A 59,797-nucleotide genomic window follows, 5' to 3' on the forward strand; every position below is an offset into this window, starting at 1 on the left:
GGGGTAAGATACTATATTCAGGTCGAGGGAAGGTGTTAGGCACCCTCAACCCTTTCCTAAAGGCTAACATTCAAAGATAAAGGTTTATGGCTAAAGAATTGAATAGGGGAAAAATTGAGATTTTAGGGAGGGGGACTCGCCTTGTTTCCAAGTGCCTACGTACCTCCTTATGGAGGATCAGAGTCAACGTAGTTCGGGCACAAGGTTGTACGCCTTAGAATTGAATTGATTGTTTGAAGTGTATTTGAAATTGTTTGGAAATCGCAGTGAATGGATGAAAATCCGTAGTAACGTAGTTTAGTGTTTTTTAGATGTTTGGGCGTACAACCCTGATTTAATTTGTTACTGTTAGATGCGGTGATCGATAGATTCAATCAGTATAGCTAACAGATTGATGAGCATTGCTGGTTACTCAGATCGATAGATTCGATCATCGCGGGCAGCAAATTAACTGTGTTTTAATTTTTGGATATTTTTGTCCCTCGTCTAAAGCGACTAATAGATTTAGTCGGGTCGAGGAGGGAATTAATTTAGAATTAATAAATTAAATTAAATTGATCCAATCCATCTCTCGCCTAATGCGACCAATAGGTATGGTCGGTTCAAGGAGAGAATTAATGTTGAATTATCAAAAGGAATATTAAACAATTATAAAAAAAAAATATCATATAAAAATTAATTAGTCTTTATCAATTAAATTTTATTTCTTTTTTTTTTATTAGCGCAGGGGGGTGTATGTTGCGTTAGAGTAGTAAACCTAGGGAGTGCAAATAACAAATGGACTGAGCCCATTAGGAATAAAGATACGCCTGATCTAGTGCAGCGCAGGTGTAGGGTAAGCGCGTGCATTCAACGATCCAGATCGTTGGTGCCAGATCCGAGGGCCTGCATGTCCCCCTGGAACGAGGTGTACGACATGGTGATGAGCACTGGATCAAAGTCCTCGTGCCACACATGTGGCTATCCAGAAGCCACATGTCATCCATCTGACGGCTGAGGGACAAATTAGCCCAGAAAACCAAAACAAGCCATTTTATTTCTCCGAAATCTCTCTCTCTCTTCACCTTCGGTCTCTCTCAACTCTCTCTTCTTTCCTTCTCGTCCTCCCCTCATTCAAACAAAACACCACAAACCACCGCGACTCCCACCCCAAAATCACCATCCTTTCCAGTTTTCCGATGAATGTTCATCGGAACATTCATCCCCCAACCCAGAGATCTTCAACACCTAACCTAGTTCCTTCATCTAAAACCCATATCTCTTCATCTGAATCTAAAAAGCCCCAAATTGACGAACCCTAACACTAAATCGTAACCCAGATCCAACTGCACAAACGAAAAAAAAGAAAGTTAAGTTTGTTTGAGGTTACCTTTCGTCTTCAGTTTCAGAACGTATTCGCTCCTCTCCTAATCTCTCTCTTCGCGTGTGTTTGTAGGTACGGAGATGAAGATCCACGAGAAGTCCGTGGCGGCGCAAGGTGTCTCCGAAGAATTTTCCAGAAAAATCCCTCTCTTCGCGTTTCTTTTTCGTTTTTATTTATAGTTAGGGTTAGTTTGTTAGTTTAGGCAATGTTAGATTCAGATTTGATTCGATTAGGAATTCCTTTCTTGTAATCTGATTGTGAATCAATACAGTTGATACGAATTGATTTCGTTTTTGTTAATATTAGATTCAAATTCCGTTTTTCTCATCAAGATTTGATTTTGATCCGTTTTGGTTTGCGTTTTGATCGAGGATCTCTGGGCCTGGGTGGAACTGAAGGGTCTTAGGGTTTGTAGCTGAAGGGAGCGGCGGCGCCGCTGGGAATGGAGGGGGTAGCTAGGGTTTCCGCATGTGGGAGAAGGGTGAACAGGAACCGGGTTGGATTTGACCCGGTCCGACCCACGCGTGACCCATCAGGCCCAATGACTCTTTTTTTATTTGCTTTTGCTTTGTGGCCCAAAAGGTAACAAAAACGCCAAATCAAAATAACCCCAATTAACTTTAACTAATCAGTCAATTAATTAATCAGCGAAAACAAACTAATTAACTACTAATATTGATAAAAAAAACCCTGATAAGGATGATTATTCTTAATATAATTGAACTCATATTATTTTAGAAATAGAATTATATAATAATTCTATCAATAATAACCAAAAATAGTTATTAATAATAGTAATATTATTTAATAGAAAAAAATGAAAAAATTTGTAATAAAATGAGTAAATGGCTAGAAACAAATGGGCCAAACTGAAAAGGACCTTGAATATTTGATGTTCACACTCTACTTATTTATACGGGCATTTTTATAAGAGAGTGAGTTTAATAATAGGTATATTAAACCCTATGGCTCTTAATTTTTAATGCCCTTAGTAATTTAGAACGGGAATTGCACCGGGTAAATTTTGGGGTATGACAGCTGCCCCTATTTAATTATCTTGGATTGAATGGCGTGAGAATACGCAGGTCTCACGCTTTTCGAATCGAAGAGTTATTAAATAATGGAAGACCCCTAAATTTACCTTGTGCTCAGGTGTGTGAGGAAAGAAGTGTTCTGCTAAAAGCCTGAGACTTACATAGCGAGGACTCGCAATCAGTTGTGTAAAAGATTGTTTTTGTGAATGTATATGCATTATGTGTATGATCATGCTGTTTGTACAATGTACATGTATGAATGCTTATGCATGAAAATGTTGCATGTATGCAAATGAGTATGTATGTATGATCACCCATTGAATTTGTTGAAACTCTTTGAGATGTTTGTGAATCCTAGTTCGGATTGTATTTGAGGAGATAAAGCAATGTCTTACATAAGACTACCTAAAGAGGTTTCTGAACAGGATAGATCATCAACAGATGTGAAGGAGATTAGGCTTTAGACAAAGCTCCGTGGAGAAATGTCTTAGAGAAGACTGAATGCGGAAACTCTTTGGAAGTGCGAGATGTCTTTAGAAAAAGACTGGAAGTTTTTTTTGAATATTACCTAAGGAGGTTGAAGTATGTCTTAAACGAAACCAGAAAGGCTCCTGAAATGTTTTAAACCAGATTATCCTAGAGAGGTTTCTAAAAAGATTATGAAATTTCTTGAGTAATGTTACCCAGAAAGGCTCCTAAAAAAGATATGAGACGTCTTAACCAAGACGTCCTTGACAGATCCCTTTAAAGGGTGTGAACATTCTTAAACAAGATTACCTAAGAAGGCTGAAATATGTCTTAGAAAAGACTGGATAAATATTTGAAGAATATTACCTAGAGAGGTTTCTAAAAAGATTGTGTGATGTCTTGAACAAGATCACCTGAAAAAGCTCCTAACAGGATGTGAAACGTCTCAAACAAGACAACTTTGACAAGTTCCTATAAAGGCTCTGAAACTTCTTAAATAAGATTACCCAGAGAGGTATGAAACATCTTATATAAGATTACCTAGAGAGGTATGGAATATCTTAGACACGATTACCTATAGAGGTTTTTTTTTTAAAAAGGTATAAAGCGTCTTAAACAAGACTGTAAGGTTAGCTTGGATATGTGTCAAACAAGACTGACCTGGAAAGGCTCTTAGACGGGAGATGACATGTTTTAAACAAGACTAACCTAGAGAGGTTTCTATAAAGGACATGAAACGTTTTGAACAAAACTATCTAAAAGATTCCTATAAAGGATATGAAATGTTTTAAACAAAACTATCTAAAAAGATTCCTATAAAGGATATGAAATATTTTTAAACAAAATTATCTAAAAAGATTCCTATAAAGGACACAATATATTTTTAATAAAACTACCTAGACAGGTTCCTATAGAGGTCATGCAATGTTTTTAAACAAAACTACCTAGAAAGGTTTAGGATATGTCTTAAACAAGATTTACCTGGAAAGGCTCTTAGATAGGATACGGGATATCTTAAACAAGACTTACCTAGAGAGGTTCCTATAAAGGGGAACGGTACGTTTTAAACAAAACTATCTAGAAAGACTCCTATAAAGGGAACGATATGTTTTAAACAAAACTACCTATAAAGATTCCTATAAAGGGAACGATATGTTTTAAACAAAACTACCTAGAAAGGTTCCTATAGAGGACATGAAACGTTTTAAACAAAACTACCTATAAAGGTTCCTATAAAGGGCATGGGACGTTTTAAACAAAACTACCTAGAAAGGTTCCTATAAAGGTCGTGGAACGTTTTAAACAAAACTACCTATAAAAGGTCAGGATATGTCTTACACAAGACTGCTTGGAAGGGATAGGATACATCTTGAACAAGATTGCCTAGAAAGGTTAGGATACGTCTTAAACAAGACTGCTTGGGAAGGTTGATAATTGTCTTGGACAAGACTACCTGGAGAGGTAAGAAATTCTTTGATTGCTCCTAGATTGTCTTTGAAGAAAGACTTGGAATGAGGTATTAGAATTGTATCTGTTGAGATTGAATCGTTGATACGATCGTATTTGCACTGTATTTTGGATGATAACATCCTTTTGATTATGAAGTGACCTGAAAAGGTAGTGTTAGTTTTATGCAATGTCATGATGCATGTGTCATGTGATGAGATTCTCAAAATAAATGAGAATTATGCATGTATGCTTATCCCACATTGCGGGATGCAAATAGTACAGGCGTGGGAAGATCAATTATGCCACAATGCTCCTTGTACGATGCCAGTGTGACTTCCCGAATATCGGAAATTTTGAGAGATGTGCCCCTGGATTTGAAGGAGGGACCTTTCGAGGGAACTCGAATTTCACCATGTCTTGCCTGATATGCATTGCCCCAGTGTTTGAATTCTTGGAAAAGAATGCCCCTAGTCAATAGGATTCTTGATTGTAAGTGTTGGATGTGAAGCAGAAGCTTTTCAGAGTGAGTCACGCGTTTCGGTAGCGCCTGACGGATAGTGATTTGCTGAGTACTCAGAATGCGATGATGTCCTTTATAAGATTACCTGAAGAGGTCCTTGGAAAGAATGGGAAATTGTCTTAAACAAGACTGCGCTTTAAACAAAGCTCGAAGGGATATGTTTATGCAGATGGTCAAAAATGATTCCTATAGAGGATAAAGACTGTTTGTGGGGTTTTAAACAAAACTTAGGAAAAGACATCTTGAAGAAGATCATCCCCAGAAAGGACGGTGAATTGTCTTAGAAAAGACTCTGTACTTTAAACAAAGTTTGACAAGGTTCTTGAAAGCACAAGAGAAGTTTGAATATGTCTTAAAAGACTAACTGAGAAAGTTAGGAGATGTCTTACAGAAGACTACCTAGAAAAGGTTCTTGGAAAGGAATATGTCTTAGAGAAGACTGTCTGAAAGGGTTTGAAAATAGAAAGGATAAGAAGGCGGGTCTTCAAAAGACTGTTTGGAAAAGGTTCCTAGAAAGGGTAAGAAGTATTTGAACACGTCTTAAAGAAGACTATATGGACAGATTGAAAAGTATCCTATAAATGTTCCTGAAAAGGATGTGAGAGTGGCATTGACATCATCTGATACTGAGAGACCTTTGCAACGTGCCCCCAGGTAATGGGCTTGCCCCATGGGCTATCCAGCGTCCTTGAGAGATTCCATGGATCTTGATTTGATCGCCCCATGTAAATGGGATAATGACGAGTTATGCCCCGTGTGCACCCCAGCTATCTCTGTCATGTGTAAGAGATGTTTCTTCTTTTTATAAGCTTCTATTTGGAAGCTGTCGGCAGGATTTTTAGTCATTAGCCATGCCCCATGCAACTTCTCCCTGATGTTAACATTTAAATCTATATAGACAAGTGTACTTTATAATGAGATGCAAATGCATACGTCTGTCTTGAAAGTTTGAAAACATCTTTTGAGTAAAACAAGGTTTTTTTTTTTAAGTGATATCAACTCAAGAGTTATAGTAGACCTTAAGGAGTCGGGATACCTTTGGTAACTGTATGCTTTCGAACTAACCATGCTTCAGTTAGGACTTTTAAGGGTTGTAACGTGGCCTGGTTCACGGTTTAAAGAAACAAAAGATAGAGGCTCAAAGTTCATTTGTACCCATCCCCATCTTCGTGATGTTCTCCAGTCCTATGCCCAGTTAGCTATGCATTTAGTCTCCAAAAGAATTTGGGAATTGTGACATTGACATTTATGATGGCTCAAAAACCAAAGGTTTATCTGCAGAGGCAGTCATTCTCCTTTTTTGTAGTATTTCCTTTTGTCGAAGGTACATAGTAACCTTTTTCGGATTTGTTATCCCTAACTTTTTCTGAACTGTTTGTTTTAAAACTACAGTCAGCGGGATGCCCCAGTTTTGCCTAAGTCTCCTTAATAGGTTTTGACTCAGCAGGCTTTTGCATTGCTTTCTTTTTCTTTGAGGACATTGACTGCCGGACTTAATGATGACGGGGAACCATCGGTGATTATGTTCAAAGGAACAACTTGGAATAATTAAGTTAACTGAGCAGCTACCCTACCCCAGGTTATATATTAAGGGTTTTATTTTATATGAAGGAAAACTCCTACTTCTTTAGGCTCAAAGGGGTTGACGAGGGATTAACATCCTTATATCTCCATTATTTAGGAATTGAACAAATGCCTGTACATCGTCAACACGGTCTGTTCGAAAGCGTAGTGTGTGAAATCGTGGTATCGTTTTCGTCATTCTCCCTCTAAAGGTGTACGACTTTAATCGAGAGTTGAATATCACAAAGGAGAAAACCAAGTAAAAACACAGTTTTGAATATAGTGAGAACACTAGGAATGAATCAAGACAAACGTAAGCAATGCATTAATGATTGTTGTAAAGTACATAGCATATGTCATAAGACTAATGTTTAAACAAACTGAAAGAAATTGCAAATGGAAACAAAACTAATGATCTAAGAAATCCTCCTTCTAGCCACCTATGGTGTTAGACTTGCTAGGATCTTCGAACTCAATGAGCCCTTCTTCAATCAAATCTTGGATCTTGTGCTTCAATGGACCACAATCCTCTGTATCATGACCAGGACTATCTGAATGATAAGCGCACCTAGCATGATGCTTGTACCCGGGAGCGGGGTTAGTCGGAGCTGAATATGGAGGCAGCAGAGTTATCAAGTTCTGACTGAGCAGATGTTGCAAAGCTTGAGACAGTGGCATGTACAACGGGGTGAATGATCGTTTTGGCTTGGACCTCCAGGTGCGTTGGCCACCCTGGTGCTTTTGCTGATCCCTTTGTTGTAATACTGGTGTCTGATTAACCAGGATCGCTCCAACAGTGTTGGGTTCCCTTTTTCCGTCATATGACTTTTTTGTGTGATAGGAACCTGAGGGTGCCCCTTGTATCTTCCCATTTTTTATCCCATCTTCAATTCTTTCGCCAATGACTACCATGTCCGAGAACCCTGAAGATGTGCATCCGACCATCTTGTCGTAGTATGGTCCTTGCAAAGTGCTCATAAATATGTCCACCAGTTCTTTGTCCTTTAGGGGAGGTTGGACTCGAGAAGCCATTTCCCTCCACCTTTGGGCATACTCCTTGAATGATTCATCCTTCTTATGTAACATGTTTTGTAATTGCATCCGATCGGGTGCCATGTCCAGGTTGTACTTGTAATGCTTTAAGAAGGTGTTGGCCAGATCATTCCAGCTTCGGACAGAAGACTTCTCTAGTTGCATGTACCAGTCAATAGACGCTCCGCTCAAACTTTCTTGAAAGAAGTGTATCATCAGTTTTTGATCGTGAGCATAAGCAGCCATTTTTCGCACATACATGCGCAAGTGATTCCTCGGACATGTGAGTCCTTTGTATTTCTCGAAGTCGGGAATCTTGAATTTGCGAGGGATAGTCAAGTCTGAGACCAAACTCATTTCGAAGGCATCCACATCAAAGACATCGTATCCTTCTATCACTTTTAGTCTCTCCTCCAGTGCCTTGATTTGTTCACTACCCTTGGAGTCTTCCCTAGAGTTAGGAATAGACTGTTGTGTTTGAGGTACTTGGTCTGAGTTGTCCACCTCTTGCACTCCGTATTGTAGATCCAGGTAATCATCGTCCTTAGGGACATTGCTAGCAGGAATGCGCACTGTGCGGGTTGTCCCTTTCGTTTGTGGAGTGGGGACAAATCCTTCTTGGGAGGTCTCTCCTTTCTCTTGGAACTGAATAGTTCTCCTGACAGATCGGGCCTGAGATTTGTCCTTAGCGGGGCCAAAGCCTGAAACAAACCCTAGCAGCGGGTTTTCGTCATTAGGGATCTCATCCTGAACCAGGGCATCCCCAGACTGAACCTCTTTTGCTTTGTCTTGTTTGTCTAGGAGGGCCTTCATGAATTCTAGCATCTGAGCCATACCTCCTTTAACCTCTTCCACGCTAACCTTTAGTTGATCCACTTCCTCACGAAGGGCGGCTTGATTCTGTTCCAACTGATCCATTGATTTCTTCTGCTGAAATCTTGTTTGATAGTATGGTCGGGATGTTAGGTTATCCTTCCCAATGGTTCCTTGGTCTGGAGATAGAAGAGGAATCTTCTCTTAATGTCATGAAAATGATGTGTATGCCATGCATGATGCGTATGATATCCTTTTTTCCTTCTTTTTTTGAATAAGATATGATGCAAGAATGCCCCTGATGTATGATGAATGGAAAAAGAAATAATAAAAAAATGATCAACACATATATATACATATAGCACATAATCACATAAGTTCATAGGTCCGACGTGGCGGCTCTTGGGAGCCAACCTTTTTATAGGGGGGTTCTAGAAGGTCTCATGGGGTCGTTCGTAACCTCCGAGACTTTTTTTGTCTCTTCGGATTTTAGAATAACTCATTTTATCCATGAGGTTCGAATTTTTGGGGTAGGTTCTCGGAGAGATCAGCCAAGTATCCAGTCCAGCCCTCAACAAAGTCAAGCCTCGTTTTGGACATTTCCGAATACTCAACCCACTCCGAGTGGAGTTATCAATGAGACTCGTAGGCGATTCATACTCCCCTATTGATCTCAAAGTTAACTCCCACACTTAGGGTTTTAACATTACATAATATGTCAGCAGTGCATATAAAAATATGACAATTAGGCAATTAAATATAAATATATTAACATAAACAATTAAATATAAACATATTATAAACAATTAAATATTTTTTTAGATAAAAAACAAATAAACAAATTTTTTTAAAAAAATAAAAAAAAATAATTACAAACCCTAAAAAAGGCGAATTAGCCAAACCCTAAAAAGTTGTCAAACCTAAACCCTGCCAAAACCTAAAACCTATAGGAGCATAGTATTCACCATTAAGTGTTATCCCCAGCAGAGTCGCCAGCTGTAGCAACCTGCCTAAAAATTTAGCTTTAGAGAGTCGCCACCTATTCTGAAGGGCGAATAGGAAACCCTACGCAGTTTAGAGATCGGGGTAAGATACTATATTCAGGTCGAGGGAAGGTGTTAGGCACCCTCAACCCTTTCCTAAAGGCTAACATTCAAAGATAAAGGTTTATGGCTAAAGAATTGAATAGGGGAAAAATTGAGATTTTAGGGAGGGGGACTCGCCTTGTTTCCAAGTGCCTACGTACCTCCTTATGGAGGATCAGAGTCAACGTAGTTCGGGCACAAGGTTGTACGCCTTAGAATTGAATTGATTGTTTGAAGTGTATTTGAAATTGTTTGGAAATCGCAGTGAATGGATGAAAATCCGTAGTAACGTAGTTTAGTGTTTTTTAGATGTTTGGGCGTACAACCCTGATTTAATTTGTTACTGTTAGATGCGGTGATCGATAGATTCAATCAGTATAGCTAACAGATTGATGAGCATTGCTGGTTACTCAGATCGATAGATTCGATCATCGCGGGCAGCAAATTAACTGTGTTTTAATTTTTGGATATTTTTGTCCCTCGTCTAAAGCGACTAATAGATTTAGTCGGGTCGAGGAGGGAATTAATTTAGAATTAATAAATTAAATTAAATTGATCCAATCCATCTCTCGCCTAATGCGACCAATAGGTATGGTCGGTTCAAGGAGAGAATTAATGTTGAATTATCAAAAGGAATATTAAACAATTATAAAAAAAAAAATATCATATAAAAATTAATTAGTCTTTATCAATTAAATTTTATTTCTTTTTTTTTTATTAGCGCAGGGGGGTGTATGTTGCGTTAGAGTAGTAAACCTGGGGAGTGCAAATAACAAATGGACTGAGCCCATTAGGAATAAAGATACGCCTGATCTAGTGCAGCGCAGGTGTAGGGTAAGCGCGTGCATTCAACGATCCAGATCGTTGGTGCCAGATCCGAGGGCCTGCATGTCCCCCTGGAACGAGGTGTACGACATGGTGATGAGCACTGGATCAAAGTCCTCGTGCCACACATGTGGCTATCCAGAAGCCACATGTCATCCATCTGACGGCTGAGGGACAAATTAGCCCAGAAAACCAAAACAAGCCATTTTATTTCTCCGAAATCTCTCTCTCTCTTCACCTTCGGTCTCTCTCAACTCTCTCTTCTTTCCTTCTCGTCCTCCCCTCATTCAAACAAAACACCACAAACCACCGCGACTCCCACCCCAAAATCACCATCCTTTCCAGTTTTCCGATGAATGTTCATCGGAACATTCATCCCCCAACCCAGAGATCTTCAACACCTAACCTAGTTCCTTCATCTAAAACCCAGATCTCTTCATCTGAATCTAAAAAGCCCCAAATTGACGAACCCTAACACTAAATCGTAACCCAGATCCAACTGCACAAACGAAAAAAAAGAAAGTTAAGTTTGTTTGAGGTTACCTTTCGTCTTCAGTTTCAGAACGTATTCGCTCCTCTCCTAATCTCTCTCTTCGCGTGTGTTTGTAGGTACGGAGATGAAGATCCACGAGAAGTCCGTGGCGGCGCAAGGTGTCTCCGAAGAATTTTCCAGAAAAATCCCTCTCTTCGCGTTTCTTTTTCGTTTTTATTTATAGTTAGGGTTAGTTTGTTAGTTTAGGCAATGTTAGATTCAGATTTGATTCGATTAGGAATTCCTTTCTTGTAATCTGATTGTGAATCAATACAGTTGATACGAATTGATTTCGTTTTTGTTAATATTAGATTCAAATTCCGTTTTTCTCATCAAGATTTGATTTTGATCCGTTTTGGTTTGCGTTTTGATCGAGGATCTCTGGGCCTGGGTGGAACTGAAGGGTCTTAGGGTTTGTAGCTGAAGGGAGCGGCGGCGCCGCTGGGAATGGAGGGGGTAGCTAGGGTTTCCGCATGTGGGAGAAGGGTGAACAGGAACCGGGTTGGATTTGACCCGGTCCGACCCACGCGTGACCCATCAGGCCCAATGACTCTTTTTTTATTTGCTTTTGCTTTGTGGCCCAAAAGGTAACAAAAACGCCAAATCAAAATAACCCCAATTAACTTTAACTAATCAGTCAATTAATTAATCAGCGAAAACAAACTAATTAACTACTAATATTGATAAAAAAAACCCTGATAAGGATGATTATTCTTAATATAATTGAACTCATATTATTTTAGAAATAGAATTATATAATAATTCTATCAATAATAACCAAAAATAGTTATTAATAATAGTAATATTATTTAATAGAAAAAAATGAAAAAATTTGTAATAAAATGAGTAAATGGCTAGAAACAAATGGGCCAAACTGAAAAGGACCTTGAATATTTGATGTTCACACTCTACTTATTTATACGGGCATTTTTATAAGAGAGTGAGTTTAATAATAGGTATATTAAACCCTATGGCTCTTAATTTTTAATGCCCTTAGTAATTTAGAACGGGAATTGCACCGGGTAAATTTTGGGGTATGACACACTGTGGAAGATGAAGATTTGAGGAGATTTAAGAAGGCTTTCGTGGGCTTGGTGTTAAAGCCAGGGAGCTCTTATAATTTTCAAGAAACTCTAAACCAAGAGGGCTTTTATGCTATTCAATCCACTCCTCTTGGTGCAAACATGTGTCTGTTAGAAGATAGGCTGGAAGGTGCAATTCAATCATGGCTAGCAGATGAAGAAGAGTGGGTGAAGCGCTGGTTTAAGGAAGTTCGTCCATGGAATCCGTCGGATGTTGACAAAGAAAGAATTACATGGATCCATTGCTATGGTGTGCCGTGTCATGCGTGGTTTCCAGATGTCTTTAGGAAAATTCTAACGCCGGTGGGAAATTTCTTGTGTGCTGATGATAATACGAGGCAAAAAACAAAAATGGATGTAGCCAGGGTCTTAGTTAAAACAGGCGATTCTAAAGCCATCTTAGAAGATATTGAGGTGATCATCAATGGTGAAAGTTTTGTGGTAAACCTTGATGAGGATGCACAATGCCCCCTTCGATGCCTTCCCTCTGTTGGTTCATCGGAAATTTCAGATTCAGAAGACGATATGTCAAATCCATGGCAACACGATGAGGAAGATGAACAGGCATTGGAAGCGGAGGCGGGTGAAGTAGGTGAAGTAGGCTGTGACCTAACTTCTTTTCACGAAAAAGGAGATATTCAGAGGGATATAGAGGATGTTCAGGCTTTGACTATTCCCCATAAAGGTGAAAGCACTTTTAGGGTTGACAACTGGGTAAAGCCTGTAGACACAGGGCTCGAAGGAAATCATGATGGGATTTCTTCTCCTTTAACAAACAATAATCTAATAATATCCAATTCAAGTCAACGGTCACATGTTAGCCCAACTCCAATGGGCTTGGAACTCCTTTTGGATCCTGCTATCATTGTCCACGACCCAATTGCTCACGACCCAATTGATATAGAAGTGGAGAATGGGCTGGGAGGAACGGATGTGGTTTCTGGGCATGATAAACCAAATGGCCAGCTGAACAGAAGAAAGAAGTTAAAGCTTATTTCTGACTTACCAAACACATCGGGGATTAACAAAGCCACAAATCAGATGCTTATCATCGATAATCTGAGGGATGAGTCAACCTTCAAACCATCATTCTTTGCTCCACTGCTACCAAATTCATACCCCTCTAAATCGCAGGTGGGATCATCATCCAATTTGCAAGGAAATATGTCTGGTGGTGCCGTTCTATGCTGCGATTCTGTTTCAGATGGTGATGTAAATCAGGGGAATTCTCGATTCAGGTCAAATGAGGCCAATTCTGCTTCAAGGATATGGAGAAAAGCCTCAGATTTAGGTATTCGTGGCGGGGGCGATGAAGCATCCATTCTGGAGGAAATTAGGCGAATGGAAACTAAGGAAGTTGAAGCAAAGGCTCAGAAGGCGAAAAAAAACAAAGGTTCACCATGAATATCTTGTCTTTCAACATCAGAGGGGGAGGAAACTCGGCCAAGAAGAGAGTAATTAGGAATCTTATTGGTAAAGGAAATGTTGAACTTTGTATGCTTCAAGAGACAAAAATGCAGAAAATGGAAAACCGTGTGGCTCAGGAGTTTTGGGGTAATGGGGATCTTATGTGGACAGCTAAACACTCTGTTGGAAGATCTGGAGGCATGTTAATGTTGTGGAATCCAAACTCTGTGGTGGCTCAGTCAAGTTTCGAGGGGGAGGGTTTTGTGGGGATGCAGGGCTTTTGCAAAGGCAAAGTTATATACTTTGTTAATGTTTACTCATCCTGTGACATTAACAAGAAAAGGCAGCTGTGGACTGAATTAATCAACCTGAAAGCAAATCTTCCTATCGGGGAGTGGTGTATCGGAGGTGACTTCAACGCCATCAAGCGCAGATCGGAAAGGAAGGGCTTGAGAGCGCAATACAGCAGCACGGAAATGTCTGAGTTCGCTGAATTTATAGGAGAAATGGAGTTGCTGGACTTACCAGTCTTTGGAAATAAATATACTTGGTTCAATACAGCAGGGGATTCAATGAGCCGTCTTGATCGTTTCTTGGTGTCAGAAGGACTAGTCGATTCTTGGGGCTTGAAGGGGCAATCAATTGAATCTCGGAGTATCTCAGATCACTGTCCAATATCTCTTCAAGCGAATTTGCTTAACTGGGGCCCCAAACCATTTAAGTTCTTCTCAGCTTGGACGACACATCCAAATTTTCATTCACTGGTAGAAGAGGTTTGGTCAGTTCCCATTGCTCATGGCCGCAGCATGTTCCGTTTCAAGGAAAAGTTAAAGATTTTGAAGAATCGGTTAAGGGTGTGGAATAGAGAAGTTTTTGGCTTTCATGATTTACAAGTGGACCTCGCTTTTAATGAGCTTTGCCAATCTGATTTGCTGTGTGCAACTGAAAACGCAACCTACATCGCATCTACTGCTGTGCAATCTAATAGGCGTATCGCTGAAACTCAGGTGTGGACTAATTTGCAAACCCGTGAATCTCTGATTAAACAAAAATCCAGGTGCCAATGGTTAAAAGAAGGTGATAAAAATTCCAGATTTTTTCACTCTTATATGAAAGCAAGGTTTCGTCGCAACAATATTGTCGGTCTTCAGGCGGGAGATGTGGCTGTTAATGATGTTGCAGGTGTAAAGCAGGTGGCTGTAGAACACTTTAAGGAACGGTTTCAGGAGCCTTTGTCTAACAGACCGGTTCCCGACGGTATTCCTTTTAATATGTTATCAGCTGAAGATAATTGTGGCCTAGAAGCTCCTTTCTCATTGCAAGAAATCCATGAAGTTATTTGGAATGCTGCTAGTGGGAAAAGTCCAGGCCCCGACAGGTTTTCTATGGAATTCTTCAAAGTTTGTTGGGATATTATAAAACTAGATCTGTTTGATTGCATAACAGAATTCTTCACGCAGGTTCACCTACCTAAAGCTGTCTCAGCATCTTTTATCGCCCTCATACCGAAGTGTCTGAATCCGCAATCTTTGACCGACTACAGGCCTATATGTCTTATCAGCAGTGTCTACAGAATTATATCCAAACTTCTAGCAACAAGGCTAAAGGGAGTGGTAGACAAACTTGTATCTCTTAATCAATCCGCTTTTGTTCCAAATAGAGGGCTTCAGGACGGAGTTTTAGTTCTCAACGAGGTGGTAGATTACGCTAAGAGGAATAAGAAGGAACTTTTTCTTTTCAAGGTTGACTTCGAAAAGGCGTTCGATTCGGTCTCATGGGACTATCTCTTTTATGTTATGAAGAGAATGAATTTTGGCCCTAAGTGGCTGCGATGGATCCAAGCATGTGTGACTTCCTCTTCTTTCTCGGTCTTGATAAATGGTAGTCCAACTGTAGACTTTCAAGCTAAACGGGGACTCCGTCAAGGAGATCCACTATCTCCGTTTCTTTTCATCCTGGCTGCAGAAGGTTTATCAGGATTAATGCGTAATGCTATCGTTAGTAACCAGTACCATCCCTTTCCATTGGGAGATTCTATCCGGGTAGAGCTACTTCAGTTCGCGGATGATACGATTCTCTTAGGACAACCGACTTGGGAGAACTTAGGAACAATCAAAGCATTGCTTCGTGGTTTTGAGTTATGCTCCGGTCTATCAATAAACTTCCACAAGAGCAGAATTATTGGCATCAACGTAGCGCCGGTATATCTGCAGGCAGCCTCTGACTTTTTGCACTGTGTGATCAGCCCTTCATCATTTATGTTCCTTGGCATTCAAATAGGCTGCAATCCTCGAAGACGGTCTTCATGGGATTCGGTTATAACAAGGGTGCGGAGCAGACTGGTTTCTTGGAAAGGCAAGTACCTTAATTTGGGGGGTCGGATAGCTCTTATCAACTCGGTTATGAATTCTATTCCTCTGTTCACTTTCTCATTTTACAAAGCGCCAAAGGTTGTTACCCAAGAGCTCATTAGTATTCAACGCGCTTTTTTATGGAATGGGAAAGAAAACGTGCGAAGGATAAATTGGGTTTCATGGTCGACTATTTGTTTACCGAAATCTGCTGGTGGACTCGGCGTGAAGCATTGTGAAATCTTTAACAGAGCTTTAATGAGTAAATGGGGCTGGAAGATTTTGACCGAGACGGGATCATTATGGCAGCAAGTCTTAACTTTCAAATATGGAGATATAAAGGGTGCAATTCGGGCGAACAGCCCTTCTAGCGTTAATCCAAAGCATTCTTTGTGGTGGAGGGATTTGTGTATTCTGTTAGGAGTATGGGGAGCTGAATCGAATTGGTTCCGCAAGTGTGTATCGTGTAGGATTGGTAATGGTGCAGACACAGACTTTTGGAGGGATCGTTGGATAGGAAATGATACTTTGTGTAACCAATTCCCTATGTTATTTGAGGCATTGCAGGAACCGTCGGTGAGGATTTCGGAAGCTGGCTATTTTGAACAACATGGTTGGGTATGGTCCTTTTGCGACATTTCTTCCCCTCTGTCAGCATTGGAGGCGGAAGCTTGTGGCAATTTAACCGACATTCTGCAGCATATAGAGCCAAATGTATTGAATCAAGACGTCTTTATTTGGTGGCCCTCGGCAGCAGGTTTCTCGGTCAAATAGGCTTTTGATAGGTTGTCAATCGGATGGAACCAATCACTATCCTTAAGTGTGGAAGAGCTGGCAGTTTTGAAACTTATTTGGAAATCAAAGGTGCCGTCGAATATACAAGTGTTCGGTTGGAGGCTGTTGCATAATCGACTACAAACAAGGGATGAGTTGGCAAGACGAGGAGTTCTATCAGGTACGCAAAATTTGGCTTGCCCATTATGTTCGGCTTTTGAAGAAACACACTCTCATCTGTTTCTGTCCTGCTGTGTTGCTTCCGAAGTTTGGAATTTTATCATGGAATGGGTAGGAGTAATATTTTATCCTACTAATTGTCCATCTCGGAGCACTTTTTACGGTTTAATTCGGTATTATGTAGGCGGGATAGAAATAATCTTAGTAGTATTTTTATCTGGTTGTCGGTTATCCGGGCTATTTGGCTTGTAAGAAACGATATAGTGTTTAATGGAGGGGCGAAGGGTAGTCGAGAAATTTTTTTCATGGCAAAAATGTTGGCTTGGGAATGGTTTTATGCCGCTTTTTCGGGCGAGTTTCCACTACCATCTGTAACATCTTGGATGGATAATCCTGTACAGATTTTGTTGTAATCTTGTTATCCCTATGTAAACGGATTGAGTACTCCTAGTACTCGTATTCAATATAATATGTCGCTTATCAAAAAAAAATGTCATATCCATGTATATTTAAACACATCATGTAAATGAGTAATATAGCATATTCTTGATATGTTAACTCAGAGAACCAAAAGTCATTCAAGACCCATAACAAACCCATTAGTTTATAACTTATTTTATAACAAAACAGTATTGCGTGTAGTTTCCATTTGGTTGTTACATATTCTTATAAAAATAAAAAACTAAACATAATCTAAAAATTGTTTCAAATAAGAAAATATTTTAAATAGTGTCTCTTAAAATCAACTTTATATAACTGTATATTTTTAAAAGTGACTTTTCATTTTGGCAAACAATCACAAAAGAATTTCAATTTTTATTAACTAAAATAATACTCTCTTTTTTTGTCTCACATAGGTCTTAAGTTTCAAAACATTCTCACATACTTTTATAATCAGTAGTATCCACCATACACCTGCATAATTATGCAGACAGAGAACTATACTTAAAAACAGAATTTCATATTCCACAATGTTCATTAACTTCAAACTCAAACAAATTAACACACAACAAACTTCAAAGTTCAAACCATAACATACATTCAGCTAAACAACACAAAACAACAACAGAGAGAACGAAACTCGAAAGAGTTGCGTGTTTCCATATGTAATACAAAATGAAAAGAATTTTACTTGACACAACAACCGCTACAGAAACAATATCCATGACTAGATCTATAAAGAGACTCACTCTATAGAATAATCATAATGGGAAACTTTTTGAAAATGTTAAAGCCAAGAGGAGAGTGACTTCTTTTGTTGCATGAATGATTTACTTTATCATATAGAATTGTATAATTTGAGCTTCCAATTTTTCTCAAGTAGCAACCTTCATTGCTTTCATATCTGTAATCTTGCTGTGTTTCTCCCACTCCACTAACAACCAAATTCTTCTTAACCACCATTTTACCTTGGCTATCTTGCACATTATTTAGAAAGCTCTTCGAAAATCCAGAATCCTCGCTCTTAGAATTATTCACATTAAATCCTAATGTAACATTCGAAACAGCTAGATAAGTCTCATTACCTTGGCCTAGTTCATCTGAGTCCAAGTAAAGGGAAAAATTTCTGTTTGTGTCATCGACCAAATCCAGATGCGACGATGGAAGTTTAACACGAACACTGTCGTTGAACGATATAATTTGATTCACAGTTTGTTTCCCTCCATTCTTCCTCATTACCATTGAACTGTAGTAACTAAAATCTTGAACGAAACTAGTTGTGATATTACCAAAGGAGGATCTAACCCATCCGCTAGACAAAATGGATTTCTTTGCACTAGTCAAGAACGTTCCGTTTAAACCGTTAAAATCGGATACTATAGATTCAACCAAAGGTTTCTCAATGTGGTTCACTAGTTCTCCTTCCGTTCTAACGCTATTTGCGTCCAACCAAAGATGTAAATTTGCATCTATATACCAAACATTCAATGCATTTGTTACCTTGAACCCAAACAAATGATTCTTTCCATCTAGTATTTCGCCCAAGAAAGGCGTAATTTCGATATCATACGACGGAAGATCAAATGAACCAATGCCGGTAATTGGTCTCCATAAGAGAGGATTAATCCCTCCAGTGTAGATCACAGTAAAAGGCCAAACAGAACCAACAACATTATCATCAAGAGTAACTAAAACCTCTCTAAAGGGTCCATTTCCGGGTGAATTAGTTATGTTATTTGCAGCAAGGTATTCATTGGGAAGATTACTATACCAAAACTCATCATTCTCATGAAATGAAACATAAACCTCTAACACAGCCCTATAAGCATTTTGAGGAACACTGAATTCCCTCAAACCAACATCAGTTGAGTTTTGAATATTGAACCACAACCCATCATTTAGTGGGAGATTTCTTGAAATGGGCAAGATCAAATCAGCATGAGAATCACTTCTAAATGCTAAAGGTTTCAACTTTTTTGTCTTATGAGTGCTGACATGAAAAGGGTAAAAGTGAATAGTGATATCAACATGATAAACACCAGTGTAAGTTTTGTCGACAATATTTCCTAGAAAAACAGCTAGGGTTTGATTCTGTTGATGATGATTATTCAATAACAAAGAATGATACCTCGTGATGTCTTTTTCAACTGTCCATACAATTCCAGTGGCTCTTGGTTCTGCAGTACAGCTTCTGAGTAACTCAACACCATCAAGCCAAACACCGAAAATGCGATCAAATTGTCTTCCTTCACATGTTGCTTTCCACTCAAAAACAATTTTGGAAAACTTTGTGGCTGAGCAATGAGAGGGAGAGGTGTAATTAGCAAAAACTGGGGGGTTTCCATATGTGTAACCAAAATCGTGGTGAAGAACATGGTGTGAACAAGGTTTAGTTTTTGGGATTTGAATGGGTTTTGTTACCTCAAAGTATTTGGTAGGTGATTGTGGAGCATGAGAATCATGTGAGGATGTGGATTGAGAAAGAGAATCTGAATTTAGTTGTTTGATTTTGTATAGATTTGATGCAGAAATAGGGTAGTGAAAAAGGAAGAAAAAGAAGAAGAGAAAGGTAAAGAGAATGGGGTCCATTAGAGAAGAAAGTTATGAAAGTGTAGGGAGACAAGTGAGGGATAGAAAAAACAGAGTAAAGTGAACAACACAACTATGTTTGTTTGTTTCTTTTTTAAGAAGGTGGTGTATAAAGATGTGACAATAACTTTAAATTAATTTTAAAAGGCTAGGATACCGATGAAATTAATTTCAGTTATCTTCGCCATATTTAACGGAAGGTCATGCACGGAGTTAGAAAAACTAGATTCTTATGCACTGTGTTTTAGAGTTAAAAATTAGACTAAATTACCTATAATTGGACTTTTAAATTATTCAATTGTAACGATGTGGTTCATTATATTTTTCGCTACAAGTAGGTCTTTATGTTAACTAACTTCTGCAACATTGATCTAATTCACAAAATTCATTCCATAAAAGCTCGCTGAGTTGGCACAAACGACGATTAATGTGTCATTTAACTTTTTTCTAATGGGACTAACGTTTCTGACATGAAATTTTTAGTTACTTAATATAATTCTTAAAAGAAATTGATTTGATCTAAGACCCATATCTTTGCAATATTTCTCCAACTCATTATTAAACAATTAGGTATGATTGTGTGAGTTATATAAACACTTATTTTAGGTGTAAAGAAAACGATGTGGGACATGGAAATATACCTTCAGTAGTTGTGAATGTCTCCTCCTCCTTTCTTGTCGTCATTCTCAATAAGATCATCAACATCTCTATCAAATTGCTCCATATACTCCATTGCAGCACGAACAACAGGTCACACATCAACTCCAAATTGCAAACTCCCGCTTTATGACTAGTCTTGACAGTTTCAAATTCCTGACTTTTACTAATGTCGGGTGTTAGTTTCCTCTTGCCAACATCTCGAAGCATTTTTTGATCTTCGATTCTTAACAAGGGAGAAGAAGAGCAGACTTTTTGCGCAAACAATTGCAATGTTTTCTGGTTTGGAGAACGAATCGGAGATTTGACAGGGGACCTTATTCCTCTGTTGCCAACTCTTACTTGGCTGACTAGGTGATGTAGCCAGACAACCAGTTCAAGTATATACGTTTCTGTTTTATCTTTCTCAGCATGGTGTAGTGTTTCGATTTTTAACAAGTCTAACTGACCCGTATGTTTACGGTTGACATCAGACCTATAGAAACTTGACTTAAAAAATGGTATGTAGTAGAACATAAACATGGAAGAAAGAAAGCAAAAATTATGTCCTCTTACCCTGTGTTTGCCCATTCTCCAACCCATCCAAAGCCATGATGAGCTCTGAAGTATTGCAATTGAAGAAGAGAGAATTAAATCAATGTTTTGATGCACCATATAAACAATACTGAGAATAATAGGAAATTGTAGAGTCGCGACTATCAAATATACTTTGTTGTGTTAGCAGCAATAGGAATAAGCCACTTCAATGTTTTCTCCATTTCATCTTTGATTTGTGGGACACTAAGCTGCAAAAAATATTTCCATCATTTCATATTTGGATTTATAATTTGGTCATATTCATATAATCAAAATAGGCAATACAGCTCAAGCTCTGTATAACTACTTTGGCAGAAAGAAAACAAATTATCTTTTTACAACTGTTGTGTATAATAGACCACTATAGTTAAAGAATCATTGGAAATCAATATTCTTAAGTTAATTTTTGAAAATCAATATCTTCATCAGTTGTCCACCTCAACATCATTGTTTCCAACTTTCTCAGCCACAAGAAAGAACTCAAAAGAAAGACCAAGTTTGTTAGCAAAGACAGACAAAACCATGGAAGACGAAGCATGTGAGAACATTGTTCAATTTTAGTTCAATCTGGAAATTAAGTCCCACGTCATTTTCTTTACAGTTAATTTTAGTCTTTATGTAACTCACACAATCATACGTAAGTGTCTAATTGTAAGATGGAGAGATATTTCAAGGATATGGGCCTTGGGCCCAATCAATTTCTTTTAAAAATTATATTAATTAATTTCTATCTAAATTAAATTAAAAAATCTCATGTCAACAACTAAAACACATCACCGTCGTTTGTGTCAACTCAATTTTTTTGGAACGGATTTTGTAAATAAGGTTAACGTTACGTTAGTTAATATAATGGACCTACCTGTAGAAAAAAAATATAAGTGACTACATTGTTAAAATTAAATAACTTAAAGGACCTAGCAGGTAATTTAGCCTAAAAATTATAAAACTTATTAAAAATTATAGTTAAATATGTTTTTTTGTTCCTATAAATATCTCAATTTTTTACTTTTAGTCCTCATAAACAAAGTCAGGTTTTAGCTTTTATCTTGTAGCTTTTTTACTAGCTTTTAGTTTTTCTTTCAAAAGCTATTTGAAGTAGCTTTTAAGCTTGTAGTTTTTAGCTTGTGACTTTTTCTTCCATTTATACCCTTATTATTTTAACAAAATATATTATTACCCTTATTAATTAAAATTTTCTTTTATGTCATTTTGTATCTATCAGCTAAAGAATCAGCTAATTTATCAAACACTCATGTTAACTTATCAACTATCAGTCATCAGCTATAAGCTACCAGCTATCAGTTACCAGCTACCAACTAGTTTTACCAAACAAAGCCTAAAACTAGGTGCAAAACTAATTTTGTAGGTACTAAAACATGATTTTTTTTATAAGGACTAAAACTCAAAATTGATAATTTTATAGGAACCAAAAATATATTTAACTTTAAAAATTAATATTTAGTTTGTTGTGAAAAACGATACCAATAACAAAGTATAATAGGGAATTAGGGAAGAGAATAAGAACACAAGAATTGGTTATAACTGCTATTCTTTTACTTTCTCTTAAAACAAGATTACAAGTTTACAAGAATAACAAATAACCTCTCTCACCCTAAATTAGGATTTGCAGCTTAGCAATGATGAGAGACTAGTATGTTATTTATAATAAAACCTAACATACTAACTAATGGGCTTTTTCAACAAGGCTCATTACACAAGTCAACTTAATAAACAAGCTAACTTAACAAATTAGGGTTTAAACACTAAAACCTAATTTAACATGCTAACAACTCTAGCATCTTCGACATCTGCATGCTAGACCCATCTTTGACTTCAGCATGCACACTTCGACACCAGCATGTGAACAATACTTCGACTTCATGCTTAACTCTGTCGAACTGTCGAACCAAGAAGCTACCCTTCGATAATACTAGAGTTTGATCCAATATCTCACAAATCTCCACCTTGGACCTAACTCTACAACGTCAAGGAACAAACTAGCTTTCTTCATGCAGCTTTATCAACTGCATACAGTGGAAAAACTTGCAACTCGGCAATGTCTTGGTGATCATATCAGCAGCATTGTCTTTAGTCGAAACCTTCAGCACTTGGACTTCTCCACGCTCGATTACTCCTCTGACGAAATGCAGCCTCACATCAATGTGCTTAGTTCGCTCATGATAGGCTGAATTCTTCGACAGGTGTATTGCACTTTGACTATCACATTTAACAGTGATACCTCGACCTTGAAGTTTTAGCTCCTTCGCAAAACCTTCAAGCCACAATGCTTCTTTCACAGCTTCAGTTAGGGCAATATACTCCGCTTCAGTGGTTGATAGAGCAACAACCTTCTGAAGTGTTGCTTTCCAACTAATTGCAGTGCCAAACATAGTGAAAACATATCCAGAAATAGATTTTCTAGAATCCATACAACCTGCATAATCAGAGTCGACATATCCTTCTATTACTGCTTTACTATCTTCACCCAAGGCTCCACCATAAATTAGGACTCTATTCAGAGACCCATTTATGTACCTTAAAATCCACTTCAATGCTTGCCAGTGAGCCTTTCCAGGATTCGCCATGTACCTGCTTACAAGACTTACTGCGTATGCTATGTCGGGTCTAGTACAAACCATAGCATACATCAAAGAACCAACTATATTAGCATACGGAATGCTATTCATATAGGCTCTTTCGACATCAGTACTGGGACACTGATCAATACTCAGCTTGAATTGAGGGTTTGTTGGAGTCACAACTTGCTTCGAATTCGACATACCAGACTTTTCAAGAATCTTCCGTAGATATGCCTCTTGAGATAGACATAACTTCGACTTCTTTCTATCTCTTCGAATGTCAATTCCAAGAATCCTGGAAGCAGCTCCCAGATCCTTCATATCGAACTCCTTATTGAGTTCAGCCTTCACCCTCATCGCATCTTCAACATTGTTGCTTGCTATGAGAATATCATCCACATAAAGCAACAAAATAACAAATGAATTACCAGGTCGAAATCTGAAGTAAACGCAATGGTCGAACTGACTTCTAATGAAACTTATGCGTGCCATGAACTTGTCGAATCTCCTATTCCACTGTCGAGGAGATTGTTTCAGCCCATACAAAGATCTCTTTAACTTGCACACATAATCTTCCTTCCCCTTTTTGACATACCCTTCAGGTTGCCTCATCAGGATCGTTTCATCTAGATCACCATACAAGAACGCAGTCTTCACATCCATCTGTTCCAGTTCAAGATCGAACTGTGCCACCATGGCAAGCAACATTCGAATGGACCTATGCTTCACAACAGGAGAAAACACATCATTGAAGTCGACACCTTCTTTCTGAGTGAAACCCCTTGCAACTAACCTTGCCTTGTATCTTTTCGACGTCACTCCTTCAATTCCTTCCTTAACTTTGAAAATCCATTTACAGCTGACTAACCTTGCCCCAACAGGTTTCTTGATCAGTTCCCAAGTATGATTATCATGAAGAGATTTCATCTCATCATCCATGGCCTTCAGCCATTCAGTCTTATTTCGACTCCTCATAACTTCCTTATAGTCTCTAGGTTCTTCGTCTAGAACCTCACTTGCAGAGATTAAGGCATAAGCTATAAGATATGCATATCCAAGTCTCTGAGGTGGCTTGATGACTCTTCTCGACCTATCTCTCGGCAATAGGTAGTTATCGTCAGTTTCCTCAACTTCAGCATCTTTTGCTTCTTCTTCGACTTCATCTGGGATATGCAATTCAGCATCAACATGCTCCACCTCAACGGGAATCTCTACCTGTTCCAGCTCTTCGTCAGATGTTTCTGTACTTCGACCAACATCATCAGTTTTCTTAAAAGTCATTTCAGCTTCATTGAAAACTACATCTCGACTGGTGATACACCTCATGTGACCTGGCTCTAGGCACCATAGCCTATAAGCTTTGACTCCTTCAGGGTATCCCATGAACATGCATTTCAGAGCTCTAGGTTCGACCTTGTCTTGCCTAATGTGAGCATAGGCTACGCAGCCAAATACTCTCAGTTTGTCGAGATCTGGTGGATGTCCCGACCAAACTTCTTCAGGTGTCTTCATATCTAACGCTGTCGAAGGACATCTGTTTATCAGATATGTTGCTGTCGAAACAGCCTCAGCCCAGAACACCTTCTTTAACCCCGCACTAGTCAACATGCATCTGACTCTCTCCAAAATAGTTCGATTAAATCTTTCAGCCAAACCATTTTGCTGTGGAGTACCTGCAGTAGTTCTGTGCCTTGCAATACCAAAGGCAACACAAAAGCTGTCGAATGCCTCATTGCAAAATTCAAGGCCATTGTCGGTTCTCAACCTCTTGACCTTCCTGCCAGTCTGATTTTCAACCAGAGTCTTCCAACTTTTGAAACTCTCAAAAGTTTCATCCTTAGTCTTCTGGATGAATACCCATAATTTTCTGGAATAATCATCTACTATGGATAGAAAATACCTTGCTCCTGAATGTGATGCACACCTTGCAGGCCCCCAAAGATCAGCATGGATGTAATCAAGGGATCCATGTGTTCTTTGTTTGCCTTTGTTGAACTTCACTCTGCAAGATTTTCCAAGTACACAGGGTTCACAAAACTTCAGCTTTTCGACTTTGTCTCCACCAAGCAGATTTTGTTTCCCTAATTCGACCAGACCCCTTTCACTGACATGGCCCAATCTCATGTGCCAGATTTCTGTCTTCGACAAAGGTTTCGTGGATACAACATTTGTCGAACCACTTACAACTTCAGCCTCAAGGGTATACAAGCCGTGTTTCTTCACGCCTCTCAAGACTTCCTTCGAACCTTTCATGACTCTTAGGATACTTTTCTCTCCTTGGAAAACATATCCTTTCTTGTCGAATTCACCAAGAGAAAGCAGATTTCTCTTCAAATCAGGAACATACCTGACTTCAGTCAACAACCTTATTGACTCATCATGGAGCTTGAATCTCACAGATCCAACACCTGCAATCTTGCAAGCCTTGTTGTTTCCCAGCAATACTGATCCACCATCTTGATCACATAATTCCTCGAACAAGTCTTTGTTTGGAGTCATGTGCCAAGTGCAACCTGAATCCATAATCCACTCCTTCTTAGAGTCACTGCTTGAAACCACAAGAACATCAGATGATTCGAAATCATCTTGAACAATGGCAGCGTTGCCATTATCCTTACCTCCATGATATTTCAAGCGTTCAGGGCACACCTTTCTTGTGTGACCCTCCTTTTTACAATGGTAGCATCGAATGCCAGATGCTTCGCCACTGTAAGTCTTCGACTGGCTTTTGCCTTTCTTCTTGTCGAACTTACCATCCTTTCGTAAGAGTTTTCCTTTAACGGCCAAACCTTCGCCAACAGTCGAAGGTTTATGCTCCTTTCGTTCATTCAAGTCCTTAGAGTACAAGGCTGATTGAACTTCTTCAAACGTCAGGGACTCCCTTCCATACAAGAGAGTTTCTTTGAAGTGAGCATGTGATCGAGGCAAAGAACACAATAGTAACAACGCTTGATCTTCATCATTGATCTTCACATCAATATTTTCAAGATCAAGAATCAGCTTGTTGAACATATCCAACTGCTCAGCCAATACTTTGTCTTCAATCATCTTGAATGAATACAAAGCTTGCTTCAGGTAGAGTCGATTTACCAGCGATTTGGTCATATACAAACTTTCAAGTTTCACCCATAACCCTGATGCCGTCGTCTCCTTTGATACCTGCCGGAGAACCTTATCACCAAGGCTCAACAAAATTGCGCTGTGTGCTTTCTCGATCATATTCGTCTTCTCCGCTGCCGTCAATTCTGCATTCATGGCTGCCTCTCCCTTCAACGCTTCCAAACAACCCTGCTGAACCAGTAGGGCTTTCATCTTCAAGCGCCACAGACCGAAATCATTCACTCCGGTGAACTTTTCAATCTCATACTTTGTTGAAGGCATCTTCTCCACGCTCACCGCACCAATTTGTTGTGAAAAACGATACCAATAACAAAGTATAATAGGGAATTAGGGAAGAGAATAAGAACACAAGAATTGGTTATAACTGCTATTCTTTTACTTTCTCTTAAAACAAGATTACAAGTTTACAAGAATAACAAATAACCTCTCTCACCCTAAATTAGGATTTGCAGCTTAGCAATGATGAGAGACTAGTATGCTATTTATAATAAAACCTAACATACTAACTAATGGGCTTTTTCAGCAAGGCCCATTACACAAGTCAACTTAATAAACAAGCTAACTTAACAAATTAGGGTTTAAACACTAAAACCTAATTTAACATGCTAACAACTCTAGCATCTTCGACATCTGCATGCTAGACCCATCTTCGACTTCAGCATGCACACTTCGACACCAGCATGTGAACAATACTTCGACTTCATGCTTAACTCTGTCGAACTGTCGAACCAAGAAGCTACCCTTCGACAATACTAGAGTTCGATCCAATATCTCACATAGTTTATTGTTAAAATGTTAAACTATATTATTAAGGTTAATTTATAACAAATCACATACAAATATTTTTTATTAATATTATTCTTGAGAATATCAATTACACCCTTGATTCTCTTAGGTACCTGGCGAAATTTCAAATTTCCCATATTTTTGTAGATGCACATCCAGAAGTAACTTTTATTTTGGCAAAATTTGAATTTTTCCGGTGGTGCGTCTACGGAAGTATTTTAAACTAGTATATTTTAGGAGAAATTGTAGATTAATTCAGTTCAGTGAATTTTCCGTATGTACATCTACGAAACAACTTAGCGCCAGAATTTTCCATACATGTATCTATATAAGTATATGATATGTTTGAACCAGCATGATCACTCCTCCATTGTTACATTTCTTCTTCAACACTCACTCTCACCACTCTAAAAAATCATACAGCATCAATATCATTTTTTACTCTAAACCTTCAACTTTTTGGTGCAACAAGTCAAAGGGAGCAAGAGAAGACAAAATTTCAGTTAAACATTCATCTTTATCTATTGCATTTCTTACTTTGTCAATCAAATTTTTGTAAAAGAATGTAACTTTGCTTCCGTAGGTACATCTACGGAACGCGTTGAAGATGAAAATGTTTCGCAGGTGCATCTACGGAACATGTTTGTGCTGTTTTTACCAGCATTCTTGTGATTATGGGTTATTTGTGCTATTGTTTATAAATAGGTAAGGTGCACCCCGACAATATCTCAAGAGAATTAGTTCCTTTCGCAATTGTTTCTCCGAACGTTAAAGGGAAAGTCGTAAAGGCGGTAGATGTCGGCGGTGACTTTAATAACAAGCAAGAGTTTGATGATCATGAAAACATGCTCACATGTATTTGTAGGAATGCAACAAACCTTGGTTTTGGTGCGGTAATAGGAAGATCAGATAATGGTACGGAAGAAAAAACGCTTTCGTAACAACATTGTGCGAAAGAAGCAGGAAATACCATCCTCTTCTAAGGATGTTTAAAAGAGACGACACGGGTACTAGAAAATGCGAGTGTCCATTTAAAATCCGTGGTTACATGGGGGCTTGTAAGAAGTGGAGATTTAGTGTTATTTGTGGTTTGCATAACCATGACATGTGCGGAAAATTACAAGGTCATCCTAGTGTATGTCGGCTTAATCCGAAAGAGAAGACATGTATTAATGAAATGTCCTTGAATATTGTCCAACCGAAAAATATACTTGCCACATTGAAACTGAAGGAACCTGACAACGTATCAAACATAAGGCAAGTGTATAACATCTGGTACCGCAATAATAAGGCGATTAGGGGAGATAGAAGTGAGATGCAACAAATGTTGAAGATGTTGGATGATAACAAATACGTGTCGCGGTACATAACTTGCGATGATGGGGTTACGGTCCGAGATATTTTTTGGACTCATCCGGATTCGATAAAGTCGAGTAAACATGAAAAATAAAAGTAGTAAATCAACAGAAAGTCTCGACAACAAAAAGTGGTCAATCAAAGGATATACCTTCCATTTTGCAAACATGTTCTCTCATATTCGAATGACCACTATCTCTGCCATATCAGTCATCTAGCAATAATTAGATCTACATATAAAATAGAAAATAAATGAATAAATCAAAGAACACAACAACAAATTTGTTTTCAACCAAATCTAAACTTTCATTAAAATAACAAAGTAGAGATTAGAAAAGAAAATGATGAGGATTCACCACAAAAGAGAAAGAAAAAGGTTTCCTTTTTCCATTTCGATTTGTGACGGTCGGAGAAGTAGAAACGGTGGCTGACAGCGTTGAAACGAGGATTCAACTGGTTCATTAGAAAGGCCTTGAGATGATGAGATGATGAGATGATGAGTACAAATTTATATTTGTTTTTTTTCAGAAAAAAGGCGATTTCATGGGTAGGGTTTAGGGAAATACAGAGGATAAGAGAGATAATGAGAGAAAGAATTGGAAGGTTTGAGAAAAGTGAGGGAAGAAGACGAAATGAGGGGGAGAAAAGGAAAAGTGAGAGAAAAAGATGACACGTGGCAAAAGCGGGTTTGTCTTGAAGTTGTAAAAATGCCTTAATTATGAAATGACAAAAAAAAGCTCTTTTGGCTTTGTAATTTGAAAGAATAGAAACGTTATAATGGGAAAATTGGTGGCACTTTCTTTTAGTGGCTTGATAGTTGATTCGAATGACCACTATCTCTGCCATATCATTCATCTAGCAATAATCAGATCTACATATAAAATAAAAAAGAAATTAATAAATCAAAGAACACAACAACAAATCTGTTTTCAACCAAATCTAAAATTTCATCAATATAACAATATAGATATTAGAAAAGAAAATGATGAGGATTCACCACAAAAGAGAAAGAAAAAGGTTTCCTTTTTCCATCTCGTGTTGTGACGGTCGGAGAAGTAGAAATGGTGGCCGACAGCGTTGAAACGAAGATTCAACTGGTTCATTAGAAAGGCCTTGAGATGATGAGATGATGAGTACAAATATATATTTGTTTTTTCAGGAAAAAAAGGCGATGTCATGGTTAGGGTTTAGGGAAATACAGAGAATAAGAGAGATAATGAGTGAAAGAATTGGAAGGTTTGAGAAAAGTGAGGGAAGAAGACGGAATGAGAGGGAGAAAAGGAAAAGTGAGAGAAGAAGATGACACATGGCAAAAGCGGGTTCGTCTTGAAGTTGTAAAAATGCCTTCATTATGAAATGACAAAAAAAAAAACCTTTTGGCTTTGTAATTTGAAAGAATAGAAAGGTTATAATGGGAAAATTTGTGGTGTTTTCTTTTAGTTGCTTGATAGTTGAGTTGATAATATTAAAATTCAGTTAATTTATATTAATATGAATCAACTGCAATAAATAGCATCATCTAACTTATACAAATACACATTTTAAGGATATAGTAAAACAAAACTCTTTAATATTAAAAAGTCAACATTGCCATACCTTTAAGAAACACTAGACAAACGAAGATAAAGACCAGACTTCTCTAAATTTTATATACTAACCCTTTTACGAGTTTAAATCACGAGGATACATGTACACATCTTACAAAGTTTATCCCCACATGCTTAGCTTATAGGAAAGGCAAAGGAATGGTACTTGGACCAACTGACCCAAGTAATGACTAACTGGAATATACTTGAAAAAAAGTTTATTAACAGGATTTTCCCTCACAACAAATTTATGGAAGCTAAGACAATGATTATTGTATTTTTCTCGAGGATAAAGTATAACATTATATGAAGCATGAGAAAGATACAAGTCTATACTGAGAAGATGTCTCAATCATGGTTCTGACAATCTTATACAGATTCACATCTTTCTCAACGGAATACAACAACAACCAAAGCTCATATCAGATGCAACTGAAGATGGAATATTAATGTCTAAAAGTGCTAAAAACACAGTAGCTATCATTAAAAGAATGGCACTCGGTAACCACTAGGGTCAGCATGCCATAAATCATCCGTAGAGAAAGACCAAAATTGTTGGGCTAAAAACAAATGATGAAATATTAGCTTAGAACAAGCTACAGGCTCAAAATGTGGACGAGCTAACCTAACAGTTGTCAGACCTTACACAACAGCTCAAGAAAATGCAAGAGGTGCATAAATACATACATAGGAAAATTTGTTATTGTGAGTTTTACACTGGTGACCATCCCAAAAATATTTTCCCTTTGTTAGATGAAAAGGCTAAATTTGTGGGCAACCAACAAAGGTTAGGGCAATACAAAAACAACAATAATTTTCAAAGGGGAAATAATTACAATCAAGGATGGAGACAAGATGCATTACCATCCAACATATATTAATTGTGTGTACCACAATTTTAACCAGACTCCTTGTTAACAAGACAAAATTTCAAAGTTGGAGGATACTCTTAATTAATCTATGCAATTGTCTATGAAAAATAAAAAGAACACATATGCTTCAATAAAAAACCTAGAGACTCAAATTTAGTTAGATAGCCAACCAACTAGTTGATCAACAAACGGGAACATTTGAAGCCAACACTTAAATCAACCAACCAGAATGAGCATTGCAATGCAGTCACAAATAGAAGCAATAAGGTGGGTGGAAATGTAGAACCTGAAAAAATTATTGTCAAGGCAAGAGAAAGTGAAGAGGAAAAATAAGAAAATGAGAAAGAAACAGAAGGGAAAATTACAAGTGATGAAAAAGAAAGAGAGTTGGAGAATGATGTAAGTGAAAAGGCAAATACAAAAGATGAAAGAACAAGGTAAAAAAATTGAAGAATTCAGCAGTTAAAAATCTACCTTATTCCTAAACTCCAACCAAAAACGATAAGAAAAGACAATATTTAAGGTTTTTAGACATTTACAAAAGACTTTAAGCATAGTCTTTTCTAAAGTCTTGCAGCAAACCTACATATGCTAAAATTATTTTTTAATTTTTGACTCTAGCTTTTTCAAAAGTCTAGTATGTATAATTTTTTTATTTTTTAAAAGTTGTTGATTTATAAATCATCAACAACTTCATTACAAATAAACATCGTCAGGAGTTGAACCCTGGATCAACAACACCTTTAACTCAACTAGTATGTATAATTAGTTTCCATAAAAGTTTATTTCAATAAAAACGTATTTTGAAAAGTGATTTATATTTTGAAAAGTTTATACTTTTATATATATATATATATATATATATATATATATATATATATATATATATATATATATACACTAATTTTAATTTATAATAACAATTTAAGTATGCAGAAAAAAAAGTTTATGTAGACTAAATTAATGAAAAGGTTAAAAAATTTATAAATTAATCAAAGTATATATTAATAATTGTAATACATAAATAGTATTCATATTTATCTATATACGTCCTTTTAATATACTCAAAAGACTTTTTTATGGTATATAATTTAGCATTTTTCATAAATAAGTTTTTAAAAATGCACAAAATTCCTTTATTAAAAAAAAGTTAATATTAACATGTGTCTTAAGAACACATGTTAAGAAACCTACATTAAGAAAATTTGTCTTGAATAAAATAAAAAATAAAATTAATTATATATTTGTAATTAATTCAATACACAAGTTTTAAGATAAGGTTTCTTTATTTAGGTCTTAACATGCGTCATAAGGGGACATGTTAACATTACCCTTAAAAAGATACCTTATAAATCTAATATTAACTAAATCGTTCAAGAGGATGGCAAAATAGATCCAGTTCGCTAGACATTTCGTCGGATTGAGTCAAAATTTTAGACTTACTCCATCTACTATTTATTTACATTGTTTTTTTTTTTTTGAGGATGCGGACATTATCCGATTAGGCATGTTATTTTCATTTTTAAACTTTAGAAATGCTAAGATAACAGAGACATTGCTGTTCCGTTTTTTGGCGTGCCGAGTCAAAATTTCCAATCCACCTTCTCTTGTCCGTCTCCCCTTATTTATTTATTTTGCAAATTTTTGTGTAGCTGTATTAAACAGTAAATGACCCTAATCATATGCCTCTGCCCATCGGTTCAGTCTAACCTTATTAGAAAAAACTGTGCAAGCTGACATAGAGGCCTGCATATCTTCTGCATATGCCTGTCCTTAATGGCCTGCGTAGCCTGTCCTTTATCTACTGCAATAATACACAGAATCCATTTCTGATCTCTCTTTCTTTCTTTCTCAGTTACATATCAAACAGACCTAGTATGACACAAGTCATGCTCTTTCTTCAAAGCCAAGTAAATTGCCCATAGAAAATGACCTTAAACCAAAATGGTCCCAACTTTCCATACCATAATTAAACAACCATCCATTTTTCAAGCCTTAATAATTCTTTTTGGAATCTCAAAAAGTATCTCAAAAGAATACATATTTTTCTCAGTTGGTTGCAGTCTCTGTCACCATCTGCAACATGCAGAGATAAAGTTAGTCATCTTTATTCTTTCACAATCCAAGTTCAAGGATTGCCAAGAAAAAATATTACTAGCTCTCTAGCACCAATATCCCTGAACAAATAAGTGTATGATATTCGACATGCATCAGTATCACGGTGACACGACGTAGACTCATATGATCGATATTAATAACGCCAACCTTAAACTAAGAAGACTTATTAAAAAGTGTTTGGATCCCACCATTAATGAAAGACATAAACATAAGCACAAAAAAGATTCAATGCATGATGCACATTGTACTTGGACACATTTTTCACAAAGATTCTTTCCTTATTCATGATGATGATGCATTAGACATGTTCTTTCTTTGTCCTTACAAAATTGCCTGCAAATACATACAATCAATCACCCCCCACAATATTACAACATAGTACTATCTACACATACCTACGTGTATATTTTGTACGGTTCATGCTTTACATACATTTTTATCATTCACTGTCAACAACAACAATAATGACGAATATCACAATGTAACACCATATGTTTTTCTCTTCCTAGTTTCTACTTTTTTGAGGTACACATTTTCCATACTCCCCTTAACAAAACATCAAAAAAATTCCAATATATTTGGAAACTCGGCCGATGTATAGACGCACAACGAGAAGGTAGTCGTTGTAGGGTTGTAGCTTTGAGATAGACGTGCGATGACACGGGGAATCTGACGAATTTAGATTGCCTATAGTCAGCTATCTCAGACATTCACGTGGTCAGCATATCAGTGGTCGTTGAATTGAGATCAGACAATCCATATTTCAAGTTCAATATTACTACTATAGTTTTAAGAAAAATCAAAATTTGCTTTGAAATTTGAACTCTGTGATATCGATACAACATTCATCGATGACCTGACTGAGTGAATGCGTGAGATTATTAACTGTAGACAATCCGAATTCGAATGTGATGCTCTCCAAACACGAACTTCTTACAATTCAGACAACGAACTCATGTAATAAATGAGGACTGCCAAACTTGTGTTGTTGCTTTCCATTGTCTGTGAAATGATAATCTAACAAATCGTTATCCGGCGAAGAAGCCAATGTTTGATTACGCCTTTTACTGACGTCATCATTCGACAAACCAAATCCATCACTTTCCGAGTTCCTCAACTCCAACGCAAGTGAGACATGTCCACCAACAGCAAAGTTACTCAACTCCGATAAATCATCATAAGTAGTAGGAGTAGAATCCATTATGCAGTTTTCACCATTCTGGTTTATCGAGATAGGTGCATTTGAATAAGGACTATTGTTCATGTTAAACCTTTGTTGGTCACCCTGCATTTTCCCAATTCTAGAATCCATCACATTTGTCCAATGATCATTACTTTGAATCCCTCTTTCCAATTCTGTCGCGGTGGTGGCGGAAGACGACGCATGATCCAGCTTCAACCCTGCAATTTGACCTTGTTGTTGAACGCTATCAATGGTTATTAACTTGTCATGAGACTCGTCTCTTTTATCATCCCACGCTCGAAGATCTTCGTCTCTTGGAGCTTTCGGTGTGTTTTCTGATAAAAGATTGCTGCTTGTCTCGGAATCTCCAAACTCTTCTTTGTACATTTCTTCGACCATCGGTTTCCATAGACGCACCCTCGCGTTAATAAACCAATTCGCCACCTGATATGAATTAAATAGTGATTAACAAGTAGCAACCAAAAGACAGGACCATAACTTCACGTGTATCAGATTCCGACTTCTAGCTTTAAGTCCGAATAAATTCAATTCAAACATATTACATGTTAAAATCAATTTTACCGCATGCAACAGTAAAATCAAACATACACAGAAACATATTGTGGAGTTGAGAAAACATTAATCATCGTACCTGGTTTCGGGTCAATCCTGTTTGTCTTGCCAGCATAATTTTCTCCGAGTCCTTAGGATAACTAATATACCAAATGAAATTTGATAACAAATTATTAGAATAAAATTACTCAAAAGTAATTATGATAATACTAATAGCGGAAACAAATTAGGATAGCGGAACCTACGGATGAAGGAAATGCTCGAAGAGCCATGCACGGAGTATTGAAACAGAGCTTTCGGGAAGTCCCCTCTGAGGTCTCCAAGCTTGTCTCATTACACCAAGCTGCTGAAGAGCTTTTTGTTGTCTAAGCTGCTGATCGACATACCGGAGACGAGGTATTCCCTCTTGTTCACCGAGGCTCCTCTGAGTTACTTGAATCTGGCCGCTTATAGCATCACGCAAACAGCGAAAGTGACGAGAAATTGTGCGCAAAGCAAGAGCTGTGTATGGTTCGGCTGCTCCACAGCCAGCAACCATGTCGAAAGACGATACCACAATCTGCATCTGATGACAGTATTGTCGGTATCTTTTGTCGACCTACAAACACAAAGAATACGAATTATTCGCTATCTAACACCATCATCATCAAAACATTGTAGAAAGATTAAGGTATGCGATCAAAACACGAGAATATAACGGTTTACCTCATCCAGCATGGACAAAAGTTTTGTTTTCTTGTCTAACAAATGCTGTCGTTCCGCTGGTGATAGCTCGGTCGTAGAGTTGTTTGCATTAGAACCATTAGGACCCGAGGACATTTGCATAGATTGGCTAGTAGATTTTCCATCTGAATCTTTGGAACCGTCTAAACCAGCATCACGAAAACTTTGTTGGTTCTCCAATCCAGTTTGTTTCAACGTCTTTCGAACATTAACTATTTCATCGAGCAATTCCTGTGCCGCCTTAAGGTAGTGCCCGTTAAGGCCATTGTTCGGAAGAATTGCTGATCCATGTAAACACGGATCAGATTGACCTTCGTTAAGACCTATCGATGAGTGCGGATTATACAAACCCTCCCTTTTGACAGAATTATGATACGCAATACACTCCGCATTTCTCAAATCATCGTCGTCTTTAAGAGACCCGGACCCTTTTAAATTTGAAATCTGAGCATTCATTAGCGACGTGAAACCGTTGCCGGGATACTGATATTGAAAGGAAGGCATCATTGTTCCAAGCCTAAGAGACAACCCTTGACATTGTACATTTTGCTCGCTCTCAACGAGTCCGAATTGTGACGATGGATCACTCGTAGCAGCATTCGAATGCCCTTGATCAATAGACTGCATATTCATCGAGTCGTCCATAGATGCGATAAACTTCAACTCATTTTGTCCTCCCACAGATTCACTATAGTTATGAGGTAACAAAGTGTTCCCGGAAATCATCTCGGCGTAAGATCCCGACGAAAACGCTTGGTTGGGATACATTGCAAACAAGATTGATTAATGCCCTTTACAATGGAATAATCAGATTGAAATCTCCAGCAACAAGATTAATAAAATAAACACCTCGTTGCTTCAAACCTAAACAAATTAAAATAATCCAAAGTAAGAAAAAAAGTTATAATCATGAAAATTTATAAAAAATAATTGCTCAATAATGATATTTTCATGAAGCAAAAACAAACATCAGAGACACACAACCATAGGTACGAGGTAGCAGAAAACTATGCAAGAAACCTAAAAACCAAACAAAAAAACACAAACAAAAATTTCACAGAATTCAACTCAAACCCTATTCTCAAAGTGAAAGCCACAACACCAAGATGAAACTAAACTAAAAATGAAAACAACATTAAATCAAAAACAGAACACAAACACAATCATCAAAATCAAAACCCTTTTTTTATATAAGAAAAAGTTAACTTTTTTTTTTTCTTTGTTCAAGTACAGTGACTTTTTAAGCATTGAAAAAATTCAGCTTTTTTGTTTTAATCATCAAAATCTCATAACCCTTTAAATAAAAACAGAGTCATGACTATAAAAAAAAACATCATCAAAAACTACAAAAACAAAAAAGACAGTACTTCACCATCATATTATCCTTCTTTTTATAGTAATAATTCATTTTTTTCAGTATTAATATTATTGTAAAATCAAAATAATAACAAGAAAAAGAAGAGAAAAAGAAGAAGAAGAAGAAGAAGATGAAGAAAGAGATAGAGAAAATAGTAGTAGTACCTGAGAGGAAATGGAAAAAGGATAGGAAGAAGGAAGAAGAGAGAGAGAAAGACAAGAATCCAGAGTGTGGGGAAGGTGAGACAAGTGGCAATCCCAAGAGATATAAATTTGAAAAATGTAGTATAAACTTTGGTACCAACCAATCACGAAATTATATCATTAATAATTTGAAAGAAATTGCTTACTTCCCCCATGCCAACTACTTTTTTTATTTATTCTTTTTCTCATCATAACCAACTTTTCTTTTTCTTTTTCTTCTATAACAAAATTAATCTCTTTAAGTACAATTTATATTAATAAAAAATTAAAAATATTTAGATCAAATCTTAAATATTTCGACTATATTTCTCTCTAGAAGTTTAATGTTGCTTAACCAACTAAACAACGTCCCCTTAGTTGCTTAACTATCTCCTTCCATTCAACAATATGTTTAGTACAATAATTTGTACTTTCAATTCCTTAACTAGTGCTCTAACTTGTTAACAAAATAAATAAATAAGCACCGAATGCACTAACCTTACATTATTATTCTTATATGTTGTAATCTAAAAAAAATGTATGGTGTAATTAGAATTTAAAGATTCTAATCTATTAAAAGTATTTTTTATTAAAAATAATTTCAGAAATTGATGTACTAGTAATATTTTAAAATTGGTTATTTTCAATTCAAAAAATTGACTTTTTGTCTTGTTAAATTGATGTTTTACATAGATTATTATTTCATTATAATACCTTTTTTTATGTTATTCTACAAAGTCGATAGTCTTTTAATAACTTATTGGTTTATTTTAAATAAAAAATCCTTATTTGTTTTTGTTATTTATATAATTTAATTAATTAAAAGATTAAAAAAGCATTACATATAAGAGATGAGAAGTATATATATATATATATATATATATATATATATATATATATATATGGTGTTTAAAATATTGACACTTAATCTTAGATCATACTTAATTACTTTTAATCAAAATTTAGATTACTAAAAATCAAAATCAGATGATTAAGACTAAAAAACATTGAAGCTTAAAGTAAAAAAAAAAAAGAAGGAGTTATTTGTTAAAAATAAATATGGAGAAGTTTCATTTACCATATCTAAGTTATCTATGCTTGATTAAATAATTAATGTAGTACATGTATTCATATTGTTGTTTAAATGATGATACACATCTCCATAAAGAAATGTCAAAATGAGACATACACTCCTCATTTTTGTAAGGTAGAATATAATTAAAAGAAGGTGTGTCTTCTAAAAATAAAATAAAAAAGTTGCTTGTGTTTCATTTAAACATGTCTCAAAATTTCACCTTGTAAGATAAGTTTGATAGTGATATTATATCTTGCAAAATAATTAATTTATTGACAAAACATTTTAAATCTAACATGTGTTAAAATTTTAGTTCTTACAAATAAAAGCATATACTTTAAATTTTTTTATATATAAAAAATAATAATGTCGTCAAATAATATCTTTTAAAGTAATAGCTGACAACGATATCAAAAAATTTGAGAAATAATTTTATTGTAAATTGTATTAATAGTCTAATTGACTTGATATATTAAAAATTATTAAAATATAAAAAGTTTATATATCAATTATTTAATTCATATAAAAAAGAATTTTGTTGAAAAATAATTAAAATTTGATTATTGAATTCAAATATAACTTTAGACTCAAACTCTTCTAAATAATTTATCCTTATCTAAAATTTATAAATCAATTGTGTTCGTTTATATGTTAAAAACAAAAAAGATATATTAATTAATAAATAAAGAATAAAAACCAGTGCCAATCATGGTTTGACAAGACAAAGAGCATAAAATGAAATTAATAATAATTCATAAGCTAGAAAGGGTGCAACAATATAAGAAAGCTTGGTGTGACATTGTAGTAGCAATTAAGGAAATGAAGATAACATAAGAAAGAAGAGAGTGGTTGGTTGACTAGTTGTTTGTTAAGTTTTGCTTTGAAGTGTTCAAACCCTAACCACCAGTTGGTAGACCTGTAATTTTAATACTCTTAACACATTAACCATTTTTCTTTTCTGTTAGGATCAATGGAACAACATATAACATATAAGAAAGTGTCTTTGTTCATAAATAATATTGGTAGAATTTGAATATCAAAGTTGGTGAAAGTGACAAAATCACGCTTCACACGTGTTAGTGTATGCTTCATGTATTCTAAATACTACGTTAGTTTTTTGTTTTTATATGTCTTGTTACACAACACCAACTGTTGAGTTTATGTTTATGTTTTAATCATGTACACGTTATCCATTTTAATATTACTTTATATTATTATTGTTTCAATGTTTAAACAAAACGTTAGAAATGTTGAACTTTATTTTGGGTTTTTAAAAAAGGGTTGATTGATTGTTGTCGTTGTTATCACGTCAATATTATATTTAGATAATTGGATTTTGATTCTTGACCGATGTTATGTAGTGAAGGAATATGGTGAAAGGAATTTTAATGTCCGTAATTTGTTTTGCGATATAAAATATGGTTTTAATTGCAATTGATTTGAACATTTTTATAAATTTTTGTTTGGATATTTTAAATCACATTTGCTTTGTGTTTATATTTTTGGTTTACGAAGAGTTTAAATTAACAGGACACCATTGAGATAGAGACCATATCTTCACCTAAATTTTTAAGGTAATAGATTTATAGGTCTTTTTATTTATATATTGTTCAATTTTATTTTTTTAATAAGAAAAGAAGTTATACACTGTCAACAAATCACAACCATGCATCCAATTACATCCCACTTTTATTTTAAATTTTTTTTTATGACATAGCATTTTGTTAATTTTTTATTAGTTGAATGTGTATAATAACTTTACACTGACAATGTATGAATATTATTCTCTTTTTTAATAATGTGAAATCTATAAACTTTATAATGTCACGTTAAGAAATGAGCATAAAGAAACATAAATGAAATAATAAAATAATAGTAGAGTTTTTTTTTTTTTTATAAAAGTAGTGATATATTTCATTCATTTTTTCAAAACAAAATTTACAACATTTATATAGCATGTTGGTTAAGCAACCAACCTAACTAATCAACTAACGACTTGTTAATTAGTTAGTTTGAGATACTAATAAACTTAGTTACAAATTCACTACCTGAACTATATATGCACACAAAGAAAACTAACCACTTCGTTGATATACATGTACGAATATATAGTATAACTATTTCACTAATATGCTTGTATACTTTGGAAGAATGTATAGATCCATATTGTTGAAGTATGTTTTAAAACCTTAAATGATGAAAAGAAAGAAAATATATTTTGTGATTGCAAGAACCAAAAAATTGAAAAGTAGCCAGGAGGTTGACATAATGCGTTGAAGCCATATGTAGTTGGTTTGACGAAGTTTGCCGACAACAGAAGGCAACTGCCATAAATCAAAAATTGGTGCAGCACTACGGAGCTCTGACGGGCTCGACTTTTCAGCCATACAGTTTTGTTTTCTCTGTTTGTGTTTTGGCTTCTTTGTTTTCGTCAGTGTATTCATTTGTTAATGAGTTGTGTTTTGGGTTTATTGTGAATATGTTGGCTTTCAGTAGTTATAAGCATGAATCTCTTACATTCTTGTCTTCATAACCTTTAGAACTTTACAGTTGAAGACATAGAGAAAAAGTGTCAATCATAGTAAGGGAGAACTTAGAGAGACAATCATTGAGGGAATCTTTTGGGGGTATCTAAAGGGCATTGGGAAACACTTTGGTAGAAAATAGGTTTTGTTGGGAACTTGGGTGACTATTTTCTTGTAACTCATTTGCAATATTTTGTAACAACTGTCGGAAGTATAGTAAATTGGAGAGTTGTTTGCTCCCCCATAGTAGATCATTTGATCAAATTGAATAAAAAAGCTATTGTGTTTCTTGTCTTTATCTTCTTTTTCCAAGTTAAGTTGTTGTCTTATTGCGTAGAAAGTTATTTTTGCTAAAAGCCATTTATTTTGATTGTCATTTTTTTTATCGCCACACATAGAATTTCTTGGTATGACTGAATTTTTCAATTTTACAACATATATTATGCAGAAAATGTGGATACATGGATATCCTTGTTAGATTATGTATTTACATTGTTTGGAACGACTATTAGTTCGAAGGAAAATCAACAATTTGTTATCACTTTATCTATAACTTAAATGGAGTATATTTCCTAGTTGAAGGGGTGAAAGTATAAATTTGGTTAAAAGGAATGATTCAAGGGTTCATGATCAAGAGTGTGTGAAAATATATTTTGATAGTCAAAGTTTAACTCACTTGACTACTCATAAGGGTGTCATGAAAAGACAAAGTTTGTTAGCATTTGTTTATAAGTTATTATAGATTTGATTGAATTGGAGGATATTATGGTTGAAAAGGCTTCTTCATAAGACAATTTGACACATGTGTTCACTAAGTCATTACCTAGGTCAAGATTCAAGCAATGCTTAGACTTAATCATTTTTGTTGAAGAGTAAATCAAGAAAAGAGATAGCAGAAATGGGTGATGTTTGTCCTACACAATATAAAGCAATAACAATTACAATCAAACTATAAAATCTCAAGCAATAATTGAATTGGAATCACCATCAATTTGAAGGGGAAATGAGGTGGTGATGTTTCAATTAGGACACTGTCTCGAACTATATATCACACTTAAGTTTTTTTTGTCACTTTTTGTATAAGGTAAGTTTTCTAGGGAGAGAAACTTCGAGAGACAAAAAGAAATATTCTTATGATTTTCCACTCCTAGTTATTGTGTAATCTTTGGTTGTAATCTAAATGTTGGAAACACTTTCAAATACTTTGGAAATGAGTTATTCAAATATCAAGAGAATGAGAAATTGGGTCTCAAATGGGTATAAACTAGGAATTCTCATTATGAACTTGTGGAGCTTATTTTTGTATCCTATTTATAATCTTTTGTTGAAGACTCTTAAATGATAGTATATTAAAGAAATGTTTTCTCGTCTAGAGTAGATCGTTTTAGATCAAACTGTATAAGAGTATTTAGTGTGTTAATTCCCTATACTTTCATTTTTGTCATTGTTAATTTGTGGTTTTGCATGTATAAAATGGGTAGGTTAATTATTGCTTGAAGTTGTATAATTTGTTTTTCATTATTATTTAGCTTACACGTCATATTTTTTTTAATATGTTTGAATCCTTCATTTCATGATATAAGTTGTATCTCTATTTAAAATTTATTATTAGCAAGTTTAAGTAACTTTTGGGATGGTTATATAAGGATAAAAACATAAGCTAATAGAGTAGTTTATTCCCTAATAATGATCACATCCGACTTTGTCATGAAGGCTTATTTTGAAAGAAATACATTAAAATTTCTATCTTTAAAAAATCCACAAACAAACAATAACTTAAAAAATTATGTGTACTTTAGTTGAAACATTATTGAAATTCGGGTATTAGATATGTGATATCGAATGAGATGTCACGACACAAATATCTGTTGATAACGATTATGAAACAAGATGGCAGCAGTAATGGAAATAATACAGAAAGGTAAACAACACAAGGAATTGTTTACCCAGTTCAGAACAACCTTCCTACTCTATGGGCTATCAAGCCAGGGATGAAATCAATATACGGTAGTATCAATTCGAAGCTAAACTCCGCCGTTTACAACTCCTCATTTAATCACTACCCTTCCTATGACCTCTACCTAAGACTCACGTAGGTATGAGGCCCTCCTTAAATCCCCTAAGTCACAACACCCTGTGACAAACAATACAAACAAAAAATTATAGAAGACACTCTTCCAAAACACATAATTCTCAATGCTTAAAAGCTATGAGAACGACACTACTCTCCTTACTTAATAGCTTCTGAGATTAAACTAGTATTCAACACCTACATGTTTGTGAATGCACACATATGAAACTTACAACACGACTAACAAATAAGGATCCCTAGAACCCTAAAAATACAAATATCAGTTCCACTTAAAACTAGATATAGGCCAGTCTATTTATAGAATTAGTAATTACTGAATTGGGCCTAAAACTACAACAAGGAGGCTGCACAAAGTCTGTTGTTTGATCTCCAAGAAAATAGGTGTTCCATCCAATCTTTCCTAAATTGTCTCCAATTATAGAGATTGTGAAAACCAACAAATATCTATGATTTATCTCTGATCGAGTCGATCTTGGAGTACATAAGCTAACTGAATATTTTACAATATTATGTAGCTAACAAATCACCTGATATATCTTGACAGGTCAGCTCCAGCAAGCACGCCCCAATAAACACGATGTCATACCAGTGATGTTGTGACATCTTGTTCAACATGTTGAAAACTGAATGATATTCAACATGTTTTAGCTAGGTTGGTTTTACCAAAATGCATGTCAATCTTAGAGAAACTACAATTATGTTTTATTCGCTGTTAGTATTACCTAGATATATTATCATTGTCTTACTAGTCAAGACTAAAAATTGATCTCTTGTATAGTCTTGGCAAAAGTTTATTGAAATACTAAACAGAAGCTTTGAAGTAATAGAAGTAATAGTTAAAGAAACAAATGCAAAAGGTTTAAGTTTATAAAAATAGTGGGTTTAATGATGCAGACTTGACATCATGCACCAAAAATGGTCTTTATCTTTCAATTGAAATTTTGAGGGTTTAATGTCAAGGATTTTTTTTAATGGACCATTTAAGAATGTAAACATAAAATCTGAGTGATGGAGGGACCAATTTATACTACTTGTTATTTCCAAAACTAGTCTCCTTGTCTCAAGTATTGTCATAGGAGCAAACCTTATTATAGTCAATATCACATCTATACAAAAGGCCTATAGGTATTAACCTTACCTTATACTTTTAAACAATACTATATGGATTCATTTTGACCTTAAAGACCCATTTCACGTCAATTGTTTTCTTCCTATTTAGGTAGAGTAACCGGCTTCTAGGTATAATTCTTTTCAATTGGCTTGAGTTCCTCAATCATCTCCTTCTTCCATACATTTATCTTTAATGTCTCATTATATATGATTTTCTCAGCATCATCTAGCATGCAAAAATGAATGAATTTAGCTTTATTACTAATTGTACTATCAGGTAGTAACTCATAATTTACAAGTCTACTAGGAACTTTCCTTATTCTCTAAGGTCTCACATGTGTTTTAGCTTTTATTGGTCCATCACTCACTTCTTTAGTGCCTTCAACATAAATTTTTTCATTTGACCTTTCACTTTGATCAGGTTTAATAAAACTATGATTGAGATTATTTCTTTTCTCTGGTGTATTTTGCAACTTCCTTGTCTCTGATTCATTGAAAATCACATCTTTGGTTATGAGCACGTTTTGAGTCACAATATTGTACAACTTATAGTTTCATGTTGGAGTATATACCATGAATATCATGCTTTCAGTTTTGTCATCCAACTTACTTCATATTTGATCAGATATGTGCTTTAACATAATGATCCAAACACTTTAAGATGGTTCACATTTTATTTTCTTTCTCTTCAAGCTTCTTTGGGCCCTTTCATCTTCAAATTCTTGGTGGAGCATTTGTTTAGCACTTGCTTTTCTCTCAAACAGAATTCACGTGACATTATGTTTCCTTCCAGTTTTGGTAGACCATAAACTAAATTCTTAGAGCTCAATTCACTTAGGCTTCTAAAACTTAAATGCCATACCTCATATTCCAAAGTCACCCAATTTTATCATGAGCAATTTTAATACAAACACACCTTATTTGTAGTCAAATGATACATAGAGATGTCTTATGCTTTAACAAGGTGGACTCTAGTATCAACTTATTGCGAGAACGAAACAACTGTAGTGAATTACCATTCATGGTAACTGAAAAATCCTTTTTCAATTTTTTCCCAAAACTCATCAAATTGCATATCATACCATGTATGTAGAATATTTTTCAATGAGTGCATTTTTCCATCCTTTTTCCTGATTACAATGTCATATATGTCTTCTATTGCAAGGTAACAGTTATTTTCCAATATGAAATTGATTATTTTTCTTGGATCAAAGACTGTGAGCCATTTTTTAAGGCCAGGCATGTAATTTGAACACCTTGAATCACGATACCATAACTCACATATATGGTTTCCTTCACATGTTGTGGCCAACAACAAAAATGCTTTTGAATCATGGTCTTCATCATGAATTATGTGTGCCTTTTCATCACTCATTTGATGGTTCTTGAATTATTTCTTGTGCCAACATTCATAAGCAAATTGTCCATACTTCTCATAATTGTAATATTTTACTTTCCTTTTATCAAATTCCTTCTTCTTAGATTAGTTATGTTAGAACCTCCTCCTCCTATCTTGGAGGATTCAACTTTGTCATCAACCTTTGATTATTAGTTGCTGGAATAACTTTCACTCTTGAAGCTTCTTTTGCCTTTGTTCTTGAACTTCCTTTAATAACCATCTTTCTTCATCACCTGAGCTTAAAAAGGTTTTCAAACTGACTTATCTGCTCCTTTATCAATCACCGTGAGTTCATGATCATTCAAAGAGCTCTACAGCTTCTTAATTTTCATATTCTTCAAATCTCTTGATTCTTGAATTGCCACCATTATGACGTCAAAACTTGTTAGATATCTCATCACTTTCTCAACCACTTGATGATTATGGATAGCCTCACCACAAATTTTCATTTGATTCATTCCTGTAATCAATTTAGAGAAGTAATCACTTATCTTTTAGTTTTCTTTCATCTTCATGAGCTAATACTCCTTCCTTAATGATTGAAGCTTCACTTGCGTCATTTTTTCTCCATCATCACGGAACTTCCCCAGAATATCCCATGTCTTCTTTTATCTTGTCACTTTTGAGATCTTTTCACAATGATAAACATTAACATTATGTTGAACACATAACAAAGCTTTGCAATCCTTCTTCTTTGACTCATTTAACATGTCTCTTTGCACATCTATATGGGTTCTGCTTCGAAATTTTGATAACCATTATGCATCATCTTAAGCACTTCTTGAACTCGAAACAAAGATTTCATTAAATAACTTCTTTTTTCTCAATTAATTCCATCAAGAACCAAAATGTCTGATGGACAACCGTCATTTGTATTCATTCATACTGATTAGGAACACTAAAACTCACTCATCACTATGTGTTTCCAAATGGTAGACCCCTCACATTTCTATCGTGTCTCACTAAGATCAAACTAAAGCTCTCGATGTGAATTGTTAGCGCAACTCTATATGTATTATTCTGATGCAAAAAGTAAATATATACACAATTGAGGAGATGAAGTGGTACTAAAATTGAATGGATTATGAATTAATTAAAATTGAATTACACGACAATTTTATAAAACTTGTTGGCCAGGTAATCAATTGAACTAAATAATTTAGTTAGTTATAAGTAATTAATCACTTACAACTTATGAAACTATAGTTATGGAATAATAACTAAGAATATTAAACTATGAATTGACGCAATCTCAAGTAGAAACGCTTACATTATTTTTAGTTGTAACTAGTAACAAACCCGTGCGTTCGCACGGGTTCTGGTACGGGGCGCGCATTTGTTTCACATATATATTTTTTAATAGAAAAAAATTAAATTAAAAGTAATTAACATTTTGTGGAAAAAAATAAGAACAATTAACATTAAATTGTGTCTAAAAAAAATAAGGAACAAAATTGAAATCACCAAAATTAAATTGTGTCTAAATAGCCTTTTGTAACTTCACGTTCCTGTTAATAATCAATATTTTGATCAGTAACTTCATGCTCCCATTAATATTTAATATTTTGCTCAGTAACTTCGTTCCCGTTAATTTCAAAATATTTTGATCAGTAACTTCATGTTTCCGTTAATATTCAATATTTTGATCAATAACTTCGTGTTCATATTAATATTAAATATTTTAGTCAGTAACTTCAAGTTCACGTTAATATTCAATATTGTGATCAGTAACTTCATGTTCCCGTTAATATTTAATATTGTGATCAGTAACTTCATGTTTCCGTTAATATTCAATATTTGAATCAGTAACTTCCGGTTCCCGTTAATATTTAATATTCTTATCAGTAACTTCATGTTCCCGTTAATATTCACTATTTTGATCAGTAACTTCATGTTCCCTTAATATTCAATATTTTAATCAGCAACTTTAGGTTCCCGTTAATATTCAATACTGTGATCAGTAACTTCATGTTCCCGTTAATATTCAATATTTTAATCAGTAACTTCAGGTTTCCGTTAATATTCAATATTGTGATCAGTAACTTCATGTCCCTGTTAATAAAAAATATTTTAATCAGTAACTTCATGTCCCTGTTAATAAAAAATATTTTAATCAGTAACTTCAGGTTCCCGTTAATATTCAATATTGTGATCGGTAACTTCATGTTCCCGTTAATATTCAATATTATGATAAGTAACTTCATGTTCCCGTTAATATTCAATATATATATATATATATATATATATATATATATATATATATATATATATATATATATATATATATATATATATTGTGATAAGTAACTTCATGTTCTTGTTAATAAAAAATATTTTAATCAGTAACTTCAGGTTTCCGTTAATATTCAATATTGTTCAGTAAGACGAATTTGGATACAAAATTTATTTTAAATAAAAATGTTAAAAAAAAGAAAAAAGTTAGACAATTAATTGATTATTTCGTATATAAAAATATTTTGATCAATAATAGATTTTCTCCCGCATACCATTTTTGGATTAAAAATATTTAATCATAAATACCATTTCTCGTATATAAAAATATTTAGATTAATAATAGATTTTTTTGTCCGTATACAAACTTCATTTTTGTTTATGTATCATTTACAAAAATATTTGGATCAATAGTAAATTTCGTATATAAAAATATTTAAATCAATAATAAATTTTTTCCCGTATACCATTTTTTGAATAAAAAATATTTGGGTCATAAATACCATTTTTGGTAAATAATAGATTTATTTCCATATACAAATATTATTTTTGTTTAGGTATCATTTACAAAATTATTTGGATCAATATTAAATTTTCGTATATTAAAATATTTAGATCAATAATATATTTTTTTCCTTATACAATTTTTGGATCAAAAATATTTGATCATAAATATCACTTATCGTATATAAAAATATTTAGATCAATAATAGATTTTTTCCCCGTATACAAGCCTCATTTTTGTTTAGGTATCATTTACAAAAATATTTGAATCAATAGTAAATTTCGTATATAAAAATATTTAGGTCAATAGTAAATTATTTTCCCGTATACCATTATGGAATAAAAATATTTGGATCATAAATACCATTTTTCGTAAATAATAGATTTTTTTCCATATACAAATATTATTTTTGTTTATGTGTCATTTACAAAAATATTTGGATCAATATCACATTTTCGTATATAAAAATATTTAGAAAATAATAGATTTTTTGGCCTATTCCATTTTAGGATAAAAAATATTTGAATCATAAATAACATTTTTCGTAAATAAAAATATTTATATCAATAATAGATTTTTTTCTCGTATACAAACTTCATTTTTGTTTAGGTATCATTTACAAAAATATTTGGATCAATAGTAAATTTCGTATATAAAAATATTTAGATCAATAGTAGATTTTTTTTCTGTATATCATTTTTAAATAAAAAATATTTAGATCATAAATACCAATTTTCGTAAGTAATATAATTTTTCCGTATACAAATATTATTTTTATTTAGGTATCATTTACAAAAATATTTGGATCAATATTAAATTTTTGTATATAAAAATATTTAGATCAATAATAGATTTTTTGAATAAATTTTTCCTGTATATCATTTTTTACTCAAAAATATTTCGATCATGAATATCATTTTTCGTATATAAAAAATATATATCAATAATAAAATATTTTTTGTGGAAGAAAGAAGTGAGAAAGTGATGAAAGATAAAAAAAATAGAGAATGGAAAGAGATTTGATAAGTTTAATAAAATATAAGAGTTATATTATTTTAATAATAAAATTAAGAACTTTTTAGTGCAAAGAACAAAAAACCACAATTTTAATGTGGTGGCAAAAAGCTAAATAAGGGTGTTTTTGACTTTTTCACAATCATTAATTTTCTTATATTATAGATTTGCTTGATAGTGATAATCGTATCCATAAAACTCAACATGGGGAAAGCATTGGAAGTGAGTCTCTAACTCTATTTTGTTGTTGCATGAAAGTTGGAAGCTTAGCTTGCACCCTTAAGACTAACCTTCATCATTGATCCTACTAAAACAGGAAGACACAAACACTTTCTACCATTGCCTAGATTGTTAATACAAAATCTATTAGGTCCACAAATTCCATGTATTTTGAAAGGTTATTGGCAGAATTTTCCAAAAATTGACCACTTATTGTGTCCATGTTTTCGGTTATAAGCACGAACATTACCATCAAAATCAATGGTTAATCTTCATTAGAGCATTGTCCCATAATCACTTATCTTCAAAGTAAAAAAGAACTAAAGTTCCCCAAAACATCTAGTTTTGCACAAGATTTATAACAAGAATGTTTAGTTTAGAAACATGCTTTCGGATCTAGTCTGAAAGTTAACTATCAGATTTTTTTCAACTTCGTTTTAGCCTTTTTTTTTTTTTTATACTTGATTGAGGTGTGTATATTTTTAGTGTGTTCAGAAGTTCATTTTTTAATTTTAAGGACATTATTGATTTTTCTATCACTAAAAATATAATAAACAATCACAAAAAATATAGACAAAACAGACATAATCGAAGATCAAACTCGTTTTATCACCCCTAGAATTAACTATATTTTACAACATTGATCATTATATTTACAACGTTGATCTTTATATAAAGTGATCATGAACTACAAATAAATTTTGACTAATTTATATAAAAAAAAACTAATTAATAATATCTATAAACCAAATATAACAAGTAACTCTAACTATAATTTCTCTTCAAATGTCAAGTTCGACTTCTTCACACTATTTTTTTTTTCTTTTCCAAATGATAATACTCTAAATGAGTATATATTTAGAACAAGAGTTTAAAATGATTTGAATTAAACTAATCTTAAATGATTTTTTATTAATTGCTGAATAAAACAATTTTTTTAAGTAATATGTTATGCAATTTCTTAATGTGCATAATAATCTACAAATATACCATTCGGTTTTCGAAGAATATTCCTTTCTCATTGCCATGTATCATTGCCCATCCATTTCCATGCTCGATTGACTTTAATGGAGGTAGGTTCTCATCCACTAAGTTTTTGAAGAGTCCCACACCTTTTTCAAAATTACATTTTTTTCTTCTTTTTAGAATTTTAGAAAGAAAAAAAACTCAGTATCTAGTTCTTTCTTAAATTAATTTAACACATTATAATATTAAACATTGTAATTTATTTTTTTTAATAGACTTTAAAACATTACCATAATATTAAAACATAGACAAAGGTTGTGTTTATAATTATGTTGTTTAGTGATTTTTTTCTCTAATCTCAAAATTAAATAAGAAATAAATCTACGCTAATTGAAAATTTACTATTCTAATAATTTTAATAATTATTTATTTGGAGAATTTATATTTGTCAAACTGTCATTCATTAAAATTAGGGTTGAAAATAAATTGAGTCGAACTAGTTTCAGTTCGGCTCGACTTCAATTTGATTCGATTCGATAAGAATTGGTTCAACTCTAACTCAAATCGAGTTTGATACAAATTTTATTTTTAAGCTCAAATTCAATTCATTTTAAGTTTTCGAACAAATTGATTCAACTCGATCATTAAATTCATTTAGTTCGATTCAACTCGTTTGTTTCACGAACTTAAAAGTCAATTTTTTAAAATTCATTTTTTATATATTTTACAATTAAAATTTATATTTCTTTAAAAAGAAAATATTAAACTAAAAAAACAATGTCCTTCTTAATATTATCTCTCTTAAACTTTAATTTTAATTTCTTAAAATTTACTTTCAAAAATTAAAATAATTTTAAAAATAAAATAATAAAAATTTCTCCATGATCACCTATTTCTACAACTATTTTAATTTCAAAATTGTATTCACAAATATTTAATATTTTTATCATGAAAGAATTTTTAATTTTTTAAACACTACTAAAAGTAAAGTGCACTCACCAGTAAAACTCATTGATATTTTTATTTGATATAATAATTTTATTAAATAAATAAGTTTAATCTTTAATCACTGTATAATTTTTTTAATATGATGTTGATTTTATTTATATAATTATTTTTAGAAATATTTTGCTCATTTGAGAATAGAAATTATCAATTAAAAATCGAGGGCAAGTAAGTCTTTAAACATACTCTTAGAGTCAATATAATATTTCTCATATGTAATCAAACTGATTCATGAATCTAACGTGTCAAATTATGCATAATTCAAGTTTAGCTTATGTAACTAATGAACTTAAATTTTTATTTGTATTCAGTTCATTTAGTTTATAAACTTAGTTCAACGATTCTGTTGTTGAATCAATTTCTAAACTATTTTTAAATTGACTCAATTCATTTTCAATCCTAATTAAAATGTGTTTCATGAAAGTAAAAGGCTATTGAAGTAAATGTATAATAAATTATAGTGCTGCATATTTGGAGTTAATAACATCACCAAATATGTTAAATGAATCGAATAATTTATTTTTATTTTAAACCATAAAATATAACCTTCTTTTTTATTAAACATAATTTTTTTAAAAAGACAATCTTATATTATCAGAGAATATCGCCGTATTTGTTTGTACTGTGTATCGATAAACTGTCGCACCTTATCAGTCAATCGGTAAATGAAGGTAATTGGAAAACTATCAGGGTTGGTAGAAATGGACCGCACATCTCGCACTTGATGTTTACGGACAAACTTTTACTTTTTGGGTGAATCTAGTGAGGAGCACATTAAGTGCATGATGAATACTTTGGAAACCTTCTGTAATGCTTCAGGGCAACAAGTTAGCAGCGAGAAAACGAGTATATTGTTTTCTAAAAATATGAAATAGAGTACCAAAGATATTATCCTTACAAGCACTGGCTTTAGGGAGACCCATGCTCTGGGAAAATATCTTGGAATTCCCTTAACAGGGAAGGCTCCTAAGAGAAGGGATTTTGAGTATGTGGTGGAGCAGATGAAGAATAAGTTACAGAAGTGGAAGGCTAAGCAATTGTCGTTCGCGGGTAGAATCACGTTGGTAAAGAGCGTGTTGGAAGCGATCCCCATTTACCCGATGATGACTTCCATATTACCTAAGTCTTGTGTGAAGGAGATACAGAAGATCCAACGTCATTTTATTTAGGGAGAGACAGATAATCAACTGCGGTATCATGCGATTAGTTGGGAACGAGTTACTACTCCGAAAGCTCATGGTGGCCTTGGTTTGAGGCACTTGAACGAGATGAATGCAGCTTGTCTTTTAAGGTATTTATTTGGCGTATCAAACATGATAGATTGCTCACAAATGTTCGTAAGCATCGGATGGGGCTTGGTGTGAACACTTGCGAGTATTGTAATGGTTTTCCGGAAACTATTCTCCATGCTTTGCGGGACTGTAGCTTGGTCAATCAATTTTGGACGAGTGTGATTCCTTTTGCCAAGAGAACCTGATCTTTCACTAGCAGCCTACCGGATTGGATTTCTATGAACATAGGTAGTGGGATGAGCCAAGGCTGGTCCGAGCATTGGGACATATTCTGGACAACGGCATGCCATTTACTGTGGATGTGGAGAAATAAAGAGAAGTTTGACGAAGGGTACGTGAGACCGCATAATCAAGTGGAGAGAGTGACAAAGACGTTAGAATATTATGGCGCGTAAGAAGGGTTTATGAAGGCTAATTGTACGGGAACTTTTACCACACTTCAAGTTAAATTTGTGCCCCCGAAGAATGGATGGATATGTATTAACATAGATGGAGGTTATAAGCACGAAATCATTAGGTGTGGTGGCGTAATCCGTGGAGATACGGAAGAATGGCTTAGAGGTTTCTCTTATTTTATTGGACGTGGGGATACTTATATGGATGAGATTTGGGGAGTATACGAAGGATTGAAACTGACAAGGAATATGAGATTTACCAAGGTAGAAGTTCGGGTAGACTCAATGATAGTGGTGCAAGATATTAAATGAAATCGGATCACTCATCTTAATGGGAACAATTTAGTGGCTAAGATCATTACTTTATGGGAGCTGGATTGGGAGGTGGAAATCACGTATGTGCACAGAGAAGCAAATCAGCTAGCTGACGCGTTAGCCAAGCACAACTTCACTTTGAAGGAGCAATATAGTCTTTTTGATGAGTGTCCTGAAGACCTTGTGCATTGTCTTCAAGCGGATGAGATTGGTGTTAGTATTCCTAGAGTAGTGTTTTCGTAGTTTATTTTTTTGGGCTTTTAGCCCTCTTTTCAATAAAAAAAGAATAATGAAAATAGTGGAGGCTAACCCTAGTCAATCAAAGATAAACATAAAATTAAAAAAATACAAAATAAAAGTATCTAAAAAGACAAAGTTGGGAAGTCAAAACTAACAAAAGTCGGTAGTAGGATTCGAGCAGATAAACAAATTGGATGGTAGATAAATCAAAAGCAGACTCTAAGAACCTATTCCCTGATAAAGAATGGTAGGCTTCTCACCACAAGAAATCCATGAAATTTTTTTCTTCTACCCTCACACTTTAACTTGACATCCCCTATATTTTCATAATGACAAAAATATCCTTCTCATTATTTACCTATTCAAAAATTATATTTGGTCAAAAAAATTATTTTGGAGAAAAACTTTAAAAACCAAAAAAATATGATAATTATGACAAAATTCAGTATTTTTTTTTTTTGAAAATAGGTGAAATTTTTGCAATTTTACCAAATATCTAAAAAATCGCCGAGTTTTGATCGGATTTTCTGAAAAATCAGTATTTTCTGGGAAATTGTTACATTTTTACCAAACTTTTTAAAAATCTGGTGCATTCATACCATATATTTCCAAAATATCTAGAATTTTTGGGAATTTTTTTACCAACTATTTAAAAACCTAATACAGTTATACCGATTTTTTTTGGAAAATCTGATATTTCTTGAGAATCCTATATTGCATACTTGATTTTTCGAAAAATATTGGAAACATAAAAAACTTCTGGATTTTTTGAAAACACCGTTATATCGTATTTTTAGTCTAGTGTTGAAAAACATGGTAGTTCATAATGCTTTATTTATGCGGTCCATATCCTAGTGGTTCCCCTGCAGATTTTACACAGTTTTTCACCACTGATATTGTATGTTTTACGTCCATGATCTGTTTTAAACCTGTTAAAGATTTAGTAGTATTTTGGTATCTCTAACATTGATAATTTATTCTTTATATGTCGTAAATGACAAATATTTTTCTCTCGAGTTGACGTGTTAGCATGGACACAGTTTATTACTAAACAATATGTTATTATTATTGTTACTATTTATTATGATACCGCAAATGAGACTAGAGGGAGGGAGGATAAATTAATTATGGGTTGCGAGAGAGGCGAAAACTACAAAAGAAAGAATTCTCCTGAAGACAGTTATAGTATGAAAGTTAAATGTCCATTTATGAAGAGATTTGTGTCAAGTGGTAGCAGTTGGAAGGTTATGGTTAGGTGTGAGTTTCACAATTATAAACTAGCTATGTACTTAGATGGCCATGACATATTATGTCATTTAAAAGATGATGAAAGTCAGTTTGTGAATGACATGCCGAAACACAACATGACTCCCACGTACATAGTTGTTACTAGTGTGGTGATAGAGTTGACAGAAGAAGTACTTCTAGATATTTTTTTCAAATATTAGAGAAGTCCAATTTCTTGGTGCTCCAAGAAGCAACCAGCGGTTGCGTTGTCAACTTGTGAAGCTGAATATATTGCAGATGCTTTATCTGCGTGTCAAACTGTTTGGCTGCTGAATGTGTTGCAAGATCTGAAGATCAAGGCGATTAGGCCTGTGAAGTTGATGATTGACAACAAATCTGCCATAAACCTTGCCAAAAAATCAGTGTTGCATGGAAGAAGCAAGCACATTGACACAAAGTTCTATTTTCTGAGGAATCAAGTCCAGAATGGAGTGCTAGAAGTTGTGCACTGTAGCAACCAGAAGCAACTTGCAGATGTTCTGACGAAGGCTGCCAAAACTGAACACTTCATCAATTTGAGTGATGGAGTCGGTGTTGTTGATTTTAGCTCTAAATGTGAATTACGGGATGTGGTTTAAGTTTAATTGCACATTCAGAGTATTTGTTGTTAGTTTGTTGGGCCTTGTGTTGGGCTTTAGTTAGTTTGGTCCAATATGAGTATAGTATATATAACAGTTTTGCATTGTAATTGATAACAATGTAGAATCATTTTTGTAACTGTTTTTTTAATTGAATAAAAATTAGTTACAATCTTCTGTCTTCTTTTATTTTCATCTTATTCCGGTGTGCGCCAACAAATTGCAATAGGTAAAAACCTAGTACTTACCTTGCTCAGATTCTTACTTCTACTCTTAATTACCTAATATTTGTCCTTATTTACACGATTATATTGTATTTTTAACAATTATAATATACAAATTCTTAAATGCGTTTTTTATTCATATTTTCAACAAAATGAAATTTTGATCTCTCATTTATAAAAATCAGCATTTTGACCTATTTTAAATTTTTTTTTTCTAAATTTCTATCTCACTATATTTTAGTGTTTGATTTTGTTAATATAACATTAGTAAATAGAAAATTTTGATATTCATGTCATATTTTAAAAATTGGTTACACTGAATTTCTTTATAATCAACATATAGTTGAACTACATTAAAACATTTATATGTAGTTAACTTAATCTATTCAAATACTCCCCAGAGTTCAGCAACAAACACATTATAACACCCTAAGAACTTTTAGAAATTACAAAAGCCAACTACCATTAGGCATCCATATAGGGTCATTACCAAGATTGGAGTCAATATCCATTGCTTCAAGGACCCTTCCAAAATGTATTTCTTATGGAATATAATTTAACAATCTTACTGAAATAAAAGAATGAAATAATGTATTTATATGGTATTAGTCAGTACTGTATATAAAATATATTTTCCATAAAAGAATTGTTCTATCAAATAGCTGAACATCACAAATAACTTTAAAATAGTTTAACTGAGTTAATTGAGTTAAATGAAAGTAAGTGTATTTATCAAATGTATATAACATTTAAGAAATTATAAAAATTCTAATACTTAATTCAAATAAAATACATCATTTAACTCTTTGAAATTCTGACACATGTTAACAGAAGAACAACCCAATACTCTTAAATATGATCCATCAGAAGATTTAATCTGAAAACCCCAAATTATATTTGGCACCCCCCATATTTCATTATTCTAGAAATATCTTTAATAAAATAGAAATAATTTTTTTTGAACAAAACTTTTGATACAATATTGAAATTTTCGGAATATACGAAATTTCCAATAATTCATTTGAAATTTCCGATAAATTGCAATTGATTTCGGAAATTTCAAATATGTGGTAAAATCCTGTAAATTTTAAAATTTCTGATAAAATTTTGGAAATTTTAAAATTGCTGCTAAGATCTCCCGAAAATTTTAAAATATCGAGTAAAATTTATTGGAAATTTCAGGTAAAATATCTTCGAAAATTTCAAAATTTCTGATAAAAATCTCAATTTTTTAAAAAATTTTGATATGTACTTGAAATTTCTGATATTACCATAGAGATTTCAAAAAAAAAATTGTGAAAATTAAAAAAAAAAAAAGTTATTTTAGTTTTTTCATGCATTTTGGGGTGCCAGTAGGGGTGGAAATAGGCCAGGCCGGCCTACAGGGGCCTACGGCCCAGCCTACATAGGCTTAGGTCAGGCCAAGTCTATTTAATAAACAGGTCAGGCTTAGGCTTTTTTAAAAGCCTATTTTATTTAATAGGCCAGACTTAGGCTATTAAAAAAGCCTATGAAGCCTTATAGACCGGCCTATATTTTCATATATATTAGAGATATGTTAAATAAGTTGGTTCATGTATGCATATATATTAGGAAAAAAAACTAAATAGGCTACCCTATATATATATATATATATATATATATATATATATATATATATATATATATATATATATATATATATATATATATATATATATATATATATATATATAAATGCTAAATAGGTTCATTTATATATGTATATATAGGTCGACCTACAAGACTTCTTAAGTTATACAGATTAATTGAAAACTTTAATAAGATATAGGCTTTTTAAATAGGCTTTCAAGTCAGGCCAGACTTTTAAAAAGGCCAGGCCAGGCTAAAAAACTGAGCCTATGATAGGCCTTAGGCCAGGCTTAGGCCTTTTAAATTTATCGTAGGTCAGGCTCAGGCCTTCTAAAGCCTAACCTAGTCTAGACTATTTCCACCCCTAGGTGCCAGGTACAATCGCGTGACAGCTTAATTTCTGGATCCATCAGCATTTTCTGAATATGGCCCATCTGCTTTTGAAACTAAATGGACTGTACTTAAAATTTAAATGGGCCAGTAATGTGTCAGGTATGTACTCCTGTGACTTGCAATTAATTGAGTAACTCCCTGATTCTTAACTCACACCAAACTCTACATATTAATATTGTATTTTTTTTCAATTGATTTTAGAATTTAAAAGTGAGAATATAAATAGCATAAACTATTTACTTGATATAATAAATTTTTAAGTTTGTTTTATTGGATGTTCTATTATTTTACTTTTGGTTTGAATTAATTTAATTTATTTTATTGTAGTTTTTTAATTTGTTTAAATTATTCTTAAATGAAAGTTGAAATAAAATATACAAATATGTCGTTTTATTATATGTACTATCAATATTGTTGTATAAAATTTGTAATTAATTTTGAAATATTTAATTTTTTAAATTGTAAATATATAATCATGTGTGACTTATCTATTTAAACTTAATTTTATATTATTAATTTATTTAATAAACGTTCGACAATAGGTTTAATCAATTAAACCTTAAATCAAAAGCTTCATCGATTTAATGTTCAGTCTGGTTTTTAAAACAATGATTTTATTAAAAATATATATATTTTATATGTTAAAAAAGTGGTAAACATTAAATAAAATTCATTCATATAACATGTGAAATTCTGAATTTAAATTCAAATAAAAATATTCAACCTAATAAAATTAATAATATGAGTTGATATAGGTCTTTAGATATACCAACTCATTTTTTAAATAAATCATTACATATTTTGAAATATGTTTACTTATCAAGATTATTAGATAGATTAACATATAAATTTTTTAATTTTGTAGACAAATTAATTATAATAGTTAAAAACTTAAACATACACAATTGTAAGCATCAAGATTCAAACTCTAATGATAACATCTAATTTAACAATATTAACTCGTTAAGAATTTGTTGATAGTTAGATGATTATTTTATTTGTATAAAAAACCAATAAACATATTATCTAAACCATTATAATAATGATAGTCATAATACCACTTATTATTTATACTTATTTAGGTGATATGTTGCTTTATAAAAAAAAAAGTTTAGAAGACTTTTTAGCTTGTTTCAAACCAAGTGCTTATTTTAACTAGACATGCTTTTTATGCAATTTTGACCTAATTTCTATAAACAGGCATGGCTTGATCTAACGTAAACCTAATGTGCATAAAGTAATGGCTAATGTATATTTCAGGTTATTCCTCATATGGTGACAAATGAAAACAACAAAATCTTATCAGGCTGCCCACTATGGAAGAGGTTCACGATGCCGTCACGAGCTTGGATAAGGATAGTGCTCCGGGTCCCGATGGATTTAACGGTTTTTTCTACCAAAAGTTCTTGAAAATTATAAAGGAGGATGTTCTTGACGCAGTGCTGCAGTTCTTTAGAGATGGATGGATTATGCCAAATTACAACACCAACACCCTTGTTTTGATTCCAAAGATTCCGAATGCCGACTCCATTGACCAGTTCCGGCCTATTGCTCTCGCAAATTTCAAGCACAAAATCATAACAAAAATTCTGGCGGACAAATTATCTTTGCTTATGCCTCTTCTAATATCCAAAGAGCAAAGGGCCTTCATAAAAGGTAGAAGCATTAAAGATTGTATTAGTATTACTTCTGAAGCAATTAATCTGCTCCCTAATCGCAGCAAGCATGGCAATCTTGCCATCAAAATGAACATCTCCAAGGCGTTTGACACCCTCAATTGGGATTTCTTGATCAAAGTTTTACAATCTTATGGCTTCGATAGTAAGTTCTGCAATTGGATAAGATGTATTCTTCACTCGGCGGTGTTGTCGGTGTCTATTAATGGCTCGCAGGAAGGCTTTTTCAAATGTTCGAATGGGGTGCGCCAAGGGGACCCCCTATCCCCTCTTCTTTTTTGCTTGGCGGAGGAAGTTCTAAGCAGGGGCATTTCTAGGCTTGTGGTCAACAAATTGGTGAAGCCCATCAAAGCTGCTCGTAATACTTTTGTTCCTTCCCATGCTCTATACGCCGACGATATTATGATTTTTTGCAAAGGAGAAGACAGATCTATTAATGCTTTGACCGATTTGTTTAGAAGATACGCA

General features: G+C 34.1%; 2 protein-coding genes across 2 annotated transcripts; both read right to left on the reverse strand.

Moving 5' to 3' along the window:
* Window positions 1-17,420: 17,420 nt before the first annotated feature.
* On the reverse strand, window positions 17,421-19,585 carry LOC131596630 (peptide-N4-(N-acetyl-beta-glucosaminyl)asparagine amidase A-like). The gene has a single exon (XM_058869353.1). It carries the CDS (start codon window positions 19,506-19,508, stop codon window positions 17,670-17,672), a length of 1,839 nt encoding a protein of 612 aa, XP_058725336.1. The 5' UTR covers window positions 19,509-19,585; the 3' UTR covers window positions 17,421-17,669.
* Window positions 19,586-33,415: 13,830 nt separating this feature from the next.
* Window positions 33,416-37,297, reverse strand: LOC131596631 (BEL1-like homeodomain protein 3). The gene is made up of 5 exons (XM_058869354.1): window positions 37,159-37,297; window positions 35,620-36,501; window positions 35,160-35,512; window positions 34,994-35,054; window positions 33,416-34,785 (listed from the first exon to the last, which is right to left on the reverse strand). The coding sequence occupies exons 2-5, from the start codon at window positions 36,403-36,405 to the stop codon at window positions 34,099-34,101; spliced, it is 1,887 nt and encodes a 628-aa protein (XP_058725337.1). The 5' UTR covers window positions 36,406-36,501; window positions 37,159-37,297; the 3' UTR covers window positions 33,416-34,098.
* Between the last annotated feature and the right edge of the window lie 22,500 nt (window positions 37,298-59,797).

Source organism: Vicia villosa, linkage group LG4 (assembly GCF_029867415.1).
Source record: "Vicia villosa cultivar HV-30 ecotype Madison, WI linkage group LG4, Vvil1.0, whole genome shotgun sequence".
In the NCBI taxonomy this organism is placed as follows: Eukaryota; Viridiplantae; Streptophyta; class Magnoliopsida; order Fabales; family Fabaceae; genus Vicia; species Vicia villosa.

Bases quoted from the DNA above. Each gene is read 5' to 3' on its own strand.
- LOC131596630 (XM_058869353.1), bottom strand. From the start codon at position 19,508: ATGGACCCCATTCTCTTTACCTTTCTCTTCTTCTTTTTCTTCCTTTTT.
- LOC131596631 (XM_058869354.1), bottom strand. From the start codon at position 36,405: ATGTATCCCAACCAAGCGTTTTCGTCGGGATCTTACGCCGAGATGATT. The intron at 35,513-35,619 runs GTAAACCGTTAT...TTGTGTTTGTAG, and splicing joins TTTTGTCCATGCTGGATGAG to GTCGACAAAAGATACCGACA. The intron at 35,055-35,159 runs GTAGGTTCCGCT...TTGGTATATTAG, and splicing joins TTCGAGCATTTCCTTCATCC to TTATCCTAAGGACTCGGAGA.